Below are 72089 nucleotides of genomic sequence, written 5' to 3' on the forward strand. Positions count from 1 at the left end.
TGCTTGCCCTGGATTTGTCGGCCTGCCACTTTTACTTTTCTCCTTAGTACTTTTTGCTTCTACCCTCACTTTACACCCCTCTGTCTCTCTGCACTGGTTCCCATCCCCCTGTTGTGAACTAACCTCTTCTCGCCTAGCCTCTTTAATTTAATTCCCACCCCCCCAACCGTTCTAGTTTAAAGTCACCTCAGTAGCCCTCACTAATCTCCCTGCCAGGATATTGGTCCCCCTAGGATTCAAGTGTAACCCGTCCTTTTTGTACAGGTCACGCCTGCGCCAAAAGAGGTCCCAGTGATCCAAAAACTTGAATCCCTGCCCCCTGCTCCAATCCCTCAGCCACGCATCTGTCCTCCACCTCATCGCATTCCTACTCTCACTGTCGCATGGCACAGGCAGTAATCCCGAGATTACTACCTTTGCGGTCCTTTTTCTCAACTCCCTTCCTAGCTCCCTATATTCTCCTTTCAGGACCTCATCCCTTTTCCTACCTATGTCATTGGTACCTATATGTACCACGACCTCTGGCTCCTCACCCTCCCACTTCAGGATATCTTGGACACGATCAGAAATATCCCGGACCCTGGCACCAGGGAGGCAAACTACCATCCGGGTCTCTGGACTGCGTCCACAGAATCGCCTATCTGACCCCCTTACTATCGAGTCCCCTATCACAACTGCCCTCCTCTTCCTTGCCCTACCCTTCTGAGCTACAGGGCCAGACTCTGTGCCGGAGGCACGGCCACTGTCGCTTCCCCCGGGTAAGCTGTCCCCAACAGTACTCAAACAGGAGTACCTATTGTTAAGGGGCACAGCCACCGGGTTACTCCCTATTACCTGACTCTTCCCCTTCCCCCTCCTAACCGTGACCAACTTGTCTGCCTCCCGTGGCCCCGGCATGACCACCTGCCTGCAACTCCTCTCTATCAACTCCTCACTCTCCCTGACCAGACGAAGGTCATCGAGCTGCAGCTCCAGTTCCGTAACGCTGTCCCTTAGGAGCTGTACCTCGATGCACTTGGCGCAGATGTAGACGTCCGGGAGGCTTGGAGACTCCAGGGCCTCCCACATCCGATACCGAGAACAGCAAACTGCCCTCACACTCATACTGCCCCTCTCCTCAAATAACAACAGAAAATAAATGCCAAACCTTCCTCGCCTCGCCCGTTTCCGCCTAAGCCCGTTGAGCCGAAGCCCTTAAGTCTTCACTCTGCTCCTGGCTCACTCCGCAGCCCGCAAACTACGCTGCCCGCTCTATGAGGCTCTGTTCCTTTTAAATCTGCCGCGCTGCACTGCCCGATGTCACACGCCTGCGCAGTCCCGCCTCTCAGAACGCCGTTGGAGAAAAAAAAATAACGAAAATTTCAAAAATGTCTTTCTCGGCACTCCCAGTCAGACTCTCAGACTCCTTCACTAGGTGAGAGTAAGAGTTCGGCATGGACTAGAAGGGCCGAGATGGCCTGTTTCCGTGCTGTAATTGTTATATGGTTTATATGGCTTATGTGGCAGGCTCGCAGGAGAAGCCATCCGTAATCTTGTTTGACTCAGTATCTCAGTCATCTGGTTCGACTGGTTTGAACCAGTCGGAGTTGAAAGCACAAGGCTGAGGGCAAAGGCCACAGAACAATGCTAGTTGTAGCCCTGGACCAGAGCCAATAAGAAGGTGTCCCAGGTTGGTCAGGAAATCTCAAGCCAATGAGACGGAAAGGCAACATTTGAACTGATTATTAGCGTTTAAAAGTAAGGAGCTTGAAATGCTAGGCAGTGGTCTCTGGAGACTACCCATGCAGATGTGGAAGACACCGATGTCAACCACGCGGCAACCATAGGCTGGGACCATGAGGAACACCTGTCCAGTGTAAACTTCTTTCCAGGGTATTACCTTTTCTATTCTCTAACTATTCATGTAGGGTGAGGGAATCTTAGTAGGTGTGCACATAGGTATTCAGTTCTGTAAATTCATGTGCTTGAGAACTGAGCAAATAAAGGTACTTGTCAGTAAATACAGATTCTCTCTGTGCCTCACTGACCATTGTTGCTGAGGGGTAAATCCTTGTAAGAAGAGTGTGGTTCCAGTGGAGAAGAAAATCAAATAAATCCTTTTAATGATATCAGAATCAGATTTGTCATCACTGACATGAAATGTGGTGTTTTGCAGCAGCAGTACAATGCAAAAACATAAAATTACTACAAGTTACAAAGGGAATACATTGTGCAAAGAGAAGGAATAACAAAGTGCAAAGAGAAGGAATAACAAAGTGCAAAGGTGTTTCAGAAAACTGATGGCAGGGGGAAGAAGCTATTCTGGATTACTGAGTGTAGGTCTTCAGTACATTCACCCCGATGGTAGTAATGTAAAGAGAACATGTCCCGAATGGTGATGTTGATTGAAAGACGAACATTATCTGTCTTCTTTACGTGGTTATGGGATCTTTTCTAACCACTAGAATGCATCTTAGTTGCTTAAAATATCCACATACTGATTCCATTCAAAAGCACATGGAATTTTGAGACTGACATGTTCGTGCCTGAAAAATGACACACATGCTCAAATTGTTGGTTATTTTTGCAATAAGCCTGGGGCCGTGACTTTGCCAGCTGTCCATGTGGTTTTGTATGGGAGATCCCATGCTGTACAAAGTCCAGTCAAAAAGGTCAGAGATAGCTTGTTGATGAATATTTGAATTAAGGTAATAGTGGTTTTACCATCAATATCAGCTGAATTTGCTGACAGCACAAAGGTAGCCCGGAAAGTCTGCTGTGCAGAAGATATGGGAAGTTACAACAGGAACTTAAATAAGTGGCAAAGAATTGTTAAGTTGAGTATGATATGAAAAAAAGTATATTTGCCCCTAAGTGAAAAAGAAGCACATTATCCAAATGGAAACAGATTGCAGACTTCTGATAGATTATGGTAAAAAGATCACAAATTATTTATGCTAAAGCAAACAAATGACTACATGACCAACTACCAATCATATAGAAATGTCTAATCAGAACTGGTCAAAGGTTAAGTTCATTGTGCATCTGTACTCTGTTCACTTTGTAAATAAACTACAGAGAGACACCAGAGAAGGCATAGACGTTAAACACTCCAGAGATTATTTTTGAAAATGTTTCTTTTTACAAACATTTTCGGGAATTCAGTCTTGGCGCTGATCGGGGCAATGACATGCCTCTATTATTTGGTGAAGTACACTTGGAAACTACTGTTTGGCATCAGGATTTATATTCTCTCCAAATTTTGGAAGATAGATCTGACATATTTTGGAGAATGGGCTGGTAAGATTGTGCTTTGCTTTTGCTGAAGTTCTGTTGCCGTCTCTTGAGAACGCCATTTCTTTCCCGCGTCACAAAGTTGTAGATATAATCATTTGTAATTGTTTTGCGATGTTTGCCTACATATCTAATTTACAGTTATTTGCCCAACGCAAATGTAACCCAGGTTAATTAATCCCCCCAAAAATGTAATGTTAGAAAGGTCCACTTGTGGAGCGATGAAAACGAAGTTTACCGATTTTTTTTAGAAAAAGTGAAGTCGGGGGAAAAGCTGAGCGTGAACGACGTGTGGCTGGCGCAGGCGCGGGTAAGCGAGATAACCGCAGCAAACTATTAGAAAATAAAGACATAAACTGTTAGAAGTGGAATTAATAGTGAGTATCTCTACCCTTCTTACTTGAAAACATCAGGATGAAATCCCTGGAGGAGAGACGATAGCGATAAAAGATCTGTTGAAGCTGCGGCTATAACAAGCAGCAACTATAAGGAGACAATATTGGCAGAGACGAGTGTCCAAGATCTCTACCGTGTCACCGGGAATTAGTTCTGTTAAATCATACCAAGGGATCCAGTCAGATTTTGTTGTGTAAACGTTGTGAAGCGACTTTCCGTGGATGAACCACTATTTCATCCAACGAACTAAGACATAAGATGGCGAGCCACCCAACATCGAAGAACTAGCCGGGGACGATATGTGTCAGGACGTAGAGTGATTTAATACGGTTGGATGTAAAAGTTCATTTTCATTCGAAGGATCTAAATTTGATTTTCTGTAAGAACTGATTATTTTTGCAAAGACCTTGACAAGTTACTGAACGGGATTTACTTTGTCTAAAAGTTGTAATGTTGGAGAATGGTGAAAGATGATAAACTGTATATACAAACCCCATTTCCAGAAAAGTTGTGATTTTTCCAAAATGCAATAAAAACAAAAATCTGTGATATGTTAATTCACATGAACTGACGAAAGTACAAAGAAAAGATTTTCAATAGTTTTACTGACCAACTTAATTGTATTTTGTAAACATACACAAATTTTGAATTTGATGGCTGCAACACACTCAACAAAAGTTGGGACAGCGGCATGTTTACCATTGTGTTACATCACCTTTCCTTTTAATAACACTTTTTAATCGTTCTGGACCTGAGGATACTAATTGTAGTAGATTTGCAATTGGAAATTTTGACCATTCTTGCTTGATATAAGACTTCAGCTGCTCAACAGTCCGTGGTCTCCGTTGTCTGATTCTCCTCTTCATGATGCGCCATACATTTTCAATAGGAGATAGATCTGGACTGGCAGCAGGCCAGTCAAGCACACGCACTCTGTGTCTACAAAGCCACGCTGTTGTAGCCCGTGCAGAATGTGGTCTGGCATTGTCCTGCTGAAATAAGCATGGACGTCCCGGGAAGAGCCGTCGCCTTGATGGCAACATATGTCTCTCTAAAATCCTAATATACGCCTCAGAGTCAATGGTACCTTCACATACATGCAACTCACCCATGCGGTGGGCACTGATGCACCCCCATACCATTACAGATGCTGGCTTTTGCACCTTTCGCTGATAACAATCTGGATGGTCGTTTTCATCTTTGGCACGGAGAACTCGACGCCCATTTTTTCCGAAAACTAGCTGAAATGTGGACCCATCTGACCACAGCACACGGTTCCACAGTCTTTCGGTCCATCTGAGATGAGCTCGGGCCCAGAGAACTCGCCGGCGTTTCTGCATAGAGTTGATGTATGTCTTCCTCCTTGCGTAATACAGTTTCAAGTTGCATTTCTGGATGCAGCGACGGACTGTTGAGTGACAATGGTTTTCCGAAGTACTTCCGAGCCCAGGTATCTATAATTGTCACAGTAGCATGACGGTTTCTTAGGCAGCGCCGCCCGAGGGCTCGAAGATCACGCGCATTCAACAGTGGTTTCCGACCTTGCCCTTTACGCACTGTAATATCTCTGAATCTTTTCACAATATTACTTACTGTAGATGTTAAAAGACCTAAATTCTCTGCAATCTTGCGTTGAGAAATGTTCCTTTTGAACTGACTAACAATTCTCTCACGAATTTTGGCACAAAGGGGTGAGACACGACCCATCCTTGCTTGCAAAGACTGAGCCTTTGATGGATGCCACTTTTATACCCAGTCATGATACCTCACCTGCTACCAATTAGCCTGCTTAATGTGGAATCTTCCAAACCGGTGTTACTTGAACATTCTGTGCACTTTTCAATCTTATTTTAACTCTGTCCCAACTTTTGTTGAGTGTGTTGCAGCCATCAAATTCTAAATTTGTGTATATTTACAAAATACAATTAAGTTGGTCAGTAAAACTATTGAAAATCTTTTCTTTGTACTTTTGTCAGTTAAATAAAGGTTCACGTGAATTAACATATCACAGATTTTGTTTTTATTGCATTTTGGAAAATATCCCAACTTTTCTGGAAATGGGGTTTGTATATGATTTCTGAATTTGTGATTATGCTGAATGGAACTGAAAACTGAAGTTAATTATAATACTTAAGAATAGGAATTCATCTGGTTTTCTAACTGACTAAGGAAAGTTTAGTCTGTAAACATTTAAAGAGGGAATAACACTAGATCTAATTAGTTAGAGATATTGGAGTAATAAAGGTTATTCTAATGAATCTTACTGATTGTATTTAAAGACGAATGTGGTAGATTTGGAACCTAAACTGAAGGTTAGAATTTTGAATTGTACTTACTCAAGTCAATAATTTGTATAGCTTTTCTTTTTGCAAACAAAACTTACCTCCAGGAGTGTGTGTTTTCTGTTTACTGCCTCCTTCCTATACCCAGAGTTTCTGACCGCCGACTAGCACCTCGTGTAATTTGATTTTCTCATAAAGAGTATGGCGACCAGTTACATGAGATAAGACCAGCGCTACACAGCTGTTACTCACAGTTATCTAAAGCTTTTAAATGCATCACACTGATATGCTTGTACACCATCCTGTCTGATTTCCAGATAGTGGTCAGATGAGTGTTCATGCAAAGTGCAGGTTAGAAGAGATAGATATGGCCCTCCATTGATTGGGGTCGAGCATGGTTGTAGCGAGGTCCCCCTCTCCATGAATCTAATGAACTCAAAGGAATGGCAGAGGCCGATACAGTTTGGCACCAGCAATATGGCAGGGGTTGCCAGTCAGTGTTGAACTCAATGTAGGACTGCTTAGTGACTCCAACTCTGGATCTTTCCTCAGGGTTTACTCCCAAAGCCTTCCCCATGAGTGGGTATAGGCATAAGGCAGCCGAGATTTGAGACAAGAATTTTCCTTCTCCAAGATGAGCTGCCAACCATGGCTGACGAACCCCATCTGGCCGAAGCAACCGGGTTGAAGGTGCCAGTAACTCAGCTTTTCCCCTTCTCCTGTTAGTAGAAACAGTCCTACTGGGCTTAGTAGCTAAGCTACCTGTGAAGGCCAGGAGCCGGACTTGGTTGTCAGAGGCTATTTGAGATGTATGCCATTGGGGGCACTTAATAAGTAGTGGGAGCTTGTCCCCATTAACACCTTCAGCTATAACAATCTTAAGGAACCAGAACTAAATGACCGACACATATTTCCTATATTAAATACACCGTGTGTGATATTTGCTTGTGTAATATTTCTTCTTCAAAAATTGGTTGTGCAAAGAACATTCTGCTTCCAAAACATTGTGGGCATGCTATGTTGGCACCAGAATATGTGGTGACACTTGTGGGTGTGATGGTTTGTTAATGCAAATGACACATTTCATTGTATGTTTCAATAAATAAACCTGATGTTTGAATCTTAAAGTCAACTTTATTGGTAGTATGGCCGGATGGTCAAGACACTAGATAAAGGTTCCAGTCTGCACCGAGGTGTGCATTTAAATACTCCAGTGTGCGTCCCACCAGGGTAATACTATTACAGTGCCAGCAACCCAGGTTCAATTCCGCCACCATCTGTAAGCATTTGTATTTACTTCCCGTGACTGTGTGGGTACTCCAGTTTTCCCTCTCGCTCCAAAATAGGTTAATTGGTCACACGAATGTGATTGGGTGGCACGGGCCTGTTGGGTTGGAAGGGCCCGTCACCATGTTGTATCTCTCAAAATAAAAACAGACCTCCTTACACCAGTGCACTTTGCTTGTGGTTACATTTGTGTTTGATCCGGGGTATATGATATATAATAACAGTGATGAATCTGACTTGTTACATCAAAGCTTTGTTTACTCATTACTAAGTGGTAGCAGTACACTGCAGTAAGTAATAATAAAAAGCTGAATTACAGTAAGTATATGTATTTATTGAGATACAGCATGGAACAGGCCTTTCCAGCCCTTCGAGCCCCAATACCCAACAACCCCTCATTTGTCTCTGGGCTAATCACAGGACAATTAACTTACAGACTGGTAAGTCTGTGGACTGCAGGAGGAAACCAGAGCACCTGGAGGAAGCCCACATGTTCACAGAGAGAACGTACCGCAGAGGAACTGAACCTGAGTCACTGGCACTGTACAGCATTGTGCTACCTGTGGTGATATCACGTGTCACGTATAAGAACGTGATTGGACAGAGTAGGGAGCATGCGCAGAAATGACAATGATCTAGAAACTGTATGTTAAAGACATGCTTGCTGTTTGCTGTTGTAAATGAACGTTCTAGTTTTAATTCTTCCAGAATATGGTTTGTTCTTAGTACCCCACGGTGTGTGTAAAGAACACAGCATGGTGGCAGAAGTCGGTCTGGAAGAATAATTCATTTTGTTAACACGGGAGAAGGGAAGATAATGGAGAAAAAGAGCACTAGTGGTGGTTATCATTGAGGTGGAGATGTTACTTCCCATCCGCATAGACTATGGACTTCTGGTGAGGAAGCCAAGGATCCATTTGCAGAGGGAGGTACAGAGGCTCTGGTCATGGAAGTTTTTGATTAGACCTGCAGGAATGATTGTGTTAAACGCTGAGCTGAAGTCAGTAAACAGCACCCTGACGTGAGTATTAGTAATTATCCAGGTGATCCAAGGGTGTGTGAAGAGCCAACGAGATCACAAGCTCTGTAGATCTATCGTGGCGACACGTAAATTTCAGTGGATCCAGGCAGGAACTGATTCCAGTCATAATCATCCTCTCAAACTTCATCACCGTAGATGTGAGTGTTACTGGATGATAGTCGTTCAGGCAGTTCACTCTGCTTTTCTTGGGCTCTGGTATGATTGTTGCCCTTTTGAAGCAGGTGGGAACTTCCAACTTTAGCAATAAGAGAGTGAAAAAAATCTTTGAACATGTCCACCATTTGGTCAGCACAGGTTTTCAGAGCCTTAGCAGGTACTCCATTGGAGCCTGTCGCCTTGTGAGGGTTCACCCTCTTGAAATTGGCCTGACATTGGCCTCTGAGACAGAGATCACAGGGTCACTGGGTGCTGCAGAAATCCTCATAGCTGCAGCTTTATTCTCCCTTTCAAGGCGGACATAGAAGGAATTGAGCTTATGTGGTAGTGAAGCATCGCTGCTCTTCATGATGTTGGGTTTTGCTTTGTAGGAAGGAATGGCCAGCAAACCCTGCCAGGATTGACGTGCATCTGATTCCATCTCCAACCTCAATCAGAATTGTTCTTTTGCTCTTGAGAAACCCCTCCATAAGTCGTACCTGGCCTTCTTGAAAAGTCCGGCATCATCAGACTGAATGCCACTGATCTAGGTTTCAGCAGACCATGGATCTCTTGGTTCATTTATGGATTTTGATTCGGGTATGTGCAGTATATTCTTGTGGGCATAGTCATCCACACAGGTTCTAATGAAGTCAGTGACAACTGTGGCATATTCATTCATGGCAAGATGAATCTCTGAATACTGCCTCAAAGCAGTCCTGTAACGGTTCCTCCACCTCCTTTGTCCATACCTTCTTGGTCCTCTCTACCAGTGCTGCAGTCTTCAGTCTCTGCCTACACTCAGGAAGTGGAGGTAAAGTAAGTATCCTTGATGGTAGATTGTCTGTAGTCCAGTGTGTTGGCTCCTCTGGTCCTACAGGTGATATGTTGGTGATAGTTATTTATGGATTTTTTCAAGCTGGCTTGGTTGAAATCTTTCAAAATGATGGGGAAGGCATCCACCGATTACTCACCCGTCCCTCTCAGCTCTTCATACTGCCCACATTCTCTCCGGACACTCAGTTCTGATGCACGGTCTCGAGAATGTTGACTATCCTTTTGCTTCTACAGAAGCTGCTTGACCTGCTAAGTTCATCCAGCGGCTGGTTTTGATTTTCATTAGTTTTTTATTGCTTTTCTAATCATTCATCTTTGTTGCTCGTCTTTGCTGGTTTTGTAATAAAGTCTGTGACTTAGAACTCAGTTATTTAGAAGTGCATCAAGCAGTGTAAATTCCCTCACTCAGTCTCTCCACGGTTCTGATTTGCTTTTCAAGTAACCGCTACAAGCCTAATGATTATCTCCAATGTTCTATTTTTATGTCTTGTTTTTATCAGAGTGCTTTGAGAAAGCATTTTTAAAAATGTGCTGTTTTCAGTAAAATACATCCTAAATCCTTTTTTTCTAGTTGTAACAGGTGCCACCAACGGGATTGGAAAAGCCTATGCTCACGAGGTAATGTCAATCTCTGATTCTGTCTGTCTTCATAAAATGATTCTGTAAAGGAGGTAGCTTCAACTTTCTTGGGACCATGTTAGATCTCCGGCAGAAGAAGGAAACGAGTCCCAATAGCACTGCTCTTATAATTGAACCACTACAGAAATGCATTTTTATCTATATTTACATGTGTGCTTTTGTTCACTGCAGACTTGTGCTTTCCAGTAGTCTCCCTCTTCCTTCTGATTAAACTTTATCAAACTCCAAAGGCCATGGTTACCTCAGCAGGTAACTGTAGAGAACAGCCCAGTGTGTGATGGAAGCATCCTATCCATTTCAACTACTGCTCCTGTACTTTCAGACTTGTACCAGCTCACTCAGGCAACACCACTATTTTAAGATTCTCATCCTTATTTTCAGTCCTTCCAAGACCTCATCTATTCTATTTCTGTAACCTACACTGTTGTTTGTCTCCCTGAATTCCACCACCACTCCAGTTTTCCCAAGCCTTCAGTCTGGAACCCAATTGTAAACATATCTATCTTTGTTCCTTTCAGCTTGTCCTTAAAACTTATTTGTTTTACCTAGCTTTTGGTGACCCATCTTAAATTATTTTTCCTATATTTTCATTACCAATTTTCATTCCTCCTTCGTTGTCATACCATGGTCACAATATACATCATCTACAAAGTCCACTGCGACAATTCATCAGTTCATTCATTATGTGCCGTGTCATTTGATGGTCTGTGGCCATGATTGTTCTTGGCAAATTTTTCTACAGAAGTGCTTTCTCATTGCCTTTTTCTAATGATCGCAGCCATTATCAATACTCCAGAGACTGTCTGCCTGGCATCAGTGGTTGCATAACCAGGACTTGTGATATGCACCAGCTGCTCATATGACCTTCCACCACCTGCTCCCTTGGCTTCACATGACCCTGATGGGAGGGGGTTAAGGAGGTACTACACTTTGACCTGCAGGCTAGTGGAGGAAGGAGCACCTTACACCTCTTTTGATAGAGACGTATCTCCACACCATATTCACCAGTAACACCCTCTAAATCTGAGTCTTATCAGTTAGGACACGGGATTAATACCTGCTGTTTCCCCTTCAAATCACATATCACTTTGACTTAGAAATCTGTTGTACCTTTAAATACTAGTCTCGTGGCTGGAAGAGGAAAGCCAAGTTCAGTTCCCTTTCTTTCCCACAAGTAGACAATGATGGTGGCCCAAGTAATGTCCTGAGATCAGTTAAGCAACAGAAGAGGGAGATGGTTACTGCTGGTCCACCTCAGGGGAATATGATCAGAAACTGAAGTATCTTTCTTGCTAATCAAGATTTGTTAACAACACAGCTGCAAGCATCTTGAAAGAAAAATCGAGGGCTATGTGGGAGGGAAGGGCTAGGATAAGAGGTGACTTAACAGAGGTGTACAAGATAATAAGTGGTATATATTGAGTAGACAGCCAGAGACTTTTCCCCAGGGCAGAAATGGCTAATACAAGGGGGCAGAGTTTTAAGTGATTTTTGAGGAAAGCATATGGGAGATGTCAGCTTAAGTTCTCTACACAGATAGTGATGGAACACCCTGCCAGGGTGGTGGCAGAGACAGATACATAGAGGCATTTAAGAAACTCGTAGGTAGGTACATGGATGGCAGAAAATCAGAGGGTTATATAGATGGAAGGGTTAGATTGATCTTTGAGTAGTTTAAGGGGTCAGCACAACATTGTGAGCTGAAGGGCCTGTACTATGCTGTACTGTGAGTTGTGATGTTCTATGTTCCAGAACCATTCTCACTTTGCTGTGTTTTTTCCCAGAGACATTGTCCCATCTTTAATGGGGAAAGTTGCTGTAGTCTCTGCTTCCTCTGCTCTGCTCTTTGCTTTTTGATTAAATGTCTGCTGTACCACGTACTGTTTACCGTGGCCTCTCTTTGATTCATCGGCAGATGCAGTGATGTTAATACTTCAATGTATTTTGTTGTCTGTTTACTTTACTCCAGTATCTTTGAGTTCTTTTCTCTGCTTAGAGTTTGAAGGGATGTGCATAGCATTAGCAATCATTTATGGTCCACCCCTAGGATTAGTGGGTCTGGAATCATGTATGTGTCGCAGGGTTTTGTCCCCTTTATGGGCATTAGATGGATTTTCATGATGTTGAGGTTAGTTAGTTTCATGGTTTTCCGTTAAGGATGCTGAGGCTTTGGAGTATCATGAGCAGTTTTGGGCCCTTTGTCTAAGAAAGGATGTGCTAGCATTGGAGAGGGTCCAGAGGAGATTCACAAGAATGATCCTGGGAATGTAAGAGTTAAAACATGAGCATTTGCTGGAGTTTAGAAGAATGAAGAGGATTCTTTTTTTAAAGTGGACTGAATATTGAAAGGCCCGGTGGACGTAGAGCAGATGTTTCCAATAGCGGGAGAGTCTATGACCAGAGGACACGAACTCAAAATAGAAAGATGTCCCATTAGAACAGTGATAAGGAGGAATTTATTTAGCCAGATGGTGGTGAATCTGTGGAATTCAGTGCCACTGATGACTCATTGGGTATATTTAAAGCAGAGGTTGATTGGCTCTTGATTAGTAAGGATGTCAAAGGTTATGTGGAGAAGGAAGGAGAATGAGGTTGAGTGGGATAATAAATCAGCCATGATGGTGGAGCAGACTCAAAGGGCCAAATGGCTTAATTCTGCTCTTATGTCTTGTGGTGTTATAGTGTTGGTGAAATCTTGTGTTTATATAGTTAGACAGTTCAATTCCTGCTTGCCACCATTGTTGTAATTCTAATTCATGTCTCTTGGTCAATCAGCTAGATTCCTGGATTCTAATACAACAATGTAAACACATTGCTCCTTGTACCTTTTGGCATATTTTCAGACCAGTGATTAATGGCTTGGGCATTTGGTCTTTACCACAACATTGGATTAGTATGGTTCTTTCTTTTCCTGATTCCCAGCTGGCAAGAAGAGGCCTTAATATTGTGCTGATCAGCCGGTCACTGGAGAAGCTGAAAACCACAGCAGATGAGATAGGTAGGAAACAAAATGATTTCCAAAGAGGTAGGTCATTCAACCCTTCATGCCTGCGATAGATATTTGCTATTAAAATTTGGCATGACATCTAAAACGTTGAAAAGCCTCTACAGATGTGAGTGGAGAGTATATTGACCGGCTGCATCACAGCCTCTGTGGAAACATCCATGCCGTTGAAGGGAGAATCCCATTAAAAATGTAGCGGATATGGCCCAGTCCTCCCCTCCGCCCCCAACCAGTGAGCATAATATGGTCCTTAGAAATTATTCCTCCTGTTTCACAAGAGACAGTCGTACAATCAACAGTTATGTGTTGATGAGCACAGGACACTTTACTGATACAGGGAAAACAAAAATTTTCTGTTCTTTTCTGGACCTTGTGCACTGTTCAAAATTGTACCTGGGTTTTCTGTGATTGGTGCCAGAATGTGTTTTTATGAATGACAGGTTTGGACAGAGTGTTTGGGAGGGGTGGAAGAAGTTGGGATAATGCTTGCCCGCCGTGTCCGATGATAACAGGAAATCTGCGCGGGAGAGTTTTTAAAGTAGAAAAGCTGTTGCACTGGGTTCCACTCTCCGGACCTCAGAAGGCTGGGTCCAGTGGTTCGAACAAGTGTCACAAGCTGGGGTCTACCGTGGCTGCAGTGGATGACCATGAAGTTTTCTGTGCCTTGTCATGCTCTATGCTCTCCATGGTATGTTGAAGAACTGCCTTCCTGGCTGCTGGAACTCAATGTGGATCTCATCTGCTCAGTCTGCTGGAGATGAGTTCATATGCTACGACAGGCATGTCCCTACCTCACTGAGGTATGAGGCCTGTGGGCTGCCCTCACCTGGTTTAGCTTTCCTGTTGAAGTGGTGTTTTAGGGTGTGACCGCTGTCGTACGCAGACAGTTTCTTGGAGCCGCAGGTTAGAGCTGAGAGTCCAGTGAGGACCAAATGCGAGTGAGCTGTCCCAGAATGGGCACGACAGGCTCCTTATACCCCTCCCTGGATGCCCCATATACCCGAAATAGAAACATAGAAACATAGAAAATAGGTGCAGGAGTAGGCCATTCGGCCCTTCGAGCCTGTACCGCCATTCATTATGATCATGGCTGATCATCCAACTCAGAACCCCGCCCCAGCCTTCCCTCCATACCCCTTGATCCCCGTAGCCACAAGGGCCATATCTAACTCCCTCTTAAATATACCCAATGAACTGGCCTCAACTGTTTCCTGTGGCAGAGAATTCCACAGATTCACCACTCTCTGTGTGAAGAAGTTTTTCCTAATCTCGGTCCTAAAAGGCTTCCCCTCTATCCTCAAACTGTGGCCCCTCATTCTGGACTTCCCCAACATCGGAAATAATCTTCCTGCATCTAGCCTGTCCAATCCCTTTAGGATCTTATACGTTTCAATCAGATCCCCCCTCAATCTTCTAAATTCCAATGAGTACAAGCCCAGTTCATCCAGTCTTTCTTCATATGGAAGTCCTGCCATCCCAGGAATCAATCTGGTGAACCTTCTTTGTACTCCCTCTATGGCAAGGATGTCTTTCCTCAGATTAGGGGACCAAAACTGCACACAATACTCGAGGTGTGGTCTCACCAAGGCCTTGTACAACTGCAGTAGTACCTCCCTGCTCCTGTACTCGAATCCTCTCGCTATAAATGCCAGCATACCATTCGCCTTTTTCACCGCCTGCTGTACCTGCATGCCCACTTTCAATGACTGGTGTATAATGACAATTTTTTAAAAAGTGGAGTTACATTAGCCACCCTCCAATCCTCAGGAACTAGTCCAGAATCTAATGGGTTTTGAAAAATTATCACTAATGCATCCACTATTTCTTGGGCTACTTCCTTAAGCACTCTAGGAGGCAGACCATCTGGCCCTGGGGATTTATCTGCCTTCAATCCCTTCAATTTACCTAACACCACTTCCCTACTAACATGTATTTCGCTCAGTTCCTCCATCTCACTGGACCCTCTGTCCCCTACTATTTCTGGAAGATTATTTATGTACTCCTTAGTGAAGACAGAACCAAAGTAATTATTCAATTGGTCTGCCATGTCCTTGCTCCCCATAATCAATTACCCGTTTCTGTCTGCAGGGGACCTACATTTGTCTTTACCAGTCTTTTCCTTTTTACATATCTATAAAAGCTTTTACTGTCCGTTTTTATGTTCCCTGCCAGTTTTCTCTCATAATCTTTTTTCCCCTTCCTAATTAAGCCCTTTGTCCTCCTCTGCTGAACTCTGAATTTCTCCCAGTCCTCAGGTGAGCCACTTTCTCTGGCTAATTTGTATGCTTCTTCCTTGGAATTGATACTATCCCTAATTTCTCTTGTCAGCCACGGGTGCACTACCTTCCTTGATTTATTCTTTTGCCAAACTGGGATGAACAATTGTTGTAGTTCATCCATGCAACCTTTAAATGCTTGCCATTGCATATCCAATAGGCCTCATAAATTGGGCTGAATGACATAGACGCATAAACCTTTGTTGGGAGATTGTGACTAATTATGAGCGCAGTGCTTTAGGACATTTACTGAGGATGAGAGGATTTTTACAAACATATGAATGGGGGTGGGAGTGAGGAGGCAACTAGGTCACTTAAGCCTACTGCAACATTAATATCATGATTGAACTGATTATATCCTCAACTCAAAGCAAATGTACGTATATGTTAACATACACTACCTTGAGATTCATTTCCTTGCAGGCTTTCAGAGAAAAAATAAAGAAATACAATTGTATTTACAGAAAATATACATGAACAAAGACTGATAAACCACTACTGTACAGAAGAAATCAAATTCCTCGAATAAAAATATACCGAGAATATGAGTTTGTTCAAACAACGTATTCCCCTCTCCAGTAATAATATTTTAAAACCTTTTTATCTAGCATGCATCTATCTCTACCTTAAAAATATTAAAGCATCCTGTTTCCACCACCCTTGATTGAATTACAAAGGCTCATGATCCTCTTTGAGAGAGAAAAAATTCCTCTTTCATCTTGTGACCACCCCCACCTTTTTTTGGAAATGACACTGGTTCCAGGTTCTCCTACAGGAGGAATCCTCTGCTCTTCGACTCTGCCAGGATCCCCCAGAATATTATAAAGTCCCTCCTCACCCTTCTAATCTCCAGTGGATAATCCTGCTTTAGAAGACAATGTATCCACTCCAGGTATTTAGTTTAGTAAATAATAATTTCCAGGAATGTTCTTTGAAAGTCCTGGACAGAGGGATGCGGAGAGAGAATGTTTCCAGTTGTGGAAAAGTCTCAGGTCTGAAGGCACAACTTCAGAATAAAAGGATGTCTCTTTAGAACAGCGATGAAGAGGAATTTCTTTAGCCCAGGGGTTCCCAACCTGCCATGGACCCCTACCTTAACTAATGGACCCCAGGTTAGGAACCCTTGCTTTAGCCAGAGGGTGGTACATCTATGGAATTCAACGTCACAGATGGCTGTGGAAGCTAAGCCATTTGGTACAGTATATCTAAACTGGGGGTCAATAGGCTCTTGATTAGTAAAACTACGGTAGGAGACAGAAGAATGGGGTTGAGAGGGGTAATAAATCAGGTATGATTGAATGATCAAATTCAGTTCCTATGTCTTATGATTCTAAAGTGGACTTTGCTACAAGGTGAGATAGGCCAGGGAAGTTCACCATGGAATAGGGGAAAATCAGGGCAGATTTAATGAATTGTAAAGGGTTCTGAACAGACAATGTCAGTCAATATTAATATAACGAGTGGCTATTACAAAGGAACTAGGTAAGTAGAGGAGCAGAATATATTTTACATAGTGAGTTATAATCTATCCCAGGGTTTTTTATGCCACTGAGCAATGCCATTAAGCAAGGTGTCTGTGGACCCAAGTTTAGGAACTCATGGGGTAGATTCTACCCCAAGAGAGGCAATAAACTAGAAATGAGTTGGATAAGTGATTGAAGAGATATCTTTCCAGGGGAAGCTGAGAAGAGTGAGACTAAATGGGTGGAACTACACTTTCAAAGATGCTGTGCAGACACAATGGCCTTCTACGTTGAATGATTGTACAAGAAGATGGAAGTGCATGGGGCGGAACTCTGTGGATTGATGCTTGCTTTTTTTGTGGTTAATTACAGAACAAAAACACGGCAAAAAGACCAAGATTATTCAGGCTGACTTCACTGCTGGAACTGACATCTACGGGCCTATTCAGGATGTACTGAACGACATGAACATTGGAATCCTTGGTAATTCTCTGGACTTTAAGCCTGCTTTTTCATTTCTACAGATGGCAGATAAAATGCATCCTCACAGCTATAAAACGAGGAACACCTCTTTTCCTGAGTTGTCAGTATTGTGTGATAAAGTAAGATAAAGAAATGTGAAAAAAAATCATCAGAAATATTTTAAAAAATTAAAATATTGGATTATCTGTTTATTGTTTGTGTACTATTTATGTATCTGATTTATTTATTTAAATTCATCATGATATTTGTTTAATATTTTGCACTGTACTACTTCTAGAAAGCAATAAGCGTTACATTTGTCAGTGAAAAAGAAGCTCTAATTCTAATCTTCCTTGTTTCAGTGAACAACGTTGGGAAAATATATGATATACATGCATGTTGTTTTCTGGATGTGCCAGATATCAAAAAGGTATAGCACATTCAACATTGTTTAATGTCATTCCCAGCACACAATTATAAGGGAGAACAAAATAATTGTTACTGCAGATCTAATACAGGGCAATAAAAAACCACAATAAGATAAAGAACACAATAAATATAGGTACATAAGATAGCTTATACTGTACGCATAGAGAATGGGTGGCAAGATAGCATAGCGGTAGCGCAATGCTTTACATTACTAGTGACCCAGGTTGAATTCCCACTGCTGCCTGCAAGCAGTTTGTATGTTTTCTCGTGGTCGTGCGGGTTTACTCCCACGGTCCAAAGATGTAGTGGTTGGGAGGTTAATTGGCATATGAATGTGAGGAAAATGGAGGGACATGGACATTGTGTAGTTCGGAGGGATTAGTGTTTTTATAATTTGGTTTTTAGCTGGTCTGGCACAACATTGTGGGCCAAATGGTGGTTCGCGTGCTGTACTGTTCCATGAACTATGTGTTCCATTGCAAACTCTGCCATGATTAGGCGAGGGTTAAATCGAGGGTTGTTGAGTGGCTCAGTTTGAAGGTCTGGAAGGGCCTATTTTGCACTGTTATCTCAATAAAGAAATAAATTCCACATGTCTGTGGAATATGGGAAGAAACTGGAGCTCCTGGAGGAAACTACACAGTCAAATGGAAAGCTTGTATTAAAGGCATGGCTTACAGAAGAGAAAAGTGGGTCACATTGTTGAAGGATAGTAAGGCCTATTAAACAGCTGTTCCTGCCATGCATGAGACTTTCAAGTTCAATCCCCTGCAACACACACTAAATGCTGGAGGAACTCAGAAGGTCAGGTAGCATCTATGGAGGACAATAAACAGTCGACATTTCAGGTTGAGACCCTTCATCAGGACTGGAAAGGAAGGGGCAGAAGCCAGAGTAAGAAGATTGGTGGGGGGGTGGGGGGAGGACCTCATTGTGGCAGTAGTGGAGGACCATGAACAGACATCAGAATGGGAACGGGGTGGAATTGAAATGCCATTCTCAAATGGGTGGCCACTGGTAAATCCCCTGTCTGCGTTCACTTGGCTGGGCTAGTCTTTGGATATTGACCAGGTTTCCCACCCCAGATCAGTGTCTTATGAAGTACTGATGGACGTAATACATGTGAAGATCATGAACTGAACTGCCAATGCTCACACCGTAGTCTCAAGAGAAATCTGAAGAACAAATACTCTGGGAGGAGTTCCCTGATTTAACAACAACCCAATAGGAGTCGGAGACTTTAAGGTGGAGTGGAGAGAGGAAAAATTCAAAAATGAAACTTGATTAAAACTCTATTGAGGCACATGCTTGAAAGAAAAATGGAGATCCATGTGGGTGGGAAGGGTTAGATTGATCTTGGTGTCGGCACAACATCATGGACTGAAGGGCCTGTACTGTGCTGTAATGTTCTATTTTCTAAATTAAATTTTTTAATATTTCAGGCAGTTACTGATATCATCTACTGCAATGCCCTTTCTGTGCCAATGGTGAGTATCCCCATACTGAAGAACACAGTATTGATTAAAGAGGGTATTACCAAGTTCTTAGACCATAAGTCATAGGAGCAGGTATAGTCCACCTGGTCAATCGGATCTGCTGTGTCATTCCATCATGGCTGATTTATTATTCCTCTCAACTTTGATGTATGTTGCTTGAATTTCCAGCATCTGCAGAATTCCTGTTGTTTGCTGTGTTACTAGATGAGATTGGAAAGCCTTTCAACTGTTTCAGAGTGGAAAGTTTATCAAATGAATCTGTGAAGCAGGTTATATGAGTTATGTTTGTGTGTGGCATGAATGACAACGAAGTAGATGATTAAACATTTTACTGTGTCATGTTAGCATTTTTATACACTGGGCAATCTACAGTGTGGGAGCTATGAAACAGGCAATGAGACATTTCAACACTCTGCGCAGCCTGAGTAATTGTACACTCTGGGCAGCCTGAGTAATTGTACACTCTGGGCAGCCTGAGTAATTGTACACTCTGGGCAACCTGACTAATCGTACACTCTGGGCAGCCTGAGTAATTGTACACTCTGGGCAACCTGAGTAATTGCACACACTGGGCAGCCTGAGTAATTGTACACTCTGGGCAGCCTGAGTAATTGTACACTCTGGGCAGCCTGTGTAATTGTACACAGTGGCCAGCCTGAGTAATTGCACACAGTGGGCAGCCTGAGTAATTGTACACTCTGGGAAACCTGCAGTTTGGGAGCTATGAACCAGACCTGTTGAGAAGTAAAAACGTTTGCACTCAAAAGCCTGTGTCAAAAGAGAGAACTCTCCAAACTTAGGAGGCCCAATGGATTAACCGCATGTTCACACAGCCACATGCGCTCCCATCACATTTTTCAATCGACCCCATACGGTTCAGAAATATTTTCCCTTCAGTAAATGTATTGTGCCTAACACGTCCCTCTTTCCTCTTTGATAGATGACTGCTGTTGTCCTGCCGCAAATGGTTGAAAGGTACAGTAGCAGCTTGTAATTTGGGAGGTTAGTGTTAATTATAATCAAGTGTAACTTTGGAGAGAGTAGGAGAGGCAGAGGTTGAGCGGACAGCTGAAATGGTAAAAGAGATTTTATTTGACATCTGATTATTAAAAGCTAGCATAGTGCTTAGCGACACACATCAAAGTTGCTGGTGAACGCAGCAGGCCAGGCAGCATCTCTAGGAAGAGGTACAGTCGACGTTTCGGGCCGAGACCCTAGAGATGCTGCCTGGCCTGCTGCATTCACCAGCAACTTTGATGTGTGTTGCTTGAATTTCCAGCATCTGCAGAATTCCTCGTGTTTACATCGTGCTTAGCAAAATTGCTTTACAGCGCCGGATGTATGATCAGGGTTCGGGTCCTGCCACTGTCTGGAAGGAGTTTGTATACTCTCCACACAATTATGTGGGTTTCCTCCAAGTGCTCTGGTTTCCTACCACATTCCAAACATGTAGGGATTAGGATGAATAAGTCGTGGGCATGTTACATTGGCGCTGGAAGTGCAGCGATGCTTGCGGTTGGCTACAGCACATCCTCGATTTGATGAAAGATGAATCATTTTACTTATGGTTTGTGCAGTTACAGCAGAACAGCACAGAGCAAAAATATCACCATTACATGTTAAACTCACACCTCTGCCCTATCTCATATTTTACCTTGAGTTGTTTTTCCCAAATCTTTCCGTTCTTGATGATCTCTGCCTTGGAAGTAAAATGATTTCAGTCGTTCTCCCTGTTCTAATGTTTGGTGTTTTGTTTTGAAACTTGCCAGGAAGAAAGGGGTCATTATCAACATTTCTTCAGAAGCTGGAGCTTTTCCATTTCCAATGCTTACCATGTATTCAGCGACTAAGGTAAGCATTTATCAGGCTAGCTGACTGGATAAGTAGTGCTCTCACCTCTGAAGCTTTGACACAACATTACAGTACAGGAAACACACATCAAAGTTGCTGGTGAACGCAGCATCTCTAGGAAGAGGTACAGTCGATGTTTCGGGCCGAGACCCTTCTCAAGGACTAACTGAAGGAAGAGCTGGTAAGATATTTGAAAGTGGGAGGGGGAGGGGGAGATCCAAAATGATAGGAGAAGACAGGAGGGGGAGGGATGGAGCCAAGAGCTGGACAGGTGATTTGCAAAAGGGATATGAGAGGATCATGGGACAGGAGGCCCAGGGAGAAGGAAAAGGGGGAGAGGAAGAAAACCCAGAGGATGGGGAAGGGGTATAGTCAGACGGATAGAGGGAGAAAAAGGAGAGTGAGAGAAAGAACGTGTGTATATAAATAACGGATGGGGTACGAGGGGGAGGTGAGGCATTAGCGGAAGTTAGAGAAGTCAATGTTCAAGCCATCAGGTTGAAGGCTACCCAGACGGAATATAAGGTGTTGTTCCTCCAACCTGAGTGCGCCTTCATCTTTACAGTAGAGGAGGCCGTGGATAGACATATCAGAATGGGAATGGGATGTGGAATTAAAATGTGTGGCCACTGCGAGATCCTGCTTTCTCTGGCGGACAGAGTGCAGATGCTCAGCAAAACGATCTCCCAATCTGCGTCGGGTCTCGCCAATATATAGGAGGCCACATCAGGAGCACCGGTCGCAGTATATCACCCCAGCCGACTCACAGGTGAAGTGTCGCCTCACCTGGAAGGACTGTCTGGGGCCCTGAATGGTGGTAAGGGAGGAAGTGTAATGGCATGTGTAGCACTTGTTCCGCTTACAAGGGTAAGTGCCAGGAGGGAGATCAGTGGGGAGGGAGGGAATGGACAAGGGAGTTGTGTAGGGAGTGATCCCTGCGGAAAGCAGGGGGGGGGGAGGGAAAGATGTGCTTAGTGGTGGGATCCCGTTGGAGGTGGCAGAAGTTTCGGAGAATAATATGTTGGACTCGGAGGCTGGTGGGGTGGTAGGTGAGGACCAGGGGAACCCTATTCCTAGTGTGGTGGCGGGAGGATGGAGTGAGAGCAGATGTGCGTGAAATGGGGGAGATGCGTTTGAGAGCAGTGTTGATGGTGAAGGAAGGGAAGCCCCTTTCTTTAAAAAAGGAGGGCATCTCCCTTGTCCTGGAATGAAAAGCCTCATCCTGAGAGCAGATGCGGCGGAGACGGAGGAATTGCGAGAAGGGGATGGCATGTTTGCAAGTGGTAATCCAATTTGCCAAGACCTTATTATGCCCTCTTCTATCTCTCCAGAATTTACACGTCAACTCCTTCCTGGTTCCCCCGTTACTATGAAGAGCCCTGTCTGATCCTTGTTTCCTAAGCCCTATTTCACTGATCCTTAATATACCTTTTGAGGATTGATTCCTGCTCCTTCAGCTCACCTTCCCAGTCCTGGGATAGCTTTCAAATAGTCCCTCTTGCATGTTCCAGCAGTCTTGTAGTTTTCTCTCCTGCATCCAGTTCCCTTCTGAAAACCATGATTGTATGTTCCCCACTCTTTCAGGCGGAGCACTCCAGATCATAACTATTGGTTCTTCTTTGGCCGATGGCTTCATAAGCTGGTAAATTGATTTATCATTTCCACATACACTGAGGTGCAGGGAAAGGCTTCATTTTGCATGCCATCTATATAGATTGGGTGGCATGGTAGCACAGAAGTCAGCACAATCCTTTACAGTACAGGTGACCTGGGTTCAGTTTCTGCCGCTGCCTGTAAGGAGTTTGTACATTTTCCCATGAGTGCGTGGGTTTCCTCTGGGTGCTCTGGTTTCCTCCTACAGTCCAAAGACATACTGGTTGGTAGGTTAATTGGTCATTGTAAATTGTCCCGTGATTAGGCTGGTGTTAAATTTGGTGTTTGCTGGGCGGTGCGGCTCAAAAGGCCAGAAGGGCCTATTGTATGCTGTATCGCAATATATAAATAGATCATTTCATGGCAACAGTGCATTGAGGCAGTACAGGGGAAAACTATAATAGAATAATGTGTTACAGTTACAGAGGAAATGCAGTGCAGACAGACAATAAGCCTTAACAAGGGAGACTGTGAGATTAAGAGTCCATCTTATTGTACAAGGAGACCATTCAGTCATTTAATAACAGGCAGGTAGATACTGTTCTTGAGCCTGGTGGTATGAGCTGTGGACTTTCATTTCTTCTGTGGAATGGGAAGAACAGTTATGACCACCCCACCATTCCAGCTGAAAAATGCCTTCATTAAGATAAACCACTAATTATACGAACACATGAATAAGGAACAGGACATTCAGCTACACAAGTCTGAAAGATTTAGGAAGATTAGCTTTATCTGTTACGTTCATCAAAATATACAGTGAAATGAGTAGTTGGCATCAACAACCAACACAGTCTGAGGTTGTGCTGGGGGAAATGCAGAGGTATTACCATGCTTCCTTCCAGTGCCAACATAGCACGCCCACAACTTACTGACACTAACCTGTATGCCTTTACGATAACTGGAGCACCCGGGGAAAACCGACACAGTCACAGGCTGAACGTATAAGTTCCTCACAGACATAGGCAGGGATTGAACCCGTCCCTGGCAGTGTAAAGCTTTATGCCATCAATCATCTGTTGCATCATTCAACAAGATCGTGGCCAAGCTACCTGTAACTGCAACTCCACTTTCCATCCTAGGTATGGTAAACTGTCGCTATCCTCTCACACACGCTTTCCCATTGTATTTGTTTACACCATACTTTGAGGAATAGATTTCCAAATCTTGATCTCTGGAGAGCACTTTCTTTTGCCTCATTGCTTTCTCAAAGGGACAACATCTTATTTTGGACAGTTTTTCAATACTCCTATATTAAATCTCATGCTGTTCTCTGTACAAAGCACAGAAACCCCGACTCCTTCAGGTTCCTGCAGTCCATCGTCACTGATATCATTCTGATGGATTTCTCTGTTGCCTGCTCAATACTGAGATTTACAAAGTAGTCCTAAGGTCTGCAGATGAAGCTGTACCATATTACACAATTGTGGCCCAGTCTATCACAGGCAAAACCCTCTCCACCAGTGAGCACATCTACATAAAACACTGTCACAGGAAAGCAGCATCCACGATCAAGGTTCCCCATCACCCAAGTCATGCTTACTTCTCTTTCTGCCGTCAGAAAGGACCTAAAGGAGCCTCAGGACTCACACCACCAGGTTCAGGAACAGTTATTTCTCCTCAACTATCAGGCTCTTGAACCAAAGGGAATAACTTCACTCAACTTCACTTGCCCCATCACTGAAATATTCCCACAACCAATGGATTCTTCTTCTCACGTTCTTGATATTTATTGCTTATTTATTTATTAATACTATTTCTTTCTCTTTGTATTTGCACATTTGTTGTCTTTTGCACACTGGTGCGGGATTCCTTGATTCTGTTATGGTTATTATCCAATTATCAATTTATTGAGTATCATCATAATCATAATGTGTCATGCCGCATGACATGGGCAATCATGGGTCCACAAGAAAATGAATCTCAGGGTTGTGTCGGGTGACATATATGTACTTTAGTAATAAATTTACTTTGAACATCCCAAGCCCACTGCTCTCATCCTTAGCTGGTTGTACAACTACAAATTTTTTTAAACTTATCTGTTCATATTATTGTGTTAATATTATTTTATGTGCTGCATTTGATATGTGTACTGCTTATTGCACATATGTCCCAGTGGGATATTGCTTCATTTATCTGTGCACATGTGAATAGTTGAATAATGATAAACTCCAACTCTTTACACATGTACTGCAACAAACCCTGCCCAGGCTCAAAAACCCGACATTCTCTTCTGCACCCCACTTCACATATTCTGACCTCTCAGCACACTCATCTTTCATCCCTGCCCTCACCAGCTGTAACCTGTCTGACTATCATGTACCTGCAATGACTCATTCCTTTTATTTGATGACCCCAAACTGGGGATTGGGTATCAAACAGTGAATGAGTTTGAACTTTTTGAATGTTGCTCGGTGGTCTTCAATTAAGGATCTTCACCTTTCACAGGTCTTCATTGACTTCTTCTCTCGAGCACTGAATGTGGAATACAAATCACAGGGAATTATCACACAGGTATGGAAAAACAAATGAATAGCATTTTTCCTTCTTACTGAAGTACATATATTATTTTTATTTAAACTCAGCAACCACTTTGTTAGGTACACCTGTTTGTTAATACAGATATCTAATCAGCCAATCATGTGGCAGCAACTTGGTGCATAAAAGCATGCTGACATGGTCAAGAGGTTTACTTGTTGTTCGGAACAAACACCAGAATGGGGAAGACATGTGATCTAAGTAACAATCTTTAATGATTGCTGGTGCCAGATAGGGTAGTTTGAGTATCTCAGAAATTCCTGATCTCCTGGGATTTTCGTTCATGTGTCCCTAGAGTCTAGATAAAATCATCTAATGGGTGGGAGATCTGTGGGCAGAAACAGCCTGTTAATGAAAGAGGTCAGAGATAAATGGCCAGACTGGTTCATGTGACAGGAAGAGTAATTCTGGTGTGCAGAAGAACATCTCCGAATGCACAACATGTTGAACCTTGAAGTGGATGGGCTTCAGCAGCAGAAGAACACAAACATGAGCCTCTTTATTAGGTATAGGATTTACATTCCAGAACCTTGGAAGAAACTCAGCAATACATTCATGATGAGGTGTTAGGGAAGGATGAACATATAAACATTACCCCCCGCCCCCCCACTTCATCAGCCAGTGGAGCTGCAAAACTGGGGCAGGAATGTTTACTGTCAGGATTCCCAGAGGTTAAGAAGGAATGTTGCTAAACTTCCTATCAGTGGCCTAGACAAAGGAGGATCATTCCTGGGACTGGAATTGTTCACACTATACCTTCCAACTATTATTAATGTTTTCATAAATCACTCTTACCAAGTCATTCTGCTGTTTCCTACTTCTGAACTCAACCCAAATTAACTCTAATTTGATCTCACAATATGTCAAGCAAATTAATTTTTCACATTTCCCATGATATTTGCCCTATTTATAGTCCTCGTTTTGGATATCTCTACCAAATCTGCCCTCTTACTCCTACTCTCCTACTCAACCCCACCCTATAACTCAGGTCCATAAATCCCGTCAACATCTTTGTAATGTTGAAGTGTTGGGTTAGTTTGTGGCTTTCAAGCCCCATGCTGGACTCTCACTGGTGCCATCTTACCTGTGAAACTTTAGAGCAGGGGTTCCAACCTGGGGTCCATGGAGATCTCTGTTAATGATAGGGGTTCAAGGCATAAAAAAGGTTCAGAACCCCTGCTTGAGAGCAATTTTCTTTTTTTTTAATTTTATTTTTATTTGGATAAGGAATTCGCAAATATCATGTACTTTTTTCACACATATAACCTTTTCCATTTTTTTATATGTATAAAACTACAATTATTTATACATTCTTAAGTACACATTGAGATGATATAAAAGGAAAATAAACATTTAAATAGATAATTATGTACTGTGGTAAATCTAACCTATTAGGCTAAGTAATGGAATTAGTTGTTAAGAAAAATGGTAATGATAGTTTCCATATAACCCTTCTGGACCATTTCCACTGGTCCAAAATGTTGTATATAAGCCTATGTATCAACCATTGTAGGTGTTTATATCCTAATTTGTTCATGCTTGCTCCTGCCCGCAGACATAATTATCCAATCCCTATGTACTTATTTACTTAATTTATTCATTTTTTTATCCCTTTCCCAAATCTTTCCCTTTACTGTTTCTGGGCAGGGTCTGGTAGACCAGCTCAGTATTTCCAGTTCTTCTGTTTTTATTTCAGATTTCTTATACCTGTTCCTCTTTGATTTTTGGAAAGACCATGAAATCATAAGACATAAGAGCTGAATTGGGCCATTTATCCCATTGATTCTGTTCCGCTATTTCATCATGCTGATTTGTTATCCCTCCCAAACCCATTTTCCTGCCTTCTCCCTATTACTTTTGACTTCCTTACAATATTAAGAACCTATCAACCTCCACTTTAAATATACCCAATGACTTGGCCCTCACAGCCGTATGTGGCCATGGATCCACGAATTTATCACCCTCTGGCTAAAGAAAACCCTCATCACCTCTGCTCTAAAGGGATGTTCTTCAATTCTGAGCCATGCCCTCTGGTTATGGATTCTCCCGCTGTTAGAAATATACCCTCCATGTCCACTCATTTCATTGGCTCTTCACTCAACCTGGAACACCTGGATGATAAAGATGCATACATCAGGATGCTCGTCATTGATTAGAGCTCAGCATTCAATACTATCATCCCCTCAGAACTAATCAAAAAGCTTCAAGAGCTTGGTCTCAATAACTCTCTGTGCAACTGAATACTTGATTTCCGCACTTGCAAACCCCAGTTAGTTTGGATTGGCAAAAGCATCTACTCCATCATTTCCATGAGCACAGGTGCACCACATGTCTGTGTGCTTAGGCTCTGCTCTGTTTGCTTTCTATTTATGACTGAGTGGCGAGGCACAGCTCCAATGCCATATTTAACTTTGCTGATGACACCACTGTCACTGGCTGAATCAAAGGTGATGATGAATCACCTGGCTGAAAATCTGACTGGGTAGTATCACGATAATAACCCATCACTCAATGTCAGCCAGACCAAGGAGTTGATTATTGACTTCAGAAAGAGGAAACTGAAGGGCCATGAACCATTCCTCACTGGGGGATTAGAGGTGGAGAGGGTCAGCAACTTCAAATTCCTCAGTGTTATCACTTCAGAGGTTCTCTCCTGGCTCCAGACTTTAAGTGACAGTACGAGTAAGCATGGCAGTACCTCCACTTTATTGGAAGTTTGTGAAGGTTCGGCATGTCATCTAAAACTTTGTAAACCTCTGCAGATGTGCAGTGGACAGTATATTGTCCGGCTGCGTCATGGCCTGGTGTGGGAACACCAATGGCCTTGCACAGAAAATAATGGATAGGGCCCAGTACATCACGGTTAAAACCCTCCCCACTATTGAGTACATCTACATGGAGCACTGTCACAAGAAAACATCATCCATCATCAGGGGCCCCCACCACCCAGGCCATGTTCTCGTCTCACTGCTACCATTAGGAGGAAGGTACAGGAGACTCAGGTCTCACCACCAGGTTCAGGAACAGTTATTACCCCTCAATCATCAGGCTCTTCAACGGAAGGGATAATCTCACTTGCCCATCACTGAACTGTTCCCACAACCTATGGACTCACTTTCAAGGATTCTTCATCTCATGTTCTCAATATTGATTGCTTATTTATTTATTATTATTATCATCAGATTTTTCTTTTGTCTTTGCACAGTTTGTTGCATTTTGTACACTGGTTGTTTGTCCATTCTGTTGGGTGCAGTCTTTCATTGATTCTATTGGGTTTCTCTGATTTCCTGTGTATGCCTGCAAGAAAATCATACTCAGTTTTGTATATGGTGAGATTTGAGTACTTTGATAATAAATTTGCTTTGAACTTTGAACTCTATCTCGGTCTTCCAGTATTCGACATCTCAATATGGGAAGCAGATTAACAGACTGTATTGTGGGACTTGGCTCATCTATTCTTGTCATTCAACAAGGACTAATCTCCAGAAGTTATTTGTTCTTACTTGCCCGGGACCAAGAACATTAGACCATATGCTCTCTGATATATTTAATATTCAGGTGCTCCACTTTCCTCCCATGCTCTAAAAAGATTTCCACGTTAAGGTTAGTAACTTGTGGGCACGTTGTGAAGCACGGTGACAACTGCAGGCTGTGCAGCATAACGCTCAGCGATTTGATTTGACACAAGTGATGCATTTCAGTATATGCTTCGATGTACATGTGACAAATAAGATAATGTTTATGTATTGTTATTTTCAACTGTATAAGAAACATACATTAGCAATTTAAAAATCATGCAACACCACTGAAATAAATTTTGTTTTCCAGTGTGTAATGCCACTATTCGTTTCCACCCATTTAACACATGACATGGATACTAATCTATTGGTGAGGCAGGCAGATGACTACGTCCAAGAAGCATTGAACACTGTTGGAATAACAGATCAGACAAGAGGATGCATCTCCCATGCACTTCAGGTAAGTGTCAAAGAATGTGGTGGAATGCTGGACCATTACTATGGCTTGGAGTCAAATTGAACATGGCAAATGAACTCCTATATTCTGTATTAACTGGAATAAATCTTAAGGTGCTCAGTGACCACCCTCACAGCCCCTGCCCCCAGTTGAGTGTAGAAACTCTTATGTGAGGAATGAACACAACAAACATCTTTTCAGCTGACTGTCTGGACACTTCATGTGAAAGGTGAACACCTAGTGAATAAAGGATTAGACTTGGTCACGTCAACTGTAGTCACATATACTTCACCATAACACACACAAAAACAAGCTGGAGGAACTCAGCAGGCCAGGCAGAGTCCCTTCTTGGCCTGAAACATCGACTGTTTACTCTTTTCCATAGATGCCACCTGGCGTGCTGAGTTCCTCCAGTATTTTGTTGCTTGGATTTCCTGCATTTGCAGGTTTTCTCTTGTTTGTGGTTATACTTCACTGTGCCGAGATTCATATTTAAATTCTTTTATTTATCACGTACAACAGAACATTCAGTGGAATGTGTTGTTTGTGTTAGCACTGAACATGACCTAGGGAAGTGCTGGGGGCAGCCCACAAGTGTCACCAGACATTCTGGCGCCAACGTAGCATACCCACAATGTTCTGCAGAACAACACAAGCAACAACAATAACAGCAACAATAAACCCCCTTCCTCCCTCCCAGCCACCCATGCACAGACACAATCCTCCATGAAACTGTGCACTATGAGTATACGATGTTGAGGAAGAGGCTGTAGAGCAGGACCCTCAAGGTAGTAATCCCTGGATTACTCCCAGTAGCACATGCTAGTCAGGGCAGGAATAGGATGATAGTGCAGATGAATGAGCGGCTGACAGAATGGTGCAGGGGGTAGAGTTTCAGAATTCTGGTTCATTGGGATCCCTTCTGGGAAAGGTATGTCCTGTACAAAAAGGACAGATTACATCTGACCCTGAGGGGGACCAATGTTCTATGACAATGAATTCCACAGATTCACCACCATCTGGCTAAATAAATTCCTCCTCATCTCCGTTCTAAAAGAGTGTCCTTTTCATTCTGAGCTGTGTTCCCTGGTCCTAGACAGTCCCACTAGTGGAAACATCTTCTCCACATCCATTCCATCTTGGCCTTTCAACAGAACAGTACAATACAGGAACAGGCTCTTTGGCCCACAATGTTTACTGATCCAGCTGAAAAGGAAATTGAAAAAGAACAAATTCATCCCTCTCACCTACACAACATCCATATCCCTCCATCTTCCTTACAGCGGACTGAAAAGCTTGAGCATATAGACATTAAGAAAGAGGATGTGCTGGAGGTTTTGGAAAGCATCAAGTTGGATAAGTCACCGGGACCAGACAAGATGTACCCCAGGCAACTGTGGGAAGCGAGGGAGGAGATTGCTGAGCCTCTGGCAATGATCTTTGTATCATCAGTGGGGATGGGAGAGGTTCTGGGAGACAGGAGGGTTTCAGATTGGAGGTTATTCAAGAAAGGGAGCGGAGATAGTCCTGGAAATTATAGACCAGTGAGTCTTACTTCAGTGGTTGGTAAGTTGATGGAGAAGATCCTGAGATGCAGGATTTAAGAACATTTGGAGAGGCATAATATGAATAAGAATAGTCAGCATAGTTTTGTCAAAGGCGGGTCATGCCTTACAAGCCTGACTGAATTTTTTGAGGATCTGACTAAACACATTGATGAAGGTAGAGCAGTAGATGTAGTTTATATTGATTTCAGCAAGGCATTTGATAATGTTACCCCATGCAAGGCTTATTGAGAAAGTAAGGAGGCATGGAATCTAAGGGGACCTTGCTTTGTGTATTCAGAATTGGCTTGCCCACAGAGGGCAAAGAGCGGTCGTAGTCCGGTCATATTCTGCATGGAGGTCGGTGACCAGTGGTGTGCTTCAGGGATCTGTTCTGGGACCCCTTCTCTTCATGATTTTTATAAATGACCTAGATGAGGAAGTGGTGGGATGGTTAGTAAATTTGTCGATGACACAAAGGTTGGGGGTGTTGTGGATAGTGTGGAGGGCTGTCACAGGTTACAGTGGGACATCAATAGGATGCAAAACTGATAGAAGAATATAGTATTAATGGCAAGATTCTTGGCAGTGTGGAGGATCAGAAGGATCTTGGGATCTGAGTCCAAAGGACACTCAAATCTGCTACGCAGGTTGACTGTGTGTTTAAGAAAGTATACAGTGTATTGGCCTTCATCAACCACGGGATTGAGTTTAAGAGCTGAGAGGAAATGTTACAGCTATATAGGACCCTGGTCAGACCCCACTTGGAGTACTGTTCTCTGTTCTGGTCGCCTCACTACAGGAAGAATTTAGAAACTATAGAAAGGGTGCAGAGGAGATTTACAAGGATGTTGCCTGGATTGGGGAGCATGCCTTATGAGAATAGGTTGAGTGAACTCAGCCTTTTCTCCTTGGAGTGATGGAGGATGAGAGGTGACCAGATAGAGGTGTATAAAATGATGAGAGGCATTGATCGTATGGATCATCAGAGGCTCTTCCCTGGGGCTGAAATGGCTAACATGAGAGGGCACAGTTGTAAGGTGCTTAGAAGTAGGTACAGAGGAGATATCAGGGTTAAGTTCTTCATGCAGAGAGTGGTGAGTGCATGGAAAGGGCTCCCAGCAACAGTGGTGGAGGTGGATAGAATAGGGTCTTTTAAGAGACTCTTGGATAGGTACATGGAGCTTAGAAAAACAGAGCGTTATGGGTAACCCTAGGTAATTTCTAAAGGAAATACATGTTTGGCACAGCACTGTGGGCCGAAGGGCGTATATTGTGCTGTAGGTTTTTTACGTTTCTATTCATGTGCCTATTGAAATGTCTTTTAAAAGCTGCTAATGCATTTACCTCTACTACCATACCAGGCAGCACATTCTAGGCATCAACCACCCTCTGAGTAAAAAGAAAACTTATCCCTTACATCCTCTTTGAACCTATTCTCCTCACCTTTAATATTCGATAGGTTTCAATGAGATCCCTCTCATTCTTCTAAACTCCATCGAGTACAGTCCCAGAGCCATCAAACGCTCCTCATGTTAACCCTCTCATTCCTGGGATCATTCTCATGAACTTATGTGAATTTCTCCAATTACTGCACTTCCTTTCTTAGATAAAGAGCCCAAGAGGGCACTGCGAGTGCACTCTGACCAATGCCTTGTAAAGCCTCAGCATTACATTCTAGTCCTCCCAAAATTAGTGCTATCATTGCATTTGTCTTCCTTACAAGTGACTAGACCTTTAAAAATTCCATCTAGGCCTGAAACTATTTTGTGGGTTTCCATGGAATTCCCCCCTCATCCTTCTGAATTCTGAATTACACTTCAACTTTGCAAAGAAACTGCAGAACTATAAAAGCAAATGTTAATAAAACTTCACAAAACAGGTAAGTATACAAACATAAGCAAGTTTAAAGAAAGCTAAAGCCACAGGAAAGAGCACACTAAAAACAACAGTCTGTGTTGTTTGGCTGAGAAGATTTGCTGCTGGTCAGAGTAATCCACTCAGTGACCATTTTATTAGGTGCAGGAGAGGAGCCCAGTACGGTCTTCTGCTGTAGCCCATCCATTCCGTTCTATATTGCACCATTCTATATAAACTCTAGAGAATGAAAATCCCAGGAGATCAGCAGTTTCCGAGATACCCAATCACTCTGTCCAATCATTCCACAGTCAAGGTGACATAGACCAATATTTTGATGTTTGGTCTGAACAACAGCCGAACCTCTTGACCATGCCTACATGCTTTTAAGCACTGAATTGCTGCCACATGATAGGCTGGTAAGATATTTGCATTAACAAGCAGGTGTACAGATGTACTTATGAAGTAGCCACTGAGTGTATCTGCAATAGTTAAAATAAATTAGGTGCTGAATTATTCTGACAAAACTTTTTCTCCTATCTGTTTCTCCAGCATTGGTTTATTGATAGTTTGTTTCCGGGTCGTTACCGACTCTCCCAGTTTGGATTAAATGTTATGAAGAAATTGACTGAGAAAGGAAAGACATGGTTGGAGAAACAGAAGAAGAAAAGCAAAATAAATTAGTTGCATCACAGTGGTTAGAGGAAATACCTCTATTATTTGTCTGATGTTATATTATTGGCTGGTTCTTTTGACATCTGTTGTTAATTCAAGAAGATACATTGTCCATGTAGTTGAAACAGCGACACCGAGATTAAAAAAATAAATTGTGACCTGATTGAAAGAGCACTCGGCTGTTGTCTCCCACATAATCACTGACCTTATTAGCTCTGGGGATCTCCTATGCACTGCCACCAACCTCACAGTTCCCATACCCCACACCTCCTCTTTATACCTCCTACCCAAGATCCACAACCCGCTTGTCCAGTAGACCCATTTTTTCCAGCTTGTTCCTGCCACATTGATCTCATATCTGCACACCTCAACTCTGTCTTATCAACCATAGTTCAATCCCTTCCTACCTACATCCATGACACTTCACATACTTTGGATCTTTTCAATGATTTCAAGTTCTCTAGCCTCCATCATCTTATTTTCACTATGGATGTTCAGTCCCTGTACAACTCCATCCCCTACCAAAAAGGCCTCAAAGCTCTTCGTTTCTTGCTGGATACCAGACCCACTCTCCTCCGTCCAGTGAATCTTGTCCTCACTCTTAATAATTTCTCCTTTGGCTCCTCCCACTTTCTTCAAATACAAGGGGTAGCCATGGGCACTCACATGGGTCCCAGCTACGCCTGCCTTTTTGTCGGCTGTCTATATTTCAAGCGTACATTGGTGTCCGTCTCCCATTTTTCCTACGCTATATTGATGCTGCTAATCGACTTCGTCAACTTTGCCTCCAACTTCCACCGAGCCCTCAAATTTACCTGGTCCATTTAGATTAGATTAGATTATGAGGACTCTCAGTCCTGGTTTATTATCATTTAGAAATGCATGCATTAAGAAATGATACAATGTTCCTCCAGTATGATATCACAGAAACACAGGACAGACCAAGACTAAAACTGACAAAAACCACATAATTATAACATAGAGTTACAACAGTGCAAAGCAATACCGTAATTTGATAAAGAGCAGATCATGGGCACGGAAAAAAAAGTCTTAAAGTCCCGATAGCCCATCATCTGATGCAGGCGGTAGAAGGGAGAAACATTCCCTGTCATGAACCTCCAGTGCCGCAAACTTGCCGATGCAGCACCCTGGAAGCACCCGACCAGAGCTGACTCTGAGTCCGTCCGAAAACTTAGAGCCTCTGACCAGCCCTCTGACACCGAACATCATCTCTGCCGAGCGCTTTGATCCTGTCCCAGCCGCCGAGCAACAAGCAAAGCCGAGGACTCGGGACCTTCCCCTCCGGAGATTCTGGATCACACAGTACCAGCTGCAGCGAAACAGGCATTTCAGAAGTTTCACCAGATGCTCCTTCGAGCTGTCACGTCTGCCTCCATCAAATCAGGATTGTGCACGGCACCCTACTTGACAAATAATAGATATTCATCACCGGAGTGGCCACTGCGAGCTGTGTCGCACCGCGCTGCCATCTTCTCCTCTCTCAAAATCATTTCCAACATCTTCCTCCCCTTTCTCGAACTCTCTGTCTCTGGAGACAGCTTATCTACTGATGTCTGTTATAAACCCAGAGACTCTCACAGCTTCCTGGATATTACCTCTTCCCATCATTGCCTGTATAAACTCCATTCCCTTCTCTCAATTCCAACATCTCCACTGCATCTGCTCTCAGGATGAGGCTTTTCATTCCAGAACGAAGGAGATATCATCCTTCAAAGAAAGGGGCTTTCCTTCCTCCACCATTAACGCTTCTCTCAACTGGATCTCTTCTATTTCACGCACGTCTGCTCTTACCCCATTCTCCTGCCACCCTACTAGGGAAAGGGTTTCTCTTGTCCTCACCTCACCAGTCTCCGGGTCCAGCACATAATTTTCCGTAACTTCTGCCATCTCCAACAGGATTCCACCACCAAGCACATCTTTCCCACCCCACCACTTTCTGCTTTCCATAAGGATTGCTCCCTAAATGACTCCCTTATCCACTCGTCCTTCCCCACTGATCTCCCTCACACTTATCCTTACAAGTGGAACAAGTGCTACACTTGCCCCTACCCCTCCTCCCTCACTACCATTCAGGGTCCCAAATAGTCCTTCCAGTTGAGGCGATACTTCCCCTGTGAGTCTGCTGGGGTCATATACTGTGTCCGGTGCTCCTGTTGTGGCCTCCTGTATATTGGCGAGACCCGATGTAGATTGGGAGACTGTTTCGCTGAGCACCTACGCTCTATCTGCCAGAAGAAGTGGCATCTGCCAGTGGCCACCCATTTTATTTCCACTTCCCATTCCGATATGTCAATCCATGGCCCCCATTACTGTCGCGACGAGACCACGACAGTTGGAGAAACAACATCTTATGTTCCGTCTGGGTAGTTTCCAAATTGATAGCATGAACATCGATTTCTCGTACTTACAGAAATTGCCCCCTACCCCGCCTTCACCATTCCCCATCCCCTTTTCCCTCTCTCACCTTATCTCACTGCCTGCACAGCGCTTCCCTCTGATGTTCCTCCCCCTTTTTCTTTCTCCCATGGCCTTCTGTCTTCTCCTATCATATTCCCCCTTCTGCAGCCCTGTATCTCTTTCACCAATCAACTTCCCAGCTCCTTACTTCATCTCTCCCCCTCCCGGTTTCATCTATCACTTTGAGTTTCCCTCTCCTCTCCCACTCCTTTTAAATCTATTCCTCATCTTTTTTTCTCCAGCCCTGCCAAAGGGTCTCAGCCTGAAACATCAACTGTATTTTTTCCATAGATGCTACCTGGCCCACTGAGTTCCACCGGCATTTTGTGTGTGTTGCTTGCACACCGTTCATACAGATCAGATCATTACACAGTGCATTGAGATAGAACAAGGTAAGACAATAGCTAACAGAATGCAGAATAAAAAGTGTAACAGCTACCAAAGTAGTGCAGCACTGGTAAACAATAAAGGGCAAGATGATAACGAGGTAGATTCTGAGGCCAAGAGTCTATCTTATCATACATCAGGTCCATTCAACGCTGGTTTAGAAGCTGTCCTTGAGCCTGTTGGTAGGTGCTTTCAGGCTTTTGTATCTTCTGTCCGATTGGAGGGAGAGTAGAGAGGACGTCCAGGGTGGGTGGGGTCTTTGATTATGCTGGCTGCTTCACTGAGGCAGCATGAACTGCAGGCAGACTGCATTGAGGGGAGGCTGGTTTTGTGATGTGCTGAGCTGTGTCCACAACTGTCTGCAGTTTCTTGAAGCCATGTGCAGAGCAGTTGCCATTTCAACAGCTTACATCTTTACAATCAGATTTTTGTCTGTGATTAATATGTGTTGTATTCTATTTGTCATTTAAAAACTAGCTCTTTGATTGTAATTGCCGATCGTCGCCATATCTTAGATTTAGTAGTTAGGAAAACTTAAGACTGTGCTGCTCGAAGCCCCAGGTTTTGGAAGATTCTCATTGAAGTTTGTAATGCAATCCCCCCCATTGCCCCATCTTAGATTTAATAGCAGCACACAAAAAGTTTGCTGAGTAAACTTGGTCTAAACATATTCAGGAGGGAATATATACCAGAAGGAGAAGCAGCACCTTGAGAGAGAGGGAGGCAAAGTACCTAACATGTCAAAAGTTCTAGACAAACAGAGAGGCAAAATTTGACGGTCCACTTTGAAGCATAGTCATTGATTTCATTTTTGAAACATGACAGCCAAACATGACAGAAAACACCCACAACAGGATATTGTCCTGATATAATTTGATGGTTTTGATTGAGGTATAATTATTGTCCTGTTACGTCCCTGTTGGACAAGTTGAGTTAAAATTGCAACACAGTTTTCCCCGTTTTCTTCCCCACCCATTTGCAGGCTTTCTATCAGGTTGATTATCACTGACATATGTCATTAACTTGTCAGTACAGTGCAAGGCTTAAAGATTACTATAAATTACAAACATAAATAATTAGTGCAAAATATAAATAATGAGGTAGCATTCATGGGTTCATGGACTGTTCAGAAATCTGTTGACAGAGAGGAAAAAGCTGTTGCTAAAATATTTGTGTGTGGGTCTTCAGGCTTCTGAATCTCCTCCTAGAATCGTCTCCGAAATGAGGGAGGTTTTTCAGCAGCCCATTTGTGGTAAGGACGCCGCTAGGCGCCTACTGACTCTGTCAGGGCTCGCGAAGCGTAGCTGAATACTTTACCGAGTTCCGAACATGGACATGTCCAAGTCTTGAAAGATATTGGAAGAAGGTATTATTCCAAACTTTCTCGGTACTTTTTAAGGTAAATTTTAAGCCTGACCCTTTGACTGCCCTATTCGGTATTTTTGGAGGAAAAGATATTATTATGGAGACATCTGATTTGCACATTTTGGCATTTACTTCTCTTACAGCTAGGAGGGCAATCTTGTTTAAATGGAAGGATGTCGTTCTGCCTACTCACGCTCAATGGTTACGTGATGTTATGTCATACTTCAATTTAGAGAAGATCCATTGTTCAATTTCTGAATCTAGCCATGACTTTCACACATTGTAGGGACCATTTTTGAACTATGTTCAAAATCTTTGATTTGTTGTTAAAGTACAGATGTTGGCTAATAACATATTTCACCATATGGTAAGGATTTTTTTTTCCTTCTTTCTTTCTTTACCAAGCAGCTTCGATCTTGGTAGTGGGTTTAGATTTTTTTCTGTATAATAATAAAATTATCATATTTAATAGCAAGTAAACATTCAAAAATAGCGAGCAACTTAATTTAAATAGTGATATTCACTGAAAAAAACCATATTGTGACGCTCGGTGGGGGGGGGGGCGGTGTGGAGGGGACCTGGTCTACAGCCCGCCCTTGCATTTCTAATGACCAGTACTGTTTGTTGTTCTTGTGTTAAAATGCTTTTGTGGGATTATGTTGGAAAATTCCAGTTCATTTATTGTTACATTTTAGCTTGGGTTTTACAGTTATTTGCTTCTGTATTTGTGGGTCACCCTAACTGTAACCGGGGTGTCTGATGATCACCTTTCCCTGTTTGTATGAGACTGGTTGGGTTCAGTCTCCAGGTCATGGTGCCCAGTCTGTTTTGTGGTTATCACAATACAACGGTTGGTGAATTAAAGAGTATCCTCGTCTGTCATTATGGACCAAATGCTCACCACGTTGGGGTCAGGAGTGGGATGTGAGATTAAAGAGCTACGATGTCGGATAGAGTGCCTGAAGGCCTGGGGAGTAAGATGAGGGACCGAGCAGTATGCCTCCTCCGCACCCATGAGCAGGAGTCACGAAGACGAGACCCGGAGGGAGAACCTGGGAAGTGAGCATTGTGCCTTCCCAGGGAGCCGCGATGGAACGAGCGTACCCAGGCACCCCAACCCGAGGGAAGCGAGCGGAGTGCATCACTCCCCTCCGTAGCAAACCACACCAGAGAACCCAAGACGCCGTAGACATGGGAGGATGGGCACCATGGCAGACGCCAGTGTGGCAGGAGGAAGATCAAAGGGCCTTGATGATTTGTGCCTCAAGGTCTACTCTGAAACTCCCCAGATACAATGGCAGCAACCGCCTGGAGCCTCATCTGGCGCAAGTCAAACTTGCCACATGGCACAATGGGTTGAGCCCCACCGAGATGTCAATATACCTTGCTTTGTCACTGCAGGGAGATGCTCTGTGGGCCCTCCTCAACCTAACGCCGGTGGAGCAGCATGACTACAGTGCTCTCATCGTGGCGCTGGAGCAGCATTTCGAGCAGAGGCCATTGGCGGGAGCAATGAGGGAAGAGCTGTGCAGCAGAGAGCGCTGTATGGTAGAAAACCTGGGGGCAATTGCAGCAAATCTCCACTACTGTGCTCGGCGTGGCTACCCGAGCTCCCTCCTATGGCCCAGGAAGAGCTTGCCCTCCACACCTTTGTAAAGGCGATGATGTTGGAGCACCTTTGGCAGGATGTTCGGCTAATGTCGCCGTCATTGCTGGACGAGGTGGAGAGGGCAGAAGCCCTTGGCCACCACTAACCTATTGAGGCTTAGGGAAGGAATTGACACTGGGTGCCCTGCCTCTTGCCTCACACAAACAGGTGTCAGTGTCCACACCCACCAGAGCTTTTGGACTTTGTTATGGATTCCGGGGTTGCCAGGGATGGCTGACCCCTCGGGTATGGGCAGTGTGATGCTCGGGGTTGGGGGGGGGGAATGAGGGTGTGGTCGACAGCCCTCCCTGCATTTCTGATGACCTGTACTGTTTATTGTTCTTATTTATTTATTTATTTTCTGGTGTGTGCCTGTGCGTGAGTCTGTGCATGTGCGTGGGTGGCGTCTGTGTCTGTGCGTCTGTTTGTCCATGCGTGCGTCTGTGATGAAGTGTTTTTCATGGCTTTTACAAGGCGCAGAGCGGGAGAGACTGTGTGGTGTGCCACTCTTCACACAGACATTTTCGTAGGGGTGGGCAGAACCATGAAACAAGGTTGAAGCCGACTAGAACCAGGAAGAAGGTGACCCAAACACGAGGAAATCTGCAGATGCTGGAAATTCAAGCAACACACACAAAATGCTGGTGGAATGCAGCAGGCCAGGCAGCATCTATAAGAAGAAGTGCATTTTGGGCCCAGACCCTTCGTCAGGACTAACTGAAAGAAGAAATAGTAAGAGATTTGAAAGTGGGAGGGGGAGGGGGAGGGGGAGATCCAAAATGATAGGAGAAGACACGAGGGGGAGTGATGAAGCTAAGAGCTGGAAAGTTGACTGGCAAGGGGGATACAGAGCTGGAGAAGGGAGAGGATCATGGGACGGGAGGCCTGGGGAGAAAGAAAGGGGGAAGGGAAAATAGTAAATAAATAAATAAATAAGGGATGGGGTAAGAAGGGGAGGAGAGGCATTAACGGAAGTTAGAGAAGTCAATGTTCAAAAGAAGGTGACCCAGGTAGGTCAGGTGAACTTGAGCCAATGGGATGGAGATTTATCACTTCAACTGATGAGGAACATCAAAAGACAGGAGCTCCAAATACATGGGGATGAAAACTCTCCAGCAACCAGAGACATCGCAGATGAGGACTTCACAGACACAAGAAGATCGGGATCACGAGGTCTGCCTGGCCAGCGTAGACTCCTTTCCTGGGAAATACTTTTTCTCATCATTGACTATTCATGGAGGATCAAAGATTGTAAAGGAGTGCACACAGGTAGTTAGCTTGTGAACACGTGTTTTTAGTTGAGACAATAAAAAGTTACTTGTTGGTAAATACAGATTCTCTCTGCCTCTCTGATCATTATGACAAGGGGTGATTCTTGTAACGCAGTTAATAAAAATTGCAGCACACATTTTTTCTTAGCAAGAGTGAATGGTTGAGTTTAAACAAAAAGGCAGTAAAAGAACAAATTCACAGGTTCATAAACATCGAGTACCAGATGATAATGATCATAAATTTAAAAAAAGCAGAAATGGCTACCTATATCAGAAAGATACTGTAGACACATTCCATTCCACAACAGATAACAGGAATATGTATACTAAGTGAATTGAGCCGTATTGAAAGCACATGAGACAGCCAATGAGAAAAAAAACTACCAGTTTTGCTAAGAGCATTGGGCAGAAAAGCATACAGTTTGGTTAGAAGTTTAACTGCTCCAAACAAAACAGGCAAAATGAGCTTTATTGATATCATGAAAGTAATGCAGGAATATTTAGAACCAAAGCCATTGTTGATTTCAGAATGCTTTAGGTTTCATAAGCGGAAGTCCCAGCTCAGCTTAAGTGGCTGAATTGAAAAGATTGTCTGAGCATTGCCAGTTCAGGGATGGGCTTAATGATGCATAGAGAGATCATTTAGTTTGCGGAATCTTACAAGAAAGCATTCCAAAACTGCTCCTAACTGAAACATAACCTACATTTAAAAGAGCAGTTAAAATTGCTGTATCAATGGATGAAATTGAGTTGCAGTCAGGAATGAAAGTGAACGTGAACAAAATTGCAACATCTGAACAGAAACCAGCCTGCCAAACAAATTGTGTTTAAGGTGGAACTTGAACAAAGTGCAACAAAGTAGGACACATACAAAAAGCATGTCAGGCAGACAAAAATAAATGGGCTGCACAGGGAAGAATAAAAGGTAAAAAGTCAAGTTGCAGTTTCAAAAAGAGTTCTAAACTGCATGTTATTGATGAAAAACAATGTTCCACAGGACTGATTAGCCTTGAGATTTACTATGTGAAGACTTACAAGAGCCAAGCAAGATGGCTTACACCAGAAGTGAACGGCAAATTAATTAAAATTGAATTGGACACTAGCTCGGTTCTTTCAGTCATTTCACAAAATGAGTTTGAATGACACTTCAAAGACACTAAACGGAAGCCTGCAGATGTCCAATTAAAAACTGGAGAAAAGATAACTCCTATGGGAATGACATTGATAACAGTGAAATACAACAAGCAAAAACAACATCAGGCTTTTATGTGGTAAAAACAGGAGTGCTAGCTTCATGGGGTCGTGAGTGGCTGAGACAACTAGAGAGCCATCCACCATTTGCATGCCACATCCCCTGCAATAAAGTCACCTGAAAGTGAATTAAGAAAGGTACTGGATGATGTCACAGCAGTGTTCAAGGATGGCATTGGAAAACTCAAAAAAAAAAATCAAGGGTAAAAATTGTGTTAAATGAAAATGCCACACCCAAGTTTTACCAGCCTGTCCAGTTCCTTATATCAACCATGTTAAAGTAGCCAGTGAGCTAGATCGCATGGAGGCAGAATGAATTCTTGAGTGGAGCCCATGGACAATGCCAGTGGTCCCAGTTTGAGTCTGTTATGATCCATGGTAATTTTAAGGTTACCATCAACCCAGTTCTGAAAATAGAGCAATACACTCTGCCCAGGGTAGAGGATATCTTTGGAGACATTTCTGGAGGAAAACACTTCAGCAAAGTGTTCTTAGTTGAGGCCTACCTACCAGATAGAGATGGAAGAAGATTCCAAAAGATTAGGCATGGTTAAAAAGAAACCATTGGGTTGAAGCTTTGCCTGGTGGCCTGGAATAGATGTACAATCATTCCTTGGTATTACACATGGAGCACACGGTTGTAACTGTGACACCGTTCAACCAGCTGATCCACCTCGCTCAGGTACATCTCCTTGTTATCATCTGAAATTCTGCAGGCATAGGTTCTGTCATTGGCAAATTTATAGATGGCTTTTGAGCTGTAGAGAGAGTAGAGCAGTGGGCTCAACACACATCCTTGAGGTGCACCACTAACAATGAGAGCCTTAAGCAATGTGAGTTCTTGGCTATATTAAGTGAAGGGTATAAACTGGGTGAAGAATTTCAAAATGAGACAGCAGGTTACAAAGCTGATTCTCAATTTTAAGATGCGCAGTCTCAAAATAAACTTTAAAATGAAAACTGCGCATTTCAATGCATATTTATGCTTATTGTGTTTTTTATGCTGTGTTGGAATGTAACCATTTCCAGCGCTAAAGAAAACCGAAATAAAACTCTCACTACCAGCATGTTAGAGAGGGTGCAGGTTCAGAATTCTCTCTACCAGCATGTTAGAGAGGGTGCAGCTTTGAAACTCTCTCTACCAGCATGTTAGAGAGGGTGCAGCTTCAGAACTCTCTCTACCATCATGTTAGAGAGGGTGCAGCTTCGAAACTATCTCTACCAGCATGTCAGAGAGGGTGCAGCTTCGAAACTATCTCTACCAGCATGTTAGAGAGGGTGCAGCTTCGAAACTATCTCTACCAGCATGTTAGAGAGGGTGCAGCTGCGAAACTATCTCTACCAGCATGTTAGAGAGGGTGCAGCTTTGAAACTCTCTCTACCAGCATGTTAGAGCGTGCAGCTTTGAAACTCTCTCTACCAGCATGTTAGAGAGGGTGCAGCTTTGAAACTCTCTCTACCAGCATGTTAGAGAGGGTGCAGCTTTTTCTCTCTGGACAGGCAGTAGAGCATAATTGGTATTATAACTTAGACTTGTCAGTTGCTTCCCCACAATACACAAACTAGTACGTGAGACCAGTGTGTGTTAATCTATAATAATTCACTTGTAACATGAAAACTTCACTATTTTCTAAATCAGGAGTTCCCAACCTGGGGTCCATGGACCCTTTGATTAATGATAAGGATCCATGGCATAAAAGATGGTTTGTGCATGTCAATAGAATCATGTAAAATTTAGATTCATATTTAACAGCTTTACCATCAAGGATATTGATGTCTCTGTTATCCAAGGAAATGTATTATTTCCAAACAACTTTTCCCTACTTTTCCAATACAATTTCTTTTGCTCACATTCTCTGTAACAGATGAAGTTCCAGAGAATTACACTGAAAAGATGGTATGTAAAAACAGTTTGCAAACAAAGATTTATCATTCAGCAGTATTCTTTACTGTAAGAAGGAACAATAATTTTTTGAAGTTTAGTTGCAGTTTTAATTGAGGAATTATACAGGCAGATCCCACAGAAACCAAAGTGATCATCACCAAATAACCGTTTCATTTATCTTTTTAGAGATACAGTGCTGAATAGGTTTTTCTGGCTCTTTGAGCCACACCGCCCGGCAGCCCCGATTTAACCCTAACCTCATCGCAGGACAATTTATAATGACTAATTAACCCACCAACTGGTACACTTTTGGATAGTGGGAGGAAACTGGAGCACCCAGAGGAAACCCACTACAGTCTATGGGGAGGACATACAGACTCCTTACAGATGATGTCGGAATTGAACACTGAACTCTGACACCCCAAGCTATAATAGGATTACACTCAACGCTACACTACCATGGTACCCAGTTCTACCTTAATAGGCTGCGGTTTTTATAATTCAGAACCGGAATGCTGGCAATCTCCTGTTAGTGGAGGAGTTTCTCATTTGTGTGACATTCTTGATGTCACATTGGGCCTCAGCACGGTATTGTGGCCAAAAGAAGTCACTGCACTTTAGATAGGAAGGTAAAACCTTCGGAAGAAAGCAGAAGCGGTTTTCAAGAGTGGAACTTGGAATGAAGAGCTCCAGATATGTTGAAAGTACTTGGCATGTTCTCCTTAAGGGAAAATGTTAGCAAGAGATTTTATCATGTTGATGGCTTGTAGTAAATACTGTAAGCTAATACTGGTAGATGATTTTAAAAACATAGACATGAGGAATTCTGCAGATTCTGGAAATTCAAGCAACCACATCAAAGTTGCTGGTGAATGCAGCAGGCCAGGCAGCATCTCTAGGAAGAGGTACAGTCAACGTTTTGGGCCGAGACCCTTTGTCAGGACTAACTAAAGGAAGAGCTGGTAAGAGATTTGGAAGTCCAAAGATTGCAAGATCTTACATCTGCAGACGCCAGAGCCTGCTGGCCCCGACGCAAGCAGGCATGAACTTCAAATCGCGGCCCCTGTCATTGATCTCGCCTGCTCCAACACCTCAGGGCATATTCAAAACCTGAGCTCCAGCAACGACCATGGACACCTTCGAAGCAATTGCGCAACCACCAGCAGCGACTCCAGCCTTGAACTCCAGGCCGGGTCTTTATGTGCTGCTATTGTGACTCCCGTCTCCCCTTCCCCCGCCACCAATCTACAACCCTGTCTCCCTCAGATCTCACCGTCAGCTCCTGGGCCCTCAGATGCTCCATCTTCCTCTCACCCCAACCCTCCCCTCTCCACTGACACCCCCAGCCTCCCCCATCTCCCCTCTGATCCCAGCTCTCATCCATGCCGGGTCTTTACCATCCCCTCTGACCTTCAACTGTCTGAGGCAGAACACCCTGTCCTCAGTAAAGGCCTCACCTTTGCCCCCCTTCGCCCACACCTCAGCGAGTTCCGTGTTTGCCATGATGCGGAACTCTTCTTCCGCCGTCTCCGTCTCCGACTTTACTTCTTCGGCAAGGACTCTTCCACCCCCACCGATGACCCCTTCTTCTGTCTTCAACCCTCCTCCTGTTCATGGACACCCCGCACTGGTCTTCTGCCTGCTCTGGATCCCTTTATCTTTATCAAACTTTCAAATCTCTTATTAGCTCTTCCTTCAGTTAGTCCTGACGAAGGGTCTCGGCCCGAAATGTCGACTGTACCTATTCCTAGAGATGCTGCCTGGCCTGCTGCGTTCACCAGCAATTTTGATGTGTGTTACTGGTAGATGAGTCAATTAGCAGATAGATATTGGTCAGAGCACCAAGAAGAAAGTAACCGTTGTGTTTTTAATAAGGGCACATTAGACTATTTGCATTAATCTGAGAAAAGCCATAGCAAGGTTCAACAATTCATCTTACAAATAGCAGTCCCAAATATGCAGCAGTCCATTAATTCTGTATTGGGGCAGAAGCCTAGACTTTTATGTTACATTTGCTGAAGTAAAAGTCGAAGCTACATTCTTCTGACCAAGAGGCAACAGTGCTAACTATTAATTGACTCTCAGTTAGTACCAGTAGTCTTGTTAAAAAGTTACGTAGTACACTGACTTCCCTCTGTAGGCACTTTTTAAACAAAAGCATTCAACAATATAATATATTTAGTCATACTTAAAGTGTCAAGAGAAGCAATGGCATGCAAACCATCTTTACTTCTTGGAGTAATATAGGACCATAAAATGCCATCTTTACTTGACACACAGTAATATACTGGAGTGTTATATAATATCAATAAAACAGAAGTAGAAAGCTTTTATGATAAGAAATATGATCACGTGAAAGTCATTTGATCTTTGTACCTTTGTAAATCAATGTGGCGTAACACTTACATCAACAGGAATGAAGTTCAGACATATTTCCTGCACTAACCCAATAGCTCTTGATTCCCTTAATATCCAAAAACCTGTTAATCTTTTGAAAATTAGGACCAAGTTCTGATTCACCTATTATCATTTTGCACATGGACAATTCAGTATTTGTCTGTTTAATCAGTTGAAACTTACCGTTTTTCAAAAGGAAAAATAACAATAAAAGATTTATTAAACTGTAATTTTTGGTGTAGTTTAGGACACATGATTTGATATGAAAGGCAAAATGTGTCACCCATTTAGTACCAAAAAGAGTAAACATACTAACTTGGCATGTCTCTTTCATCTCACATTCTGTCCTGAATTAGACCTTAAGACATAGGAGCAGAATTAGGTTATTTGGCCCATTGCCTCAACTCTGCCATTGCATCCTATCAATCTCCACCTTAAATGCACCTGGAGACTGCCCTCCATAGCTGCCTGTGGCAATCAATTCTACAGATTCACCACCCTCTGGCTAAAGAAATTTCTCCTCATCTCCATATTAAATGCCATTCCTCTATTCTGAGGCTGTGCCCTCTGGTACTAGACTTCCTCACCATAGGAAATGTCCTCTTCATGATCACTCTATAGAGACCTTTCAACAGTCAGTAGGTTTCAATGCGATCCCTTGTCATTCTTCTAAATTCCAGTGAGTACAGGCCCAGAGCCATCAATCACTTCTCATACTTTCATTCCCAGATAGATTCTCATGAAACTTCTCTGAACCCTCTCCAATGTCAATACATCCTTTCTTAAATAAGGGACTTAAAACTGTTCAGTATAGTCCAGATGAGGCCTCACCAATGTCTTATAAAGCATCAACATTATGTCTTTGCTTTCATATTATAGCCCTCTCAAAATGAATACCAGCATTGCATCTGCCTTCCTCCCATTGACTCAACCCGCAAATTATCCTTTGGGGATCCTGCATGAGTACTCCCAAGTCCATTTGCGCCATGGATTTCTGAATTTTCTCCCTGTTTAGAAAATAGTCTATGTTTTTATTCCTTTGATCAAATTGCATGACCATACATTTCCCGACACTGTATTCTGTCTGCCACTTTTTTTCCCCATTCTCCCAATCTATCTAAGTCCTTCTGCAGCCTTCCTGATTCCTCAAAATTACCTGCTCCTCCACCTATCTTCATATCATTTGCATACTTGGCCACAAAGCCTTCAACTCCATTATCCAAATCACTGACATATAATGTAAAAAGAAGAGATCCCAACACCAACTCCTGCAGAACATCACTAGTCAATCAGAAAAGGCTCCCTTTATTCCTACTTCTTGCCAATCAGCCAATGTTTTATCTATGCTAGAATCTTTCCTGTAATATCACGAGTTCTTATCTTGTTAAGTATCGTTACGTGTGGCAATTTGTCAAAAAGCTTCTGAAAATCCAAGAACACAACGTCTACTGGTTCTTCTTTGTCCATTCTGTTTGTTATTTCCTCAAAGAATCCTAACAGATTTGTCAGGCAAGATCTTTCCTTCAGGAAACCAAGCTGTCTTAGGCCTATTTTATCATGTATCTCCAAGTACCCCGAAACCTCATCCTTATCAAGTATCTCAAACATCTCTCCAAACACTAAGGTCAGGCTAACTGTCCTATAATTTCCTTTCTTTTGCCTCCCTCCCTTCTTGGAGTGACATTTGCAATTTTCAAGTTGTTTAGAACTCTGCTAAATCTATTGATTCTTGAAAGATAATTATAAATGGCTCCACAATCTTTTCAGCTACCTTACTGAGAACCCCGTGTATAGTCCACCTGGTCCAGGTGACTTACTGACCTTCGAGCCTTTCAGTATCCCTAGCACCTTGTCCATGATAATAAGAGCTGCATACTCTTTTGTCCCCGAAACTCCCGAACTTCAAGCACACTACCGGTGTCCTCCACAGTGAAGAGTGATGCAAAATGCTTATTCAGTTGATCCGCTATTTCCTTGTCCCTCATTACTACCTCTCCAGCGTCATCTTTCAGCAGTCTCGCCTCCGTTTTATTCTTTATATAGCTGAAAAAACTTTTGGTATCCTCTTTGGTATTATTGGCTACCTTACCTTCATATTTCATCTTTCTCCTCTTATGGGTTCTTTAGCTGACTTCCGTTGGTTTTAAAAGTTTCCCAATCTTCTAACTTCCCACTAATTTTTGCTCTAATGTATGCCTTCTCTTTGCTTTCATGTTGGCTTTGACTTCCCTTCTCAGCCACAACTGTGTCATCTTGCTTTTAGAATACTTCATCTTCTTTGGGATGTATCTCTCTTGCACCTTGTGAATTTCTCCATGAAACTCCAGCCATTGCTGCTCTGCCATCATTCTTGCTATTCTATCATATTATGATCATTGTCTCCTCAGGCTTCCTTTACCTTAAGCTCCCTAATCAAATCCGATTCATGACACAACACCCAATTGAGAATAATGGATCCTCTAGTGGAGGATTTTTAAAAAGCCATCTTTTTACTGGAATCTGGAGCAAACAACAAACCATCAGTGGAACCGGAGATACAAGCAGAATCTGTGATGAGGAAGGAACTGTCAATGTTTCCATAAGACCATAGGACAATAAGATATAGGAGTAGAATTAAGCCATTTGGCCCATTGAGTCTATTCTGTCATTTTATCATGGTTGATCCAATTTTCCTCTCAGCCCAATATCCTATCTCTTCCCAGTATCCCTTCATGCCCTGACCATTCAAGAATCTGTCAACCTTTGCCTTAAATATGCAGAAAGACATTGCCTCCACAGCTGCCTGTGGCAGTGCATTCCACAGATTTACCACTCTCTGACTAAAGAGTCTTTTGTGTCAAAACTTTGCATGAAGAGGACGAAGAGGCAATAGAGCCTGTATAAAGAGAGGAGGATGGAGACAGGGCCCAGTAGGTGATAGGTGGACCAAGGAAGGTTTAAGGATGATGGGCAGTTAGAGGCATGAAGGGAGGTAGAGGGGTAGAGTTGGGTGATAAGAGGCAGATGTAAGCAGATGAGGAGATGAAGTCAGAGGAGGCAGGTGGGAAAGGGAGGGTGTTAAGGTAGAGACAGTTGTAGGAGGCTATGGAGAGCATGGAAAGAATGTGGGAGTATAGAGTTGATTGAAAGGAATAAGAGAGGGAAAAATAGGAGATAAGGATTACCTGAACTTGGAAAATACGAAATTCTGGAGCAAGGGTTTCCAATCTTTATTATGCAATGGACCATTAACCAAGGGGTCCGTGGACCCCAGTTTGGGAACCCCTGTTCTAAAGGCTTGGTATTTCATGATGAGTGACTAACCCCTTGTCGCCTAAAGTTTCTGCATGATATTTATGGCACAAGTCAAGACGAGACGGAATGATCTCCAACTGCATAGGCCCAACATGTCTCAAATGGTTTGATGGCATCCAGGATGAACCAAACAACATGGCATCTTAGGTACCATCCAAAACATTCCTTTCCTTCCCCAGTGGCACACCCTGCCTGTGGGGCTTGTAGGAAGAGTGAGCAACCAAAGCACAGCACCTTGGTTAATGCTATGGCTGCCATTCAAGAAAGGGGAGAGAGGAGAGAAATGTAGTTGTAACTGGAGATAGGATTATCAGGAACAGACACTGGTTTCTGTCACCGTGATCAAGAGTCCAAATGGCTGTTTGCCTGCGTAGTGCCCAGGTTCAGGACATCTCATCCGACCTGCAGAGGAATTTGGAGTGGAAGGGGAACAATCCTGTTGTCATAGTCCACAAGGGTACTGATGATATAGGTAGAACAAGGAAAGAGTTTCTGCTGAGGGATTAAGAGCAACTAGGGACTAAATTAAAAACCACAATCAAAAAAAGTAATAATTTCCCGATTACTACCTGAGCCACACACTAATTCAAAGTTCAATGTAAATTTATTATCAAAATACATATGTCACCATATACAAAGTCTGAGATTTGTTTTCTGGTGGGCATCCACAGTAAATACAAGAAACTCAACAGAATCAGTGAAAGCCACACCCACCAGGACAGACAAATAACCAATGTCCAAAAGACAATAAACTGTGCAAATACAAAAAGAAAGAATAAAGAAATAATAATTATCATTATTGAAGAAAAAGTTGACCAATGGAAGAGCATGACCCTCCATGCAAGACATCCCCACAATTTGAGCAGAACAGATGTCAGCAAGGAAGTGTTGAATGCCTGGCTCAGAGTTGGAGATCTCTTTCTAGAAACAGTAGGGATACTTGTGGCCATGCAGGACCAGGCGATTAACATAAAAATATCAAAAAGAGGATAAATGTAGAAAATGTCAAGAGAAAACAGAAACAATCCAACACATTACGGATCCTGCAGCAGTTTAATTCAATCTAATTACTAACACAGGCACACCAAGTGGCAAACATCATTCAATGCAATCAAATGAAGTTTAATTGTCATTCAAACCGTACATGGATACAGCCAAACAAGACAGTGTTCCTCTGGGGCTAAGGTGCTAAAATTTACATGTGCATTCAAAATAGTGAGAAGGACAAAAAAAGAAAATAGTCACATAAGATAAAATTTCAGTCCATTTCCCTGAGCAACAAGTCCTGCAAATTGATGGTTCCCGGCATTTCAGCCTGTAATTTCATCGATCTAACACTGAACGGCAGCACTGATGGGAGAGGCCATCCCCCTCAACCAAGCCTGGATGCCACACTACGACGCAAGCTCACAGTTTGAGGCCCAGCCCTCACTACAACCGAGGTGACATTGCTGCCTCGCCACCTGTCTGCCCACCAGACAAGGGAAGCAGGCCTGTGGCAATCAATGTCCAACAGGGTTTTGTGATCGCTAAAGAAACATCCAAGACAGTCACTCACAGTTTACCTACATGCCGCCTTCGCGCCAACTCAAAGGCACCACCTCCGGTGCCTCCGAGTAGCAGGCAGCAGCACGGTCTGCATCCAAGCCTGCTCTTCTCTGAACCCAATCCCCCAGCCCGACTCAACTCTCTTAGCCCGATGGGCTAACTTGCCTTCTCTGAACTGCCAGCCTGCTCTTACAACAACCCGGCTGGCTATTCCGAACAATGAGAGCTCACTGATGCAGTAGACCTGCTGTACACATAGCTATTGGAGTCAAGAATAGCCTTACTATATACAAAAAACACATTTACTAAAGAAAAAAAAGCACCCTTTGGTTTTCTACAAGAAGCTACTGTGTGTATATGCGCCACCATCATTCACCAAAATCTTGCTTTAAAACACAAACGTATAAAAGAAATAATACCTTACTATAAATTTAAGCCTGATCCAGTTTTAGAGTCAGAATCTCACAAATTATATTATGACTGATCCGTTATTACACATAAGACAATCCATAAAAACCATCCAGATATAATAACATAGGATAAACAAACAGGAACAACTTACTTAATAGATATAGCATTTCCAACTACACATAACTTACAGAAATCAAGAAGTAAAAACCGCTAGAAATAGACTGAATTAAAAGAGGAAATTGAAAGACTATGGAATATGAGCCATGTATACACTGTCCCTATGGTAATATCTACAACTGGCATCATACCAAAGTCACTACACAATATATTAAACCATTAGGGCTACACAGTAATATCTATGTAAATCTTCAGAAAGCCACAATACTAAACACCACTCGAATAGTCTATAAGTTCCTAGCAATTGAGAAATAATTTCAGTATACTGTATACATTTGTCTGACATTAAATGTACAATAAATGTACCTATTGAATTGACAAATGAGTGTGCTTGGCTATGTTTGTATCTCAGGTTTTACCAGATTCCGCAGAGAAAAAATGAATAATAAAAGTAATAATACGCCGGGCTCAAAGTTGGATACCTCTGCCCAGAAACAGAAGGATTTCCTTGTGGCAATACAGTACCGGGTGGTTAACACAAAAATATCAATAATACATAATGAAAAGGCAACAAATACAAAACAATAAATGCAGAAAATGCAAGAGAAACCAGAAACAATTCAAATCTCCACAGGATCCTGCAGCAGTTTAACTCAATCTGATTACTTACACAGGCACAATCAGGTAGTAAACATCATTCACCAAAATCTTGCTTTAAAATACAAATGCATAACAAACACAATACATTATGAAAAATACAAGCCATCAAATATTAGAATCACATTCCTACAAATTATATTACGACTGTTCCATTATTACAGGTAGGACAATCTATACTAATATAATATTGTCAAGTCGGAATTCTGTTTCTTCTTTGAACATATGCAGCTTCTCCACTTGAAAGAGATTGAATGCGTCTACCCGAAGGTTTCTTTACCTAGATTCCACTCAATGACCAAACAACTTCTCCTTTTTCCTCCTATTATTTTTCGCAAGTGCGGCAGTTTGATAGTTCCATCAACCATTAGCCATTAGTCATAAGGTGAAAAAACTGGCTACCTCTGCGGACTTTGTAGACGGATTCCGACCTGCCCCTCTCCGCTCCCTCAGAGACCGTTATGTCTTCAAACCGAGCGACCCTTCCCGAGCTCTTCTCAAACCTCGCGCCATTTCCCGGAAGCGCCTGCGCGCGAGGATCCCCGTGACGTGACGCGAGATCGCGCTGAGCCAAAGCGCAGTGACAGCAGTGCGCTTCACCATCGAACAGTCTCTCAACTTATTCAAAGTTCAGCATCTTACGGCAGATTCCACCGCTGCTCCCGGACTGCCGCTGTGATGCTGCCGGGTCCTCCCGATGTTCCGGGCAGAAGTCCCACTCAGGCAGCGGGTTCCATCCGATCTATCAGTGGATTCTTGCTATTACTTCGAAATTTTATTTTCTTTTGCCTCTAGGTCCCAATACTTTCTAGAAACTCTAGTTTGACGAGACAAATATTACAGAATAAACAAAAAACGACTTACTGAATAGATATAGCTATTCCAAACACATACAACATAAAGAAATCAATAAGTGAAAAACAGCAGAAATGTGCTGAATTAAGTCATATTGAAAGACTCTGGATCATGAACAGGGTATACGTTGAGAAAAGATCTAGTGCTTTCCCAGCATATATAACGATTAAACCCTTCTCGGGCTTCCAGCCAGGTACAGGTATTGATTACAACCGATGTTTTGATGACAAACTCCCTGAAAATAATGGCAGACTTCGTCATTGAAATATCAGTTATAATCGATACCTGTAACCAGCTGGAAGTCTGAGAAGAGTTTATTCATTGGGTATACATTGTTCCAATAGCAATACAGTATTTACAACTAGCATTATCCCAAAGCCACTACACAATAGCATTAAACAATTATGCCTGCACAGCAATATTTACAGTTTGTACACCTCCAGAAAGCCATAATATAAAACACCACTAGCATAGTCTGAAAATGCCTAGCACTTGAAAAATGAGTCTGCTTGGCTACCCCCATACCTGCGGTTTTACCAGCTTGAGCTGAGAAAAGATAAAATTCTTATAATAACATATCTCTTACCAAAACGAGAATTCACAAATGACCCATCAAACATGACTGTCCAGGTAGGCCTATTACTCTGCGTGCTCCTGCTTCATTGAATTCGTAACTTCATAGCTTGACTCCATTCTATCCCCCTTGGTTCAGTTCCTTTCCACCTACATCCTCGAAATTTTCCATGTTCGCAATCTCCTCAGTAACCTTCAATTCCCTGGCACTGAACGCCTCATTTTCACCATGGATATCGAGTCCCTATACAATTCTATCCCCATCAAGAAGGCGTTAAAGCTCTCTGCTTCTTTCTCAATAAAAGAACTAACCAGCACCACCTTTCTCCTTCTGGCAGAACTGGTTCACTTAAGAAGTTTTCCTTCAGCTCCTCCCACTTTCTCCAGGTTTATGGGGGAGCCATGGGCACTCACATGGGCTTCAGCTATATCCATCTCTTCGTTGACTATGTGGAACAGTCCATGTTCCAAGCACTCGCTGGTATGCTCCCTATCTTGAAGACTTCTGGTTAAGCTTGCAGTACTGAATGCATGCGACAGCTCACCAAAAGTTCAAATGGCAAGAAATTTGACTTTAAAAAAATCACTATAAACACATTTTCTGAGGTAAATTGTGTTAAATTATTGCCACAATCAGTGAGTGGGGGGGGGGTGGTGAGCGAAGTTGAGGGAAGTTTGAGAGTCTAGCCGGGTTGGTCTGTTGCAAAATTGATGCAGATGGAGTGAGTCATTCAGAGAGAGAAGAAGTCATTGCTGGGGTAGAAGAGTGTTCAGATCCATGTTTAGATAATTTAAACGCCAGCCCAAATCGGAAGCTTGCTCACTCTCTCCGATGTATAATCCTTTCTCCAGGGCACTGGAGCCTTTTGCTGCAGTGGTTCCTGGGTACAATGCAAGATACAATCCATTGTTTGGTCAATTTAAACGCCAGCCCAGATAGTCTGAAAAGACAGTGTGTCAGAATCAGAGGCAAGAACAGATTTCGCTCTCTCTCCGCGATGGTCACTCCTCTCTCCATGGTTCTGAGGCTAGTAGGACAGCCCTGGCTGCTGTGCTGCATGCCCACTAACATGATGAACTGATAAGCAAGGCTTTGGACCTATTCTGGGCTGCTCCAGTGCTCGAATCTGAGACTCAGTTTGGTTCAGAATGTTATTGCTCACTTCAAATGCTTTCATGATTTGTGTCTCTCCCCTTTCTCATGCACATCGGGTTGTGGGTCTTTTATTTTTATTTTTTCTTTAATTGGGTTCTTTTGAGTTTCTTGCTTTGTGGCTAGCTGTGAGCAAGCAAATCTCAAGGTTGTATAATTTATACATTCTTTGATAATAAATGTACTTTGAATTTGATCTCTTCCTCTGCGACACTGACGACTGCATTGGTGCTGCTCCATGTTGAGCTAATCATTTTCATCAACTTCCACCCTGCTCTTAAATTCACTTGGTGCATTTCTGGCACCCTCCTCCCGCTTCTTGATCTCTCTGGTTTACTGCCGGTGACTAGTGGCGTTTCACAGGGTTCTGTGTTGACATCGCTTCTTTTTACATTATTATTATTATTATTATTATGGAATTTATGGCTTTGTAGCTAAGTCTGAGGATGAAACGAGGATAGGTGGAGGGTCAGGTAGTGTTGAGGAAGCAGAGAGGCTACAGAAGGAATCAGACAGATCAGGAGAATGGGCAAAGGAGTAGCAGATGGAGTACAGTGTTGGGAAGTTCTTTGGTAAAAGCATAGATTATTTTTAAAATAGAGAGAAAATTAAAAAAATATGAGCTGCAGAGGGACTTGTGAGTTCTCATGCTGGATTTCCTAATGGTTAATTTGCAGGTTGAGTCAGTGGTGAAGAAGGCAAATGCAATGCTGGCATTCATTTTGAGAGTGCCGCTTTATAAGGCACTGGTGAGGTATTGTGAGCAGTTTTAGGCCCCTTTTCTAAGAAAGGATGTGCTGACATTGGAGAGGTTTCAAAGGAGGTTTACAAAAACGATTCCAGGATTGAAAGGCTTATCATATGAGGAGCATCTGATCGCTCTGGACCTGTACTTACTGGATTCAGAAGAATGAGGGGGAATCGCATTGAAACCTATTGAATGTTGAAACGCCTCAGTTGAGTGCATCTGGAGAGGATGTTTCCTGTGGTGGGAGAATCTAGGATCAGAGGGCACAGCCTCAGAATAGAGGGACGCCCATTTAAAACAGAGATGAGGAGGAATTTCTTTAGTTAGAGAGCGGTGAATCTGTGGATTTCATTGCCCCAGGTGGCTGTAGAGGCCAAGTCATTTGGTACACTTAAGGCAGAGGATGATAAATTCTTGGTTAGTCAGGACATGAAGGGATATGGGCAGAAGGCATGAGATTGGGGCTTAGAGGGAAATGGATCAGCCATGATGAAGTGGGAGGGCACTCGATGGGTCAAATAGTCTAATCATGACTGATCCATTATTACAGATAGGACAATCCATAATAACCATCTGGATATTATCACGTACCCCGTGACAGGAATAAAGAACCAGCAGAGATGGAAAACACTTTGGAGTCTCATATTGTTATAAACTACGAATATTTATTAGTAACTACGCAATTGTCACAATGCCGGGGTCATAGGGAGCAACGGTGGACCCAAGTGCAAGACACATCTTGTGAGGTTAATTAAATTTAGTTTATTGTTCGATATCAGGAGAGCTAGGCAGGAGCAGGAGTAGCGAACTGGACAAGGACTCAGGACTACGACTAGGCTGGGACCAAGGGTCTGGGCTGGGACTCGGAATTGGCTCCCAGAACTAGAGGAGACATGAAGAGGCTAGTGTATGGACTCCGAGCCCAAGAATGGGCAAGGACCCAGTACCTGGGTCTTGCCTCGGGCTCGGACCCCAGAACCAGGCATGGACATGACATGGGCTAGGGAAAGGAGGAATATGGGAACACAGAGACTCGGTCTCAGGAGAGCAGGTACATGGAACCATGGACACATACACAGAACACAGAGTCGGGACCCCTCCTTGGGTACAGGACATAGGGCCGGGACTCACACACACAGAACAGAGAGCCGGGTCTCCTCCTTGGGTACAGGAGATAGGGCCGGGGCTCATGACTCTCCGCGGGGCAACAGCAAGATGGCCTGACTTACCCCATGGAGGCGAGGCAGGAGAAGACATGACTCCCTGCGGGGCAACGGCAAGATGGCCTGACTTACCCCACGGAGGCGAGGCAGGAGAAGACATGACTCGCTGCGGGGCAACAGCAAGATGGCCTGACCTACCCCATGGAGGTGAGGACAAGACAAGACAGAATATGACCCCCGGCGGGGCAATGGCAAGACGGCCTGACCTACCCCACGGAGGCGAGGCAGGAGAAGATATGACTCCCTGCGGGGCAACGGCAAGACGGCCAGACCCACCCCCATGGAGGCGAGGACCAACAAGACAAGACATGACCCCCCACGGAGCAACGGCAAGATGGCTTGAATTACCTCATGGAGGTGAGGACAGGACAAGAGAAGACAAGACCAACACGAATGGACAGCAGACAGTACCTATCTGGCTCCGGTGATGGAACTAGACTGAAATTCAGGCGGGGGCTGCAGATGAGGGCTAGAGGTGAGAGGGGCAGAGAAGGGATTCAGACAAGGGGGTAGGACAGGAACCACAGACCGCCAGGGTCAGGACTTGACTTGGTGCTTCAACGCCGCCAGGGCCAGGTCTTGACTTGGTGCTTGAACGCCGCCAGGGCCAGGACTTGACTTGGTGCTAGAATGCCACCAGGGCAGGACTTGAATTGGTGCTTCAACGCCGCCAGGGCCAGGACTTGACTTGGTGCTAGAATGCCGCCAGGGACAGGACTTGAATTGGTGCTTGAATGCCGCCAGGGCCAGGATTTGACTTGGAGCCTCCGGGTAGTGGCAAGCTCTCGACTCGGTCCGAGAACAGTAGAGAGCGGTTCTTGATTCTCTCCGGCGGGTTAACTGACGGACCCACCTTGATGAGGAAACTTCGGCGAGGTAAATGGACAGGGTTGCTCTGGTGAGCAAAGGCGAATTACCGGCACTGGTTTTGGCAGAGACAAGGCTTACTCTGGCCAGATGACATCGGCACACCGTACCTTTGATGACTTTGCAGATGCTCCCAAACCGAACGGCTGAAAGCCGGAGACTATAAACTACCGGTTCAGCCAAGCATTAGTTACCTCTAATCACCAAAGTCGAGGGACACGGGAAAACAGGGAATCAACGGTCCGGATCGTAACATAAACAAGGTAAATTTAAAGGGACCCCGATCCAGGTCATGACAGCAATACAGTAATATAAATGTAGATAAATCAAACAGGTTAGCAATGATTATATATAAAAATAAGTGTGGAATATATATATATATATATATATATGTATGAAAACCAAGCTTCTTTCCGTCTAGGGGTAAAAAGATACAGTCTTACAATGTTGAGTAAAGTTCAGTTCAGTTCAGTTCGTGGTATTTAGTTGAATAGTGATGGAGAGAGAGAGAGAGAGAGAGTGAGTGAGTGAGTTGAGTCTTCAGGTGAGCTGATGCCGTCGATCTTCTTGTCACCGACTGTGACTTTAACCAGGGGGACCGGTTTTCCTGTGGTGGAGCTATCACCCCGGCAAGGGTGGACACATAGACAACTCCCCACCAGTCAACCCCTTCTTCAGCGGTGGAATAGCAATTTGGATCGGTCCGTCTGATCGAGCCTCCAAAACCCACTTTCTCTGCGGGCACATCAATGCTCATTCAGTGTCCAGATCATGTGTCTGAGGTCTATCATCTGACCTGCCATTTATTTCACCAGGCTGAGCATCACCTGCCATTCAAAGAGTCCCTCCTTCCTTTGTCTGCAAAGAATTGCACAAGCAGGCAACATCAACAATCTGCCTTTGGTCACCATAGCGACTTTCGAGCTGCTTGGTGCTGTCTCCAACTCCAAACTCAGTAGAAATCCAAAGTTACTTCCAATGCCTTAAAGTGACAGTCCAACTGTTAATCTTCGTCTCTCTCTGTCCTTTCCAAACAAACAATCAATGATGAATGTCTCTCTCTGTCTCTCTTCAAACAGCTAACAGGGGCACTCCTGGATCCCCTCACAGTATTACAGGATAAACAAGCAAGAACAACTTACTTAATAGACATAGCCATTACAAACACACGTAACATACAGAAAGCAATAAATGCAAAACACCAGAAATATGTTAAATTAAAAGAGGAAATTGAAAGACTATGAACATGAACAGTGTCCCAGTTGTAATATCTACAACTGCTATCATCCCAAAGTCACTGCACAGTAGTATTAAATAATTAGGCCTACATGGAAATATTTATGTAAATCTCGCACTAAAGCCATGCTACTAGAATAGTCTGAAAGTTCCTAACCAAGTGAGCAACGGGCGTGTTTGTCTATGCCGTACCTCAGGTTTTAGATTATGAGGACACTCAGTGCTGATTTATTGTCATTTAGAAATACATGCATTAAAAAATGATACAATGTTCCTCCAGAAAGATATCACAGAAACACAGGACAAACCAAGACTAAAACTGACAAAAACCACATAATTATAACATATAGTTACAACAGTGCAAAACAATACCATAATTTGATGAAGAGTAGACCATGGGCATGGTAAAATAAAGTCTCAAAGTCCCGATAGCCCCATTATCTCACACAGACGGTAGAAGGGAGCAACTCTCCCTGCCATGAACCTCCAGCGCCGCAAACTTGCCGATGTAGCACCCTGGAAGCACCCGACCACAGCCGACTGAGTCCGTCCGAAAACTTCGAGCCTTCGAGCTGCTTTACCACTCACCATTTACTTCTCACGCCCATGGTATGGCTGTCCTTTTTAAGAAAAATATTCCATTTCAGCTCACTTCCATGACTACGGATCCTCTCGCCAGGTATATCATGGTCTCTGGCACCATTAATTCGTTTACTTCCAGATGCCAGTAATTCAAATATGATCATCGGCGGTGACATGAATCGCTACCTAGATCCATATTTAGATAGACTGCCCTCAAGTATCCTGTCAGTGCAGGTCCTAAACAATTTGATTAAATCTAGGAATTTAGTAGATACCTGGCGAGTTCAACATCCCACCGACAAGAACTATTCTTATTATTCTCATGTTCACAAATCCTATAGTAGAATAGACTAATTTTTGGTTGACTCTCATTTAATTTCTTGGGTTACCAATACAAGATATCATAATATATTAATTTGTGACCATAGCCCCTTGACAATGTCCCTAAGTCTCTCCCTTCCCAAACAAATCTATTCCTGGCATTTTAACCCTTCCCTACTCACTGATAAGAAATTTATAGAAAACATCACCACCAGATCAAAGATTTCATAGAAATTAATGATAATGGTGAGGTGTCAGATTCCACACTCTGGGAGACATTAAAAGTTGTAATTCGTGGGTATATAATTTCATATGAATCTGGATGTAACTATGAAAATGGACAAGGGAGAGCTGGTGGATGTAGTGTACCTGGACTTTCAGAAAGCCTTTGATAAAGTCCCACATAGGAGATTAGTGGGCAAAATTAGGGCACATGGTATTGGGGGCAGAGTACTGTCATGGATTGAAAATTGGCTGGCTGACAGAAAACAAAGTGTAGCGATTAACGGGTCCCTTTCGGAATGGCTGGCGGTGACCAGTGGTGTACCACAGGGTTCAGTGTTGGGACCGCAGGTGTTTACAATATATATTAATGATTTAGATGAGGGAATTAAAAGTAACATTCACAAATTTGCTGCTGACACAAAGCTGGGTGGTAGTATGAAATGTGAGGAGGATATTATGAGAATGCAAGGTGACTTGCACAGGCTGGGTGAGTGGGCAGATGCATGGCAGATGCAGTTTAATGTGGATAAATGTGAGGTTATCCACTTTGGTGGTAAGAACGGGAAGGCAGATTATTATCTAAATGCAGTCAAGTTAGGAAAAGGGGAAGCACAATGAGATTTAGGTGTTCTTGTACATCAGTCACTGAAAGCAAGCATGCAAGTACAGCAGGCAGTGAAGAAAGGTAATGGCATGCTGGCCTTCATAACAAGGGGAATTGAGTATAAGAGCAAAGAGGCCCTTCTGCAGCTGTACAGGGCCCTGATGAGACCACACCTGGACTACTGTGTGCAGTTTTGGTCTCCAAATTTGAGCAAGGACATTCTTGCTATTGAGGCAGTGCAGCACAGTTTCACAAGGTTAATTCCTGGGATGACGGGACTGTCATATGTCGAAAGATTGGAGCGACTGGACTTGTATACTCTGGAATTCAGAAGGCTGAGAGGGGATCTTATTGAAACATATAAGATTATTAAGGGGTTGGACATGCTGGAGGCAGGAAGCATGTTCCCGCTGATGGGTGAGTCCAGAACCAGAGGCCACAGTTTAAGAATAAGGGGTAGGCCATTTATAACGGAGTTGAGGAAAAACTTTTTCACCCAGAGAGTGGTGGATATATGGAATGCTCTGCCCCAGAAGGCAGTGGAGGCCAAGTCTCTGGATGCTTTCAAGAAAGAGAAGGATAGAGCTCTTAAAGATAGTGGAATTAAAGGTTATTGGGATAAGGCAGGAACTGGATACTGATTGTGGATGATCAGCCATGATCACAGTGAATGGCGGTGCTGGCTCGAAGGGCCAAATGGCCTACGCCTGCACCTATTGTCTATTGTCTATTGCTGCTAAGAGGGAGAGAGAGCGGCGATTATTAGAGATTGAGAATACTCTCTCAACCCTCAAAGCGACATACTAGGCCTTGAAATCCTCTGAAGATTATAATAAGATAATGAAGCTTAAGTATGAGTACAATTGCATCTTGGGTAGTCAAATAAATAACCTCCTCTTAAAATTAAGACAAAAGCATTTCAAAATGGGGGACAAGCCTGGGGGGCTCCTGGCGCGGCAGCTTAGGGGTACCCAGGCCTCAAGGTCAATCCACTGCATAAGATCGAGGGCGGACACCCTGTTAACTAACCCCAAGGAGGTAAATGACTGTGTTAAAGAATTTTACAGTGAACTCTACACTTCTAAATCCGACGCCACTCAATCTGATTTGAATGACTTCTTTGAATGTCAGGGGTTCTTGAAGTACCCCTATAAACTGTGCTTTTGAAAAGAGAGAGAGAGAGAGAGATGGAGATTAACGGTTGGACTGTCACTTTAAGGCACTGGAAGTAACTATGGACTTCTACTGAGTTTGGAGTTGGAGACAGCACTGAGCAGCTCATAAGTTGCTATGGTGACCGAAGGCAGTGTTATTAAATGGACAACTGATGTTACGATTTTCAGCAGGTTGTTGACGCTTTTCAAGGACAATTCCCCTGCTTGTGCATTTCTTCACACAGAGGAAGGAGGAGTTATTTGAATGACAGGTGGTTCCCAGTACGGTGAGATACTTAGGAGGTCAGATGATACAGACCTCAGACACATGTTTGGACACTGAATGAGCATTGTTGTGCCCACAGAAAAAGTGGGTTTTAGAGGATCGATCAGGCAGATCGATCAGTCGCTCTTGCAGGGGAAAGAGGAAAAGGGTTGACTGGTGGGGAGTTGTCCATGTGTCCATCCTCACCTGGGGGATAGCTCCACCACAGAAAACCAGTCCCCTTTGTTAAAGTCACAGTCGGTGACTTTTAAAGGATTTCGAAGGACAATGAGAAGATCGATGGCATCAGCTCACCTGAAGACTCAAATCTCTCCCTCTCCCTCTCTCCTTCACTACTCAACTCAATACCATGAACTGAACTGAACTGAACTTTACTCATCGTCGTAAGGCTGTATCTTTTTACCCCTAGACTTAAAGAAGCTTAGTTTTTCATACATATATTTCCACACCACTGATATACTTTCTTATATGTATAATCATTGCTAACCTGTTTGATTTATGTACATTTATATTACTGTATTGCGTAGTTACTAATAAATATTATTAGTTAATAGCAATACTGGACTCCAAAGTGTTTTCCATCTCTGCTGGTTCTTTATTCCCGTCACGGGGTTCGTGACATTTGACTCTCTTGTCAAACCGAAATTTAGTGACACTGCTAGGGAGGACCTAGATTCTGACTTCACATTGGAAGAAATAACCTCTGCCATTAAGTCATTTCCGTCCGGCAAGGCAGTTGGGCCAGATGGATTTGGCTGCGAATTTTATAAGAAATTTTGTGATATCCTCACCTGACTGCTCCTCAGAATGATATCTAGTTCCAAGAGAGACAAGCCTTGTCTAAAACATTGTACAAGGCTAACATTTCCCTCATTCTAAAGAAAGGTAAAGAGGAAACAGACCCAGTCAGCCATAGGCCCATTGCACTCCAGAACCTCGATAGAAAGGTAATCACTAAAATGCTGGCTAACCGGCTAAATAAGCATTTGTCATTTATCATTCATCCTGATCAAACAGGATTCATTCCGGGCAGGTTCTCTTTTTCCAGTCAGACGCCTCCTTAATACAATGTATGCTGATCATGGGAAAGCTAGTGGGGCAGCAAACTTATCACTTGATGCATGGAAGGCTTTTGACCAGATTGAGTGGCCTTACATGCTTGAGTCACTGTACAGATTTGGGTTTGGCGAGTCATTTACATCCTGTGTAAAACTGATATAAGCCAGCCCAATGTGTTCTTTCATAACCAATGGCAACAATTCAACTATGTTTCCCCTTCACCGTTCAGTCCAGCAGGGGTGCCCTCTCTCACTCTTTGCTGTCGCAGTAGAGCCCCTCACCCTAAAAATAAGAAGTCACCCAAACATTGTGGGTCTGAAAGTGGGAGGTATTGAAACACCTATTATTTTATATGCCGACGATGTGATACTGTACTTACAAAACTCAGAAAAGTCAGTCCCCCTTCTTCTAGATTTAATCACTTCTGTTGGCAGACTATCAGGATACTCAATCAATTGGACAAAAAGTGACTTTGTGCTCCTCGCTAATGTCTGCACACTGGGTTTTTTGGAAAGTGTCCCGTTTAAAGTAGTTAAAGATCACTTTACTTATCTTGGCTTGGCAATACCCAAAGTTCCTAAATTAATATTCAAATTAAACTTCGCGGAGTTTATTTCAAAACTTAAACAAAACATAGAAAGTTGGAAAACACTACCTTTGTCCATGATTGGTCATATAAATTCAATTAAAATGGTTTCCCTTCCTAGATTTCTCTATCTTTGTCAAAATCTCCCCATTTTTCTTACATCAGCCTTCTTTGAAGAGTTGGACTCCATAATTTTGTCTTACATCTGGAATTCCAAGAGCCACAGGATTTCGAAAATTCATTTGCAAAAGCCCAAGTCTGAAGGAGGGTTTGGATTACCTGTATTTAGACACTATTACTGGGCTGTTAATGTTAGGGCTCTAATGTTCTGGCAACAGGGGGCTCTGGATAACTTAGCCCCTGTGGCTCCCTTGTGGCTATATATGGAGTCTAACTCTGTTGTCAACTCCTCTTTGCCAGCCATGCTGTTCTCTTAGTTAGAAAAGCCTGGGACTTCAAAAGTCTAAGTTTCATTTTGAAAAACTCTGTCAGAATTCTAAATCAGATTATGAGTTTTCTGAATCTACCAGAGACCTCTATACAAACACCAATCTGTTTCAATCACTCCTTTCTACCCTCATGGTCAGACAAAACCTACCATGCTTGGAGGGAGAAGGGTCTAGTTTCTATCGAAGACGTGTACATAGAGGGAAGGTTTGCAACATTTAGTCTGCTGAAAGAGAAATTTGAGCTGCCTCATTCGCACTTTTTTCATTACTTACAAATTAGACACTACGTCCAATCCAAGATTTGTAATTTTGAAATCCTTCCGGGGAAGCATATATTTTTTGATATCTTAAAGAACCCTCCTGACTCCAGGCATCTTGTTTCTAAGTTTGTACATTTGTTTGATGGTTGTACTATAGCCTCTACAATGAAGATCAGGGAGGCCTGGAGAGAGGAATTGGGCATTGAACTATCTGAAGCTGCCTGGGACAAGAGTTTGCCAATGATACAGGCTTGCTCTGTTAACACCAGACATCAATTGATCCAGTTTAAAGTTGTCCACCATCTTCATTATTCTGAACTCAGGGTGCACAGGATTTATCCTTCTGTCTCGCCAATGTGTGATAGAGGTCACGGGACGGGGGGGCACGTTGTAACACACATTTTGGTTTTGCCCTTCACTGACTGGATTTTGGTCCAAAATATTTGACTGGTACTCATAGGTCTATAAAAGATCCTTCCCCTTGGAAGCTGGTCTCGCCATCTTTGGCTGTTCGCAATCCACTTTATACTTCCCTACAGCCATACAACAGTCTCTGATGCTGAGGATGACTGTCGCCAAAACACTTACCTTGAGGGAATGGAAATCACCCTCTCCCCCTTCCTTCCAGAGGTGGATGGCTGACATAATCTCAGTCATACAGATGGAGAGACTCAGGTTCTCGAGAACCAATTCAATGATAAAATTTTCGGCTATTTGGGATCTATTTCTTGTCTACCTAGACGAGGCCGGGAGCAGATGAACAATTTCCCCCCAGCTCATCTCTCACGGCTCTCATTCGAGACTTAATGTTTAGCATTTTTGAGCACTCTGTACAACAGGCATCCTCCTGATGTTATGCTCCCTTTTTCCCTTTTTTTTGCTTATTTTATTTTTACACGTCTGAGCTTATATGTTCTTGTTGACTTTATTGTTTTTTGAAAACTTTGAAAATAAAGTATTTAAAAAAAAGAAAGAAAAATAAAATTTTAAAATTTAGACAATTACAATGCAATGCCCAGGATCCACTGGGCCATTTCTATGGAGCCCTCTCAACTGAACCAGACTTGTGTTCTTTCGTTAATTTCTAATTAGCAATACTTGGTTCAATATATCTACATAACATTTAAAGATGCATAAATATACACACACAGTCCCGAGGTCGTTTGCAAACAAAGAGACTTCCTGCAAGAGGTGCACTTTTAAAAGTGAGATAGCGAGAGCTGTTCCTGCTGAACAGAGGAGGACAGAGCTGGCAGAAGCAGACAACCCAGGATGTGAATTGGTAGAGAGGCTTTGACAAGGAAAAAGGAATTGTCATGGAGAGGTACAGACAGTTGAGATTGTGAATCCCTGAAGGAGCATAGGGAACGCAGGAGTACACTGAAGAATTAGAAAGGCAATAGATGTGGTCTACATGGTAGGCTGCTCTGGAAGATTATATTGCCTGGGAGAGTTGGCTAAAATGATACACTGCTGGTTTGATGGTAGGAAGCAGAGCATAATGGTGGAAGGTTGTTTCTTACACTGAAGTCTTTGACTACTGAGATGAGACCATTATTGTTTGTTATCTAGATCACTGATTTGGATTAGAATGTATAAAGCATGGTTTATAAGTTTGCCAATGAAACTAATAAAGGTGGCATTGCAGACAGTGAAGAAGGTTATCAAGAATTGCAGGAGTTTCTTGATTAGCTGGGTAACTGGGCTGAGGAATGCCAAATGGATTTAATTCAGTTAAGTGCGAGATGCCGTAGTTTTGAAAGGCAAATTGTGGTAGGTCTTTCACATTAAACTGTCAGGGCCCCAGACGATTTGGAGAAAAGAGAGATTTTGGAGTTCACATTAAGACCCCCATCAGGACCACAAGTGTGCAGTAGAAGTAGTCAGCATAAAGATGTGAGTGGGGAATGGGTGAGTGAGGCAGTAGTTGGCAGACAATAGGTGAACCAGGAAGAGGAGATGGTGGAAAGACTGGAATGGAAAACCAAACCCCAGGAACGGATAAAGCTACAGAAAGTTGTGGATACAGCCCAGTCCATGACAGGCAAAGCCCTCCCCACCATTGTGCACATTGACATGGAGTGCGACCATAAGAAAACAGCAACCATTATCAAAGAACCCCATAGTCCAGGCCATGCTCTCTTCACACTACTATTATTATTGGGCAAGAGGAGGAGAAACCATAGGTCTGCGCGACCAGGTTCAGGAAGTTATTACCTTACTACCATTAGGCTCCTGAACCAACACGGATAATTTCATTCACACATGTTGAACTGATTCTACACCCTGGACTCAATTACGAGCACTCTTTACAACTCATGTTCTCAGTATTATCTACTGCTTCTTTGCACAATTTTTCTTCTTTTCCACTTTGGTTGTTCAGCAGTCTTTGCTTTTATAGTTGATTCTGGTGAATTGGATCATCAGTTAATCAGGACGGCTGCATTTTTGGGACAACTCTTAAAGAACAAAAACTAATCGAGAAAGTAGCTGGATTCCCTTCATTTATTTGGGACACTTTGCCACTTAATTGGGAAAGGAGACTAGTGTCAGTCGCGTGCACTTGTGAGGCTGTTAAACACTACACTATGCCTAGAGCAAACAGTTTTTAAATAGTGTCAGTTACGTGCATTGGTGTTCAAAAAGCATTGATTTTTGTCATTGATATTTGGCAAGAAATAAGCAATAAGAAAATTCAGAACTGTTTTGCTCACTGGTTTCAAGCCAGATATGACCGGGAGTGAAAAGGAAACAATTTCACTACTTCAACAAGTTAGGCACTATAAAGAATTTCACTGTATCAACAATCATCTTCAATGTTACAATGAAAATGAAGATTTGGAGGATGCAATCATCCAAAGAACTGTTTGAAGGCAGTCCATTATCTACACTGGGTATCTGCATTGATTTTGCTCATTTACTGTCAATCAAAAGACCAAGCTCAGGGAGATAGGTGCTAAGTTAAACAGCAGGATCTCCAGGGTTGTAATCTCAGGACTGCTACCTGTGTCATGTGCTAGTGAGGTCAGAAATAGGAAGATTATACAGTTTAATACGTAGCTAAGGAGTTGGTGTAGGAGGGACAGCATAAGACTTTTGGATCATTGGGCTCTCTACCAAGGAAGGTGGGACCTGTACAGATGGGAAGATTTGCACCTGAACTGGAGAGGGGCTAATATCCTTGCAGTAAGGTTTGTTAATGCTGCATGGTGGGTTTTAAACTATAGTTGCAGGGAGATGGGAACCAGAGTGCCAGAATGGTTAGATGAGAGGTTGTTGAGACAGATGTTGATAAGACTTCAGACAAAGCCAGGAATCAAAAGGTTGAGCATCGTGTGACTACTGTCCTGAGCTGCATATATTCGAATGCAAGAAGTAATGCAGGAAAGGCAGAGGAGCTCAGGGCCTGGATCAACATATGGAAATATGATATTGTAACCATTTGTGAGACATGCTTTCAGGAGGGGCATAACTGACAGCCTAATATTCCCGGGTTCCTTTGTTTTAGATGCAACAGAGTGGGAGGGATAAAAGCAGGAGGGGTGGTTACCATTTGGGGAAAAACTGACAGCAGTGCTCAGTCAGGACAGACTGGCGAACTTGTCTAGTGTGGCATTATGAGTGGAACTGAGAAGAGAGGTATGACCGTGTTAATGGGGCTATATAACAGACCACCCAATAGTCCGAGGGATTGAGAGGAACAGGTTTGTAGAGAGATCACAGACAGTTGCAAGAAACATAAGGTTGCGATAGTAGGTGAATTTAACCTTCCACATATTACTGAGACTCCCATACTGTAATAGTACAAGATGGGATAGAGTTTGACAAATATGTTCAGGAAAGTTTCCTTCCTCAGTATGTAGAAGTTCCTAGGAGTGTCACAATGGGGGCATTGGGAACAGACCCAAATGCAAGACACAGACACTGAAGTACTAGGAACAGGGACGGAGAAAACTAAACGACGGGACAGGACACAGGCTAGGAGTAGGGTCAGGAATACAGACCAGGCTAGGGAAGCAGGACCAGGATGAGGGACTGGGAACAAGGAGCCTGGGTGTGGACTCCGAGCCAGAGAATGGATAAGGACCCAGAACCTGGGTCTTGACCCAGGCTCGGACCCCAAAACCAGGCGAAGACGTGATGAGGCTTGGGTTCTTGGAGACCAGGTGAAGACATGACGAGGCTTGGGTTCTTGGAGACCAGGCGAAGACGTGACTAGGCTTGGGTTCTTGGAGAGCAGGCGAAGACGTGACGAGGCTTGGGTCCTTGGAGACCTGGGGTCTTGGAGACTAGACGAGGACACGACGGGGCAAGGGTACTTCGAGGCAACTCCTGGGCAGGACGCAGGACTCCACCCTACAGAGGCAAGGACAGGGAGAGATATACCCAACCGCAGGGTAACGGCAATTGGCCTGGCTTACCCGACGGAGGCAAGGGACAGGAAGGGAGCTAGGTCCGGGGTGGCTCTAAGACTCGAGGTGGCCGGTAACCTTGGCGGGCTATGGAACAGCCAAATCCATATCTCGATGACTGCACTAGTCTTCCACCGGTCGGTTGTTCCAAGTGGAGACTGACGATATGACCCAGCAACCAAACCCGGAGTCCGGAGTCCGCGGACCGGACCATGAACCAGAATGCGTACTTCGGACTGGATTATGACAAGGAGAGAGTGTGCAGTACTTGATCTGCTATTAGGGAACGACACAGGGTAGGTGACAAAAATTTCTGTAGGGGAACACTTTATATCTTTTGATCACAATGCCAAAAGCTTCAAAGTAAATAAGCAAAACATATAAACATAAGAAACCTACAGCACAATACAGGCCCCTTCGCCCACAATACTGTGCCGAACATGTACTTAATTTAGAAAGTCTCTAGGGTTACCCATAGCTCTCAATTTTTCTGAGTTCCATGTTCCTATCCAAGAGTCTCTTAAAATACCCTATCGTATCCGCCTCCACCACCGTCGCCGGCAGCCCATTCCACGCACTCACTCTCTCTGGGTAAAAATCATACCCCTGACATTTCCTCTGTCCCTACTTCCAAACACCTTAAAACTGTGCCCTCTCATGTTTGCCATTTCAGCCCTGGGAAAAAGACTCTAACTATCCACACAATTAATGCCTCTCATCATCTTATACACCTCTATCATGTCAACTTTCATCCTCCATCATTCTAAGGACAAAAGGCTGAGTTCATTCAACCTGTTCTCATAAAGCATGCTCCCCAGTCCAGGCAATATCCTTCCAAATCTCCTCTGCACCCTATCTATGGTTTCCACATCTTTCCTGTAGTGAGGCGACCAGAACTGAGCACAGTACTCCAACTGGGGTCTGACCAGGATCCTGTATATCTGCAACATTACCTCTCGGCTCCTAAACTTAATCCTACAGTTGATGAAGGCCTTCGTAACTACACAATTTTGAGAGTACAACGCTTGTATGTGTTTGTCAGAATAAAAAGTAAAGACAACTGCTGTAGGGAATCTTTGTTTTCTAGAGATATTGAGGCCCTGGTTAAGGGAAAAAAAGGTGCATAGCAGGTAAATAGCAGGTTCATAAGGGTGATTCCAGGAATGAAAAGGTTATCGTACGAGGAACATTTGATGGCTCTGGGTCTGTACTCGCTGAAATTCAGAAGGATGAGGGTGGATCTCATTGAAATCTTTCGAACATTGAAAGGCCTATAGAAAGTCGATGTGGAAAGGATGTTTCCCATGGTGGGAGAGGCTAGGACAAGAGGGCACAGCCTCAGGATAGAGGGGCACTCTTTCAAAACAGAGATGCAGAGAAATTTCTTTAGCCAAAGGGTGGTGAATTTCTGGAATTTGTTGCCATGTGCAGCTATGGAAGCCAGGTCATTGGGTGTATTTAAGGCAGAGGTTGATAGGTTCTGGATTGGACATGGCATCAAAGGTTATGGGGAGAAGGCTGGGAACTAGGGTTGAGGAGGAGAAGGAAAAAGGATCAGCCATGATTGAATGGCAGAGCAAACTCAATGGGCCAGGTGGCCTAATTCTGCTCCTATGTCTTATGGCCTTATGGTATAGGCAGGTAGGAACAAATGATGTAATTATGGAGTATAAGAAATGCAAGAGGACACTTAAGAAAGAAATTAGGAGGGCTAAAGGAAGACATGAGGTTGTCCTAGCAGACAAGGTGAAGCATAATTCTAAGGGATTCTACAGATATGTTAAGAGCAAAAGGATTACAAGGAACAAAGTTGCTCCTCTTGAAGATCAGAATGCAGCCAACAGAAACGGGGAAGATATTAAATGATTTTTTTTGTATTTGATCTCACGGTCCCGACCGTTAATTCCTCTTATTCTCCTAATTCCCTTTTCCCCATGTTCTCCTGGGTTCCTTGATTGTGGCACCTGATTCTCATCTAAACCTACAGCATAAAAACCTTAACAACAGGAATTCTGCAGATGCTGGGAATTCAAGCAACACACATCAAAGTTGCTGGTGAACGCAGCAGACCAGGCAGCATCTCTAGGAAGAGGTACAGTCGACATTTCAGGCCGAGACCCTTCGTCAGGACTAACTGAAGGAAGAGTTAGTTAGAGATTTGAAAGTGGGAGGGGGAGGTGGAGATCCAAAATGATAGGAGAAGACAGGAGGGGGAGGGAAGGAGCCAAGAGCTGGACAGGTGATTGGCAAAGGGGATACGAGAGGATCATGGGACAGGAGGTCCAGGGAGAAAGACAAGGTGGGGGGGGGGGACCCAGAGGATGGGCAAGGGATGTAGTCAGAGGGACAGAGGGAGAAAAAGGAGAGTGAGAGAAAGAATGTGTGTATAAAAATAAATAACGGATGGGGTATGAGGGGGTGGTGGGGCATTAGCAGAAGTTAGAGAAGTCGATGTTCATGCCATCAGGTTGGAGGCTACCCAGACGGAATATAAGGTGTTGTTCCTCCAACCTGAGTGTGGCTTCATCTTTACAGTAGGGGAGGCCGTGGATAGACATGTCAGAATGGGAACGGGATGTGGAATTAAAATGTGTGGCCACTGGGAGATTCTGCTTTCTCTGGCGGACAGAGCGTAGGTGTTCAGCAAAGCGATCTCCCAGTCTGCGTCGGGTCTCGCCAATATATAGAAGGCCACATCGGAAGCACCGGATGCAGTATATCACTGCAGCCGACTCACAGGTGAAGTGTCGCCTCACCTGGAAGGACTGTCTGGGGCCCTGAATGGTGGTAAGGGAGGAAGTGTAAGGGCATGTGTAACACTTGTTCCGCTTACAAGGATAAGTGCCAGGAGGGAGATCAGTGGGGAGGGATGAGGGGGACGAATGGACAAGGGAGTCGCGTAGGGAGCGATCCTTGTGGAAAGCGGGTGCGGGGGAGGGAAAAATGTGCTTAGTGGTGGGATCCTGTTGGAGGTGGCGGAAGTTACGGAGAATAATATGTTGGACCCGGAGGCTGGTGGGGTGGTAGGTGAGGACCAGGGGAACCCTATTACTAGTGTAGTGGCGGCAGGATGCAGTGAGAGCAGATGTGCGTGAAAAAGGGGAGATGCGTTTGAGAGCAGAGTTGATGGTGGAGGAAGGGAAACCCCTTTCTTTAAAAAAGGAGGGCATCGCCCTCGTCCTGGAAACCTTGACATAAAAATCTTGGCTTTGCATTCACTCATGGCCAGAGCATTGCTTCAGCCAGTGTGGTAATTCACGTTCCCGGCCGCCTAGAATGGTGTATTCTAAGTTTTACTTCAGTACCGAGGTTTACCTGTGCAACTCTGTCTCTCTGTGTCAGGATAAGTATTGCCTGTTGTTGGTCTTTCCATTTGCCGCTCCGTGTCAAAATAAGTGTTGCCTGCTGCCTGTCTCCTGTTTGCCGTTCAGCTCCAGGAACGCACTGTCAAGAAAAGTTTTGCCTGCCTCCTGCTCTTTCGTTCATCCGCGCTGTTTGCCTGTGTTAACTCTGTCTCTCGGCCACTTAGAACTGTATTCTAAGTTCTGTTTCTGCGATGTTTGCCTGTGTTCACCCTGTCTCTCAGCCGCTTAGAATTGTGTAATCTTGGTTTTGTTTCCGTCCTGTTGTTTGCCTGTGTTAACTCTGTCTCCCCATGTTAACAGGACCATGGTAT

At 43.5% G+C, this 72089-nt stretch overlaps 1 protein-coding gene across 4 annotated transcripts; it reads left to right on the forward strand.

Moving 5' to 3' along the window:
* Positions 1-3058: 3058 nt before the first annotated feature.
* Positions 3059-33280, forward strand: LOC140197299 (very-long-chain 3-oxoacyl-CoA reductase-B-like). 4 transcript variants are annotated; one of them, XM_072257236.1, is made up of 11 exons: positions 3059-3279; positions 9824-9870; positions 12814-12916; positions 17007-17117; positions 17459-17526; positions 18968-19012; positions 19962-19996; positions 20791-20872; positions 24971-25036; positions 28889-29038; positions 32989-33280. In XM_072257236.1, exons 1-11 carry the CDS (start codon positions 3111-3113, stop codon positions 33118-33120), a joined length of 1008 nt encoding a protein of 335 aa, XP_072113337.1. In that variant the 5' UTR covers positions 3059-3110; the 3' UTR covers positions 33121-33280. The 4 variants fall into 4 exon arrangements, with proteins under 4 accessions (XP_072113337.1, XP_072113338.1, XP_072113339.1 ...); XM_072257237.1 differs by having other exon boundaries at positions 12814-12889; XM_072257239.1 differs by lacking the exon at positions 3059-3279 and adding an exon at positions 8957-9015.
* The last annotated feature ends 38809 nt before the right edge of the window (positions 33281-72089 follow it).

This window comes from Mobula birostris, chromosome 5 (assembly GCF_030028105.1).
Source record: "Mobula birostris isolate sMobBir1 chromosome 5, sMobBir1.hap1, whole genome shotgun sequence".
In the NCBI taxonomy this organism is placed as follows: Eukaryota; Metazoa; Chordata; class Chondrichthyes; order Myliobatiformes; family Myliobatidae; genus Mobula; species Mobula birostris.

Excerpts from the sequence above, each read along its gene's own strand:
- LOC140197299 (XM_072257236.1), top strand. The coding sequence starts at position 3,111 with ATGTTTCTTTTTACAAACATTTTCGGGAATTCAGTCTTGGCGCTGATC. Across the intron at positions 9,871-12,813 it reads GAAAAGCCTATGCTCACGAG|CTGGCAAGAAGAGGCCTTAA; the intron begins GTAATGTCAATC and ends CCTGATTCCCAG. Across the intron at positions 29,039-32,988 it reads GCATCTCCCATGCACTTCAG|CATTGGTTTATTGATAGTTT; the intron begins GTAAGTGTCAAA and ends CTGTTTCTCCAG.